At 45.7% G+C, this 72,089-nt stretch overlaps 1 protein-coding gene across 1 annotated transcript; it reads right to left on the bottom strand.

Annotated features, from left to right (window-relative positions):
• Positions 1 to 35,305: 35,305 nt before the first annotated feature.
• LOC137422620 (RNA-binding protein 24) lies at positions 35,306 to 45,974 on the bottom strand. The gene is made up of 4 exons (XM_078773314.1): positions 45,587 to 45,974; positions 40,145 to 40,268; positions 39,970 to 40,024; positions 35,306 to 36,351 (listed from the first exon to the last, which is right to left on the bottom strand). Exons 1-4 carry the CDS (start codon positions 45,794 to 45,796, stop codon positions 36,108 to 36,110), a joined length of 633 nt encoding a protein of 210 aa, XP_078629440.1. The 5' UTR covers positions 45,797 to 45,974; the 3' UTR covers positions 35,306 to 36,107.
• Positions 45,975 to 72,089: the final 26,115 nt, after the last annotated feature.

Raw genomic sequence — 72,089 nt, 5'->3', positions numbered from 1 at the left:
TCGGGACGCCCCGAGGGTAGAGAAGGGTGCAATGTTGCGAATATGGAATTTGGCCTCCATATCCGCTTGTAAATATTCCCCTATTTTCTCCAATACTCCCCAACTTTCCCCAATCCCCCATTCCCTAGTCCCATTGCATGTAAATAACAATCAGTAGAGCCGACCTTCCCCTTATTCCCCCATTAAATGTCGTGCCCAGGTCCACCGCACCACACGTAGACCACTTTCGGACATCTTCCTAGTTATTCTTAATCTATGTCAGTTAAGGCCTCGTTTCCATTAATTATGACTCTTCGTTGCACCAGAATGTGATTATATGGCACCAGTAGTGAGTTTAGGACCTTTCCCATACCTCCTCCCATCTTCTTCCCCGTCTACAACAACAGAGGGGCACGGCGCTGCGCGGGGGGGAGTGTGCGTCCTCCCACCGGCTCGGTTCGCCGCCATCGACAATGCGCTCCAGACGATGCGCTCCAGACCATGCGCTCCACGGGGTTACCACGAAGGGGCTCCTTGTCAGCTCCTCGTCAAGGGCGGAGCCTGGTAAACCCCCCGCACGCACCCAATGAGAAGCAACGTGCCGATTCCACGAGGTGGAGCTAACGAGCCGAGGGCGTGTCACTCCCCGCCGGATATACGCGGCCACGCGCCGGATGTGACGTCAGATGCGCCCCCAGCTTGAGACGAAAAGACGCCACTTCGAGCGCTGTGCAACCTTCCACATCTCTGGACCGGACCGGGTCGATCCTGCCCTGAGCCCAGGAGGACCTGGAGCCATCGACAACCGCTTTCCTGCCATCAACCCCCGTGTGAGTCAGCCTTGTCCCGTTTGCCTGTCGTCTGTTGGGGAATAATATAAGATTGTGTCTAAGTGCTTGTCTTTCTATGTTGTACCTCTCGTCCCTGTAATCTGACCTTCCGCACGAATATAATCTCCTCCGGAGGTCTTGAGAACCGTATCCCTGGTGTCTGTCATTATAATTCAGCCGTGTGTCTTCTTTTTCCTTATTGAGCCAGCGTGGCGCGGCTTCGTCAACGTTCGAGTACAATCGGGTAATTTGTGCGGACACGACGGCCATTCCGCTCGGCCCACCTTAACATCAAAGTCGTGTCTGTAACAATATATATATATATATATATAATATATATATAATATATATATATATATATATATATATATATATATATATATATATATATATATATATATATATATATATATATATATATATATATATATATATATATATATATATATATATATATATATATATATATATATATATATATATATATATATATAACTGTAAGAAATAGTAGAAGCTCCACAGTACGAGCAGGGCGTCTCATTTGCATTGAATAAATAATCGTTAGATTAAATAAGACGCGGACGTAGCTTCAGGACGTCGATCTTTAATTGTCGACAAGCTTTCGACCAACAAAGGTCTTCTTCTGAGTCGGCCCCAAGTTCAACGGAAGACTTCCGTTGAACTTGGGGCCGACTCAGAAGAAGACCTTTGTTGGTCGAAAGCTTGTCGACAATTAAAGATCGACGTCCTGAAGCTACGTCCGCGTCTAATTTAATCTAACGATTATACATATATATATATATTGTAACGAATTTGAGAAGTGTAACGGTTTTGAGAAGTGTAACAATTTTGGAGAAAGTGTAACGAATGTGAAAAGTATGGTTTTGTTGTGTGTAACACCCTCGTAATGTAAATAATGGTCGCAGCCGTCCTCCTAGTTAATTCCATGAAACTTACACACAGGCCACGATATATCTTTTTAAATAGTTTATTTCCTTATTCTATGTAGGCTAAATATGTGTTTCCCACTAGATTGACTGCATTGCATCAAACGAAATAAAGCGTAGGCCCCTCCGATGATCCATGGCAGCTCAAGTGCCAGGGATTCCCCCACTTGAGCTTTGTCAGCAACCGTTTATTGCAGTACTGAACTGCTGTGCAACGTGACGGCGCCTTACCTGCAGCTGCTGACCGGTTTTCGCCATTTGCGGCCATTACGAACAAGGGGAGTGGCTAGAGAAGACGGGTCGCCCCCCTCGTCATAGGGGGGAGGAGTAAGTCGGCCCCGCTCATCCAACCCAGAACAAGGGGTTTGGCTAAGAGAGGGCGGAGCAGGAACCCCCGAGAAAGTGCGCGAAGGTTCGGTGAGGAGACCAATATAAGCCGCCGCGGGACGCACTCCACCCTCTTGCTCTGACCCCGTCCTCCAACTCTTGCCTCTCTTGCTCTGACCCCGTCCTCCAACTCTTGCCCCTCTTGCTCTGACCCCGCCCTCTTGCTTGCTGTCGCTCGTTGTTGCTGGGGAGAAGGAAGACGCCTGAACGAGCAGGTGTGTGCGAGCCATCGTGCGACCAGCTGCGCTGCAGCTAAGGGGGCAGCTAAGGGGCCGCAGGCCACGAAAAGGATGCGCCAGGCAGCAATCCACGCTGGACCCTCCATTGCCTCCCAAAACAACCATCCATCCTCAAGCCATACCTGCCTGCAATATCCCCCGTGTAAGTGTGAACGTCGTCTGTCCTAATCGTTGTCCTGGGGTTAAGTAAATTGACTAGTATAAGCTAACGATTCACTGTGTGACTGCTTCTTCCATCCATTGCTTGTAAATAACTTTGATTGCTCCTTCTTTTTGCTTGTGTGTATAATAAATCCTGTTATTCCTCCGTACTCTGTCTTCTTCTCTCTTCCTTCTCTTTCGGTCGCTTTAGAGGTTTCCAAATTGAATATCTGTGGTGCGATCTGGTCAACGTTGGGGGAGTCGGGCCAATCGGGGATCCTGTAACGGTCGCGGTTGACCATCCGCTCGGCCCAAAGTAACATCTTGTCCGCGACCCGTAACAATATATATATATATATATATATATATATATACAGTCACGTGAAAAAGTAAGTACACCCCATGTAAAGTTTTGACTTTTTCAACATATTTAAACATACAGCTATTTGATCTTCATTTCAACAATATTGATAGATAAAGGTGATATAGTATAACAAATATCATGCAAAATTTACATTTTGTGGTCCATTGTATAATTTAAATAAACATAAATGCAAATTTCGCATGTGGAAAAAGTAAGTGCACCTTGGCTCTAATAGGTGGTATTGCCCCCTTTGGCAGAAACAAACTCAAGTAGGCGTTTCTTATAACTGTCTACCAGTCTCTGACATCGACTGGGAGAAATTTTTGCCCAATCCTCCATGCAGAATTTTTTCAGCTGTGCGATGTTTGAGGGGTTTCTTGCATGCACAGCTCGTTTCAAATCCCCCCACAACATCTCGATGGGATTTAGATCCGGGCTTTGACTTGGCCATTCCAGAACCCTCCATTTCTTTCTTCTCAGCCATTCCTTGGTGGATTTACTGGTATGTTTAGGGTCATTGTCATGTTGCAAGGTCCACCTTAGGTTGAACTAAAACTTTCCGACAGATGGCCTCACATTATCCTCAAGCACCCTCTTGTACAATGAGGAATTCATTGTGGATTCTATGATGGTATGCTGTCCAGGCCCTGATGCACCGATGCAGCAAAGCTGCCCCAAACCATAATATTTCCACCACCATGCTTTGCAGTTCGTATCAGGTTCTTGTGGTCAAAGGCTGTCTTTGGTTTTCGCCAAACATGTCTTCTGGTACTGTGGCCAAATAGCTCTACCTTTGACTCATCTGTCCAGAGCACATTGTTCCAGAAGTGCTGGACTTTTCCTAGGTGTTCATTGGCAAACTTTAGTCTTGCCCTGATGTTCTTTCTGGACAGCAAAGGTTTCCTCCTGGCACACCTCCCATGTAGATCAAATTTGTGCAGCCTCTTTCTAATGGTAGACTCGTTCACTTTGACATCAAAAGTGGCAAGAGCTACCTGTAGGTCCCGTGATGACATTCTGGAGTTCTTAGAGACTTCTTTCAGCATCTTCTGGTGTGCTCTCGGGCTGAATCTGCTGGGTCGGCCTGGCTGAACAAGTTGGCAGTTGTTTGGAATCTTCTCCACTTGTAGATGATCGTCCAGACAGTCGAATGATCGATTTCAAATTGTTTGGAGATCTTTTTAAATCCCTTCCCAGACGCGTAGGCATCTATAACCTTCTTTCTGAAGGCCTCAGAGAGCTCTTTTGATCTAGGCATGGTGACGACGCACACTTCAACAACAAAGAGCAAACCAAACTAAATGTCTGAGGATTAAATAAGACAGGTTCCTCCAAGATCCTCTCTTACGTTGTTCTAATCATTTGCACATGAGCTGGTGCACCTGATTCTAATTTTAGGTATTTGAAGTTGTGATAAATGTAGGGGTGTACTTACTTTTTCCACATGCGAAATTTGCATTTATGTTTATTTAAATTATACAATGGGCTACAAAATGTAAATGTTTCATGATATTTGTTATATTATATCACCTTTATCTATCAATATTGTTGAAATGAAGATCAAATAGCTGTATGTTGAAATATGTTGAAAAAGTCAAAACTTTACATGGGGTGTACTTAATTTTTCACGTGACTGTACATATATATATATATATATGTATGAGTATATATATATATATATATATATATATATATATATATATATATACTAGCCTAATGCACCCGGCATTGCCCGGGTTCTTTTTGAATGAATTTACTACTATAATTCAGCTTTTACTCGTGGGCGTAGAAGATTGACTACCATAATTCAGCTCGGCTTTTAATTGCGAAATAGGCCCAGCCCGGCCCAGGCGGCCTCGACCGGCCTCGCCGCCTAGCCTATAACCTTCACGGGGCCCGTCCCGACATTTTTGCTTCTTTTTGAATGAATTTACTACCATAATTCAGCTTTTACTCGCGGCCGTAGAAGATTGACTACTATAATTCAGCTCAGCTTTTAAATGCGAAATGGGCCTAGCCCGGCCGAGGCGGCCTCGACCCGCCTCGCCACCAAGCCTAAAACCTTCCCGGGGCCTGTCCCGACATTTTTGGTTCTTTTTGAATGAATTTACTACCATAATTCAGCTTTTACTCGCGGCCGTAGAAGATTGACTACTATAATTCAGCCCCAGCTTTTAATTGCGAAATGGGCTCAGCCTGGCCGAAGTGGCCTCAACCAGCCTTCCCACCTAGCCTAAGACCTTCCCGGGGCCCATCCCGACATTTTTTGTATTAGAGGTTTCCTCCTATCTTTCACCGTTCAGGAGATTAGCTTGCGCAGACAAACAAACAAAAACTTTCTTTCATAATATAGAGATATATATATATATATATTTATGTATGATATATATATATATATATATGTATATATATATATATATATATATATATATATATATATATATATATATATATATATATATATATATATATATATATAATATATATTTATATTTATATATATATATACTGAAACGCAAAAGAAACTTACCACCTTTGAAACCTTTATGCCTAAGTCACACATAGGCGGATATTTTGGCGACTACCGGCGACTGCCGGCGATCAAGATTTTTCGGCGACCACTGGCGATTTCGGGCGGTCAAATATGGTCAGGCAGCAGTATGGCGACTGCAGGCGGCCACATTGCGACTGCATTGCGACGACGCTCCGAGTGGGATGGCGACTGTTGAAGATCGACGACGACTGCATTGCGGATGCACGGCGGCAGCGTGGCGACAGTCTGGCGGCTAGATTACGACCGATGGCGGATCGCGGCGACTGCATTTGGGCCGGGTGGCGGTTTACTCCGACGTCCGCAAGACTGCAATAAGACCGCCGGCGATTGGAGACGATTCACACAACTTTTTAAATCTTTATTTCTCTATTTTACATTTCACTTTATTCCATGTCAATGATGTATGACATGAAGCATAAAGATGTTTGATGTACAATAACAAAGTTAATAAAGATGTATCATTGTAATGTAATAATCAAACTTTTCTGCAGGGAGAGAGAATGGAAATAAAGTCCAACAAATTATTTCCACTGGTCCCAAGTCCCATAAATAAAGTTTCCAAAGGACCAAAGTCCCAAAAATAAAGTTCCCAAAAGTCCCAAGTCCAAACAATAAAGCCATATCCTTGTCGGCACCACAGGACCTCACTCCACGGAGATCCTCACACCATCCTGCCTTGCCATGGAATCGTGGTATGTCGTAATGCAGTCGCCAGGCAGTCGTATCTCTGTCGCCAATGGCCGTAACTCGGCCGCCACTAGTCCTACTGCTATCGTCGTCAGTCTCCCATAGCTGCAGGGGAGATGTGGTAGTTCTTCTGTAGTCGATATGCAGCCGCAACAGTGTCGGCCCGTAGTCGGGAAGATGCCGCAGGAAGGCCGTATGGCATTCGCATCTCTGCCGTGCTAGCTGGTGGGGCGATTGCGGAAGACTATGAGCGACTGGGTTGCGGCCGCTTTACGCTCTTGGTACGGATACCGACGACAGCATGGCGGTTCCATCACGACAGCATGGCGGATTTTTTTCGAGTGCGACTGAGCGCGCCGTTTTTAAACATAAAAAAAAATATTTGGCCCCTTTGCGGCTCTTGCCGACTGCAGCCGACCTGGGGAGGATAACCACGACTACAGGCAACCGTCCATTACGGTTTCATTACGATTGTCGGCGGGTGGTGGCGATTTTTCCAGTCACCAGTAGTCGCCACAAATCCGCCTATGTGTGACTTAGGCATTAAATATCAACAATAACACTGTGTAGTAAATGTGTGAACTTATTTGTGGACAATAGTGTCCTCACTGTCAGACAAAACGGTCACGGATGGTCACTTGAACCTTCAATGGTCACTTCATAGCACAGCTGTTGAACAGCCGTTTTGACTGTCAGTGATTAGCCAAGGGGTACGGGATGATTTTAATGAGCTGCACGTGATGTCTTGATATTGGCTTTAAAAAGGCTAGTGCAAAATGGGCATTTCAATCAACATGCTACGATTGTCAAGGGATCAACGGCAGCGTGCCCTGGGCATGCTGCAAGGCGGACTGAGCTCCCGTGAGGTGGCACGTCGCCTTGGCTGTTCACACCAGACGATATCGGCCCTGGTGGACAGAGACACCCTCCACAACTCTGCAGATGACAGACCTCGATCAGGGAGGCCAAGAGTCACCACTGCAAGGCAGGACAGGCAGATGGTCCGAAGTCACCTGCGGGATCGATTCCGTCCAGCATCCCGCACTGCGGCAGAAACAATTGCTAATTGAAACATTGGCATTTTATTGATGACATGTCAAGTTTTTGACCAATATACACCATCTCATCAGTTTGTTCTACAGTACAGAACAGCACAGGGTGCAATGTCAGTCCCCTTTCAATAGCGTGTGTGGCCACCATTGTTTTGGATACAGGCAGTGCATCGTCGGCGTATACTGCCTACCAGTCTTTGGATGGATTGCTGCTGGATTCTGTCCCACTCAGTCCTCAATGTCTGAAGCAGCTCTGCCCGTGTCCTGGCCCTGCCAACTACGTGTCTCCCAAGCTCATCCCACAGGTGCTCTATGGGATTCAGGTCAGGGGAGAGCGCAGGCCACTGCATGGTGTTGATGTTCTCGCCTTGGAGAAATGCAGTGGTAAAGCGAGCAGCATGGGGACGAGCGTTGTCATGCTGAAAGGTTCTCAGGTCTGGGTGGTCTAGCAGGAATGGCAGCAGATGAGGTCGCAGGATGTTATCCACATACCGCTGGGCGTTAGGATTCCCATCCACAACCACCAGTGGCATCCTGTACCGGCCTGATATGGCGGCCCACACCATCACACTTGGGCTACCCCACCTGTTGGCTTGACGCACGCAACAATCGGCATATCGCTCGCCAGTTCTTCTCCAGACACGCTCACGCCCATCAGGACTGTCCACACAGAACCTTGACTCATCGCTGAAAGCGACCTCGTTCCACTGCGCCAAGGTCCACTGCTGATGCTGCTGGCACCATCTCTGTCGGTTGCGGCAATGGGCAGCCGTCATCACGGGGCCTCTGTATGGTCTTCTGGCAGTCAGACCATAGTCATGCAGTCGTCTTCGTGCAGTATCATTGGAGATCCGTGGGTTTGCACGCCCCGGAGTTTCTGCCGCAGTGCGGGATGCTGGACGGAATCGATCCCGCAGGTGACTTTGGACCATCTGCCTGTCCTGCCTTGCAGTGGTGACTCTTGGCCTCCCTGATCGAGGTCTGTCATCTGCAGAGTTGTGGAGGGTGTCTCTGTCCACCAGGGCCGATATCGTCTGGTGTGAACAGCCAAGGCGACGTGCCACCTCACGGGAGCTCAGCCCGCCTTGCAGCATGCCCAGGGCACGCTGCCGTTGATCCCTTGACAATCGTAGCATGTTGATTGAAATGCCCATTTTGCACTGGCCTTTTTAAAGCCAATATCAAGACATCACGTGCAGCTCATTAAAATCATCCCGTACCCCTTGGCTAATCACTGACAGTCAAAACGGCTGTTCAACAGCTGTGCTATGAAGTGACCATTGAAGGTTCAAGTGACCATCCGTGACCGTTTTGTCTGACAGTGAGGACACTATTGTCCACAAATAAGTTCACACATTTACTACACGCAGTGTTATTGTTGATATTTAAAGGTTTCAAAGGTGGTAAGTTTCTTTTGCGTTTCAGTATATATATAGATTGTTGCGGATCTCGAGCTCGTCGACGTACTGAGGGGGGGGGGGGGGGTTAAGCCCTACTCCCCCTCGAGCTTCGAGTCCACGAGGCCGCCCCCACGCTATACTCTTAAAGGACGGATTGCTGGGCAATTCCAGCCGCCGAGCCCACAGCTAACGTGTGGAAGGGTTACCGGTCACAACCCGAGTACCTACGACACACGCAGCTGTGAGAACGGGGGCTGAACCTCGCACGAGTCACGCTGGTCTGGTTTGCCCGAGCGGTTTGTGCATCGCGTAACTCATGCCGTTAATCACTATGAACCCGATCGAGCGGTTTTAACTCGTGCAATGCTAGGCCAACGGTGAAGGGACGAAGACGGCCAAGTTGGAAACAAACCACAGGATTTATTCACAAATGTACAATGGTTATAGAAAAGGGACACAGAGGAGAACCTTAACAGCCTTACTTACGTTTCCCAGACAAAGGCCCTCAGACTCGTTCGGGGAAGGGGAGGAAAAGGGGAATGCGCACAAAGTTCGGCCGCTTGGTGCAGTTCGCCTGGACGGCTCGTTGGGCGGGTCCCCCCGAGGATGTTCGCGGCAGGGACGTCGATCTCAGTCGTGCACGTAACGGGAATCCACGGAGCGTGTCCCAAAGTCAGCGAGGCAAAGCGCATGTGCAGGGAGTCCAGGCAGAGGTTGTCAGGGCAGAGAGCGCGTTCAGGATCTCAGGACAGAGAGAGACCAGAGGGCGAATCCAGAGCCAGAGGTCGTCAGAGTCCAGGGGCAGAGAGATCGTCCTGCCAGAGAGAGTGGTCGGGGGTCCGGGCCGGGTTTTGTATCCCCCGGAGCCCCACCAGAATGTTCCACGGGCCTCCATTGGCCGCCGGGGGTCACGTGTCGTGACAGCCCCTCATTAGTCACTCCCCTTAGCTCTCATTGGCTGCCGTTATTGACCACTCCCTTTAGCTCCCGTTAGGCTGTACGCTGCTTACCAGCCACGCCCTCCAGCTCCTCCCTCGGGCCTCCTAGACTTGTCCTAGGCCCATGACATGGCATTCCAGGCTTCAATGAGGCCTACCCCTTGCTCTACCTGCCTCAATGCATACTAACACTGGGAAGGAGACTATACTTCACATTTAATAAGAAATAACTAACTAAGCGAGGCTACATGTTGTGGTGCAACTAACTATAGGGGGGTTGCCTTTATTTACAAGACCACAACAATATATATATATATATATATATATATATATATATATATATATATATATATATATATATATATATATATATATATACTGTATATATATACATATATATATACATATATATATATATATATATATATATATATAAAGGAGGAGTGTCTGTGTGTGTGTGTGTGTGTGTGTGTGTGTGTGTGTGTGTGTGTGTGTGTGTGTGTGTGTGTGTGTGTGTGTGTGTGTGTATGTGTGTCTGTCTGGATGTCCGCTTAAAACTCAAGAACTACACATCAGAGAAAAGTTTTGGACACAGATTCGGAATCAGCATAAAATCCCGGTGGTTTTAGGCTACGTTTTATTTTAATATCAATGGTTTTAAAAAACCGCGCCAGCTGCAATTCCATGGTGTAGTTTGTGGCGGCGCTAGACGTTCGGGGTGTATTGCAATGGTTTGTCGGGTTTGGCTGTGGGTCCAGAATAGCTCCAATTTCCTTTTGTGCTTCTACGTTTATTTTGATTCTTCTGTTACAACGCCTGCCTTATCTACCTTATATCCCCCCGACGAGGCCTCTACATAATTTCATGCGGCAGAATTTCGTGCATTTTGAGTGAAAGAAGTGAGACGAAGTTGAAGGAGGAAGAAGAGGCGCGATCACTCTGGAAGCCTTGATCGTGAGTGGAAATGGCGGGAATTGCGTTTGTATCGCAAAGTAAAGGATCTGCATTCATTTCTGAACTTGCATTGGTGCATTGTTATACATCTGCATTATTTTTCATAAAAACACTTTATGTTGAACTTGAAGGGTCCAAGCACGGACTATATATATAGCCCTAAAAATAAAAGTAAAAATCCTGCTATCGCTTGCCAAGCTAGCCGTTCCCCTCTCCCCCTCCCCTCGCCTCCTCCCCTCCCTCCTCTTCTCCCCTCCCCTCCTCCCCTCCCCTCCCTCCTCTTCTCCCCTCCCCCCCTCTTCTCCCCTCCCCCCCTCTTCTCCCCTCCCCATCCTCCTCCCCTCCCTTCCCCCGCCCGGCAATGCCGGGTACTTCCCATGGCCAGCTGTACGTGGGCTGCTCGAGGGTTGGAAAACCAAGCAATCTTTATGTCTTGGCACCAAGTAAGAAAACCAGAAATGTTGTATACCCAGAGGTTTTGAGAAATTGAAAATTGACAAAACGTCATGTAGGAAATGTACTGTGATATTGCTCTAAAATATACATGTTCTTTTCATCATATATTTGTATTATTCTTATTCAACCCGGGCGAAGCCGGGTACCCCAGCTAGTATATATATATATAAATAAAAAAAATATATATATCCATGTTGCAATTTGTCCAGCTAGCAAAGGACAAATGATTACATATGTTGTACAGATTTGACCGAATCTACTGCGACTGATAGACATGGACAGGCACGTTGTTGGATAGTCTTAGGCAGAAGGGATATAATTGTGTGCTAATTGTGCCACTACTCAATGGAGTGGTGCAGCTGTTGCACGCTAAATGTGTGGTGAGGATGAAAAAAAAATCTTTTTCAATGCACAAGAGGCTAGCAGCTGCCATAAACATGTGGCCCGACAGGTGAGCTTGTCGTCCGGAGTTTTTTTGGGTCATTCAGCTCCATGCCAAAAGCCTCTTACTCTAAGCCCGAGCTGCTCCCTCCAGCACAAGCTGTCGTTGTGGTCTCTTGTGCACGAGCACGAGTACATCACGTGGCGATTTCCTACCTTATTGGACTGCCTACCTGTATTGTTTCTGACTCCTGCTATTGTTTGCCGACGCTCGATGACATATTTAGAGAGATATTATGATTTGAATGAAAATGAGATATGAATAATGTTTTAATTAAAAAGCAGCAAGGACAACTATTAAATCTACCAAAGATGCTAAAAATAAATAAATAAATAAATAATATTAATAATAGTATCCCAACATGTATATTCATCCATATCTCTATGCAGTGCTGTTGTCCCCTCTGATCTGTCTCGGTGTCAGTGGATCCCCAGCATCACATGTGGCTCTCATGGATTCTGTGAAATTCCACTCCCTTTTTTTGTCATTAATGTTTGCTCTTTCACGAGCCTCGATCTTGTATACAAAAATAAAATCGGAAGCTCTCAACGTTATTGGCATTTAACAAGATTCGGGGAGTGCAATGGTTAGAGCGTCGGCTCTGAGTCGTTGTTGTTGTTGTTGTTGTTGTGTTTGTTGTTGTTGTTGTTGCTGTCGTTGTTGCTGCTGTTGTTGTTGTTGTTGTATAGCCTCCTTCGTTCCTCTTTTCCACCAATTGTATAACAGCCTTCTAGAGACGGTTCAATTCGTTTCCTAAAGATCCCATGGTGTCCTTCGCGAAGAGAAGACAACCTGTCGCCGGCACCATGAACAAATTACTAATTCCTGTCCTGACCTGTCGGGGGCACTGCGTCATCAGCACAGCCACGCCGACAGTCAATGATGCTACCCTGCAGCGTTGTGCTCCATACGAAGAAGAAGATTTTCTTTACGTGGTGGCCAACGGTTGTTTCATTGACTTCCTGTGAGGCCGGCGCTTTTTAATGTCCCATCTCTTCACGATCTTCCATGAGTTTAGATTACTAGGGCATGCCCGTACTATATCTATATCTAAAATTATATCCCCCCCTCTATTTACATGAAATGGTTTGGTCCATGAAATGTTTTGGTCCATTCGCAACGCCAAAGCGAACGGCGAACGCTTTACATGAAATGGTTTGGTCCATGAAATGTTTTGGTCCATTCGCAACGCCAAAGCGAACGGCGAACGGCTTGCGAGTACAGTGACAATCCCCCCGGGGTTTTTATTAGTTTTAAAACGGAGCTTGGCAACCGCTGGCGTTCTTTAGCCGGCAGCTTCGCCCGCCCGAACGCCGTTACAGTACCTTCGACCGCGGGTTGCTCGGACTTCACTTGGCGGTCAGGCACTTCCGCCATCTGCTCGTGCGAGTACAGTGACAATCCCCCCCCCCCTCTATTTACATGAAATGGTTTTTATTAGTTTTAAAACATAGTTTAACGCCAACATAGCGCCAACATAGTTTGCAAACGTGAAATAAATGAATACGCTCTCAAATGTGCCATCCGAGGCAGAGTGTGTCCGCCACGTTCGGCACACGTGATAGCTCGCTGCTCTCTGATTGGTTGAATCGTTTTTTGGACATAGCTCGGTAAGTACTTCTGCGATTAATTTCAAACCTTGAAAAGGCACATCCTCGGGTCCCCAGCAATATACCTGGCAAGTTTAAAGTATATCGGACCCGTGGTTGTCGAGAAACAGCGGTCACAGACAAACAAACAAACGTACAAACGTACAAACGTACAAACAAACACACAGAGATTACTGGAATTATAGATAGATGCCGCGGCCTAAGTGATTGATCCCTGGTGTTTATTTGATGAATGTTTGCACGTTATTTGGTTGATGATGTAATTGTGATGTTCACTGTTCAGAAACCTCAACAATGTTCGAGCCACGCCCTCAATACACTAGTGAGAGTAACAGGAACCATTATGGCAAAACTGACTGCAGAAGCTGTTTTACCTCATACCATACCTCGTCCATTGTATCGTATCTCGCATTGTACTTCGTCCATGGTATAATACCTCATATTGTACCTCGTCCATTGTATCGTATCTCGCATTGTACTTCGTCCATGGTATAATACCTCATATTGTACCTCGTCCATTGTATATCGTACATCGTTCATCATATCGTACCTCGTATCGTACTTCGTCCATTGTATTGTCTTCATCCATTGTATCATACCTCGTATCGTACCGGTACTTCATGCATTGTATTGTACCTCGTATCATACTTCATCCATTGTATCATACCTCGTATCGTACTTCATCCATTGTATTGTTGCGGTTTTGTAAATAAAGGCAACCCCCCTATAGTTAGTTACACCACAACATGTAGCCTCGCATAGTTAGTTATTTCTTATTAAATGTGAAGCATAGTCCCCTTCCCGGTGTTAGTATGCGTTGAGGCAGGCAGGGTAATAGTAGGCCTCATTGAAGCCTAAAGTGCCTCGTCATTGCCCTAGGCCAGGCCTTGCAGGCCCGAAGGAGGAGCTAAAGGGAGTGGCCGAGGGCGTGGCCAATGAACTGTCACCAATGGGAGCTAAAGGGAGTGGCCGAGGGTGACCAATGAGGGGCTGTCACGACACGTGACCCCAGGCGGCCAATGGAGGCCCGTGGAACATTCGAGTGGGGTTTCGGGGGGTTATAAAACCCCGCCCAGACTCCCCGCTCTCTCTCTCTTGCAGGCGCTCCGATCTCTGAGACCCTCTGGAGACTCTGACCCTGAGATACTCTGACTCCTTGACTCTGACTCTCGCGCTGGTCTCCTGCTATACTCTCCCTCGCTTGCTTGGCTCCCGCAGACTGAGCGCTCCTCGGGTTCCTGGTACGTGCACGTGATCGATCAACGTCCCTGCCGCGATCATCTCCGGCTGTGGTGTCCTGGGTTGGAGCGATTCTTGGGGGCTTCCGTCCAACGAGCCCATCCGGGCGAGCTGCACGAAGCAGCCGCACTTTGTGCTCATTACCCTGTTCCTTCCCTTCCACGAACGAATGAGGGCCCTTGTCTGGGAACCTAGGTAAGGCCGCTAAGATTCTTCGCTCTGTCCGTTTCTGTAAATACTGTGAATTGTGAATAAATTCTGTGTTTGGTTTCCAACCTGGCCGTCATCGTCCTTTCCATATTGATCAAGCATCGCCCCGAATTAAAACCGCTCGATCGGGTTCGATAGTGTTAATGGCACGAGTTACGCGATGCACAACCGCTCGGGAGTCGAGGATCAGCGTGACTCGTGCGGGGTTCAGTCCCCGTTCTCACAGCTGCGTGTGTCTGAAGGTATTCGGGTGGTGACCGTTAACCCTTCCACGCGTAGCTGCGGGCCCGGTGGCTGGAATTGCTCAGCAATCCATCCACCACGAGTGTAGTGTGGTTGGCGGACTCGGAGTTCGAGGGGGAGCAAGGCTTGAACCCCCTTTAGTACGTCAATGAACCCGGGATCCGCAACAGTATCATACCTCGTATCGTACTTCGTCCATTGTATCATACCTCGTATCGTACCTCGTATCGTACTTCATCCATTGTATTGTACCTCATATCGTTCCTCGTATCAAACTTCATCCATTGTATCATACCTCGTATCGTACTTCATCCATTGTATCGTACCTCGTATCATACCTCGTATCGTACATCCATTGTATCGTACCTCGTATCGTACCTCGTATCGTACTTCATCCATTGTATCATACCTCGTATCGTACCTCGTTTCCTCCTTCATCCATTGTATCATACATCGTCTCATACCTCGTTTCATACTTCATCCATTGTATCGTACCTCGTATCGTACTTCATCCATTGTATCATACCTCGTATCGTACCTCGTTTCATACTTCATCCATTGTATCATACCTCGTATCGTACCTCGTATCGTACCTCGTATCGTACTTCATCCATTGTATCGTACCTCGTATCATACTTCATCCATTGTATCGTACCTCGTATCGTACCTCGTTGAGATTGACGCAATGAATAAGTGGTGTGGGAATTTTTGTCTCACTGTCTATGTGCAAAATTAAAGATGATTTTAGATTTTGGAAAAGGTTACAATCATGAGCCTAGAACTTTAAATGGTAAAAAGGTGGAAATTGTTAACCAATTCAAATACCTGGGCACTATTATTAACAAGCTAACTTTCGATGAAAACACCAATGCTGTGTAGAAGAAATCAATGCAAAGATTGTATCTTTTCAGGAATTTGAGTTAAGTTGGTGTCTGACTAATTGATGACATAAGTTAACATATGACCAATTCCTTGCTGATCAGTGTTTTGTCATTTTATTTGATTCCTTGGTCTAGTTATCTAAATGTGAGGAACAAATCTAGACCCAGAAATGTTATTACATTGGTATTTAAAGTGGGTGGGCCTACAACTAGTATGGAGTCTCTATATTTGTGAGCATTGAAAAGGAAGTCGATGAATGTTGAAACTGATGAAAGTTTCTTCTTGAATGGACTTTTTGAAAAACTGTCATCAGGGAGACGCTTTAGTTCTACGCTTATTAAGAAGAACATTTTCTACTAGAGCAGCATTCGGTAGAGCGCATACCTCCGCCAGGCTGAACAGTTTACGTTTTATATCCCACTGATAGGGCGGATCTGCAACCGTACCTTTACCGGAATCAAATCGGCTTTTTCTTGTCACCTACCCAACTCATCCACCTTGTTTTGTCTTTTGGGTCTACGTTTTATTGATGGTATACTGTTGGCACGATGGAGCCATATACACCTGCACTCCATGCCCCCTTTCCTTTTTCAAATATTGTTTGCATTATTGGAAGAAAAAAAACAGGACAAATGGCATCTCGGGAAGGTATGAAACGGGATGAGGGACATTACGATATGATCCCGTAAAATATGGGACACCTGGTTAGCCTACTGATATGTGATTTCTCCCTGGCATGGATTCAGGTATGACGTGCGATATTGCTCGGACCCCATCACAGTCCAATTGTGACCTTTATTCGGCACATAACCCCATTCCTAATGATGGACGCATAATCCCTCCCTCCCCACCTGTGGCCACTTCCAGAGGGAAAGGGTGTTTGGTGGCTTACATTTAAATTTATCATTTTGTTTGGTTGATTTAATTTTTATATACCACATCTTACCTCAATAATGAACGGGGTGACAAAGAGCAAAAAGTCAACGTCCTTATCGTGTCCCATCGGGGCAACAGTTGAACTCATTGGAAGGGAATGAATGGAAAAATAAATAGGAAGGGGGGAAATAGTAACCTGCAAGTAATGTAGTTTAGTGTTCGTCTGGGTCAAGGGGGTATAAAAGATCAATGGGTAGAGATGGGGAGGATATTTTTAGAGTTATACCAGGTTGGGATTATCAGAGCAATCTTCACTTGGACCAGCAGACGACAGAGGATTCCCAGTCTGCGGCTGGCTATGGAGGCCAGTTTTGCTATGTGGTCGGCAAATAACTTTAGGCAAAAGTTAAGTGTAGCAAAAACAAGCTATATATATATATATATATACATATATATATTGTATACAAGATCGAGGATCGTGTAAGAGCTAACATTAAACACAAAAAATAACATATAATAAAGGGGGCGGGAGACAAGAGGGGGAAAGAGAGGGAAGCACAACAACAGTAGAGAGCAGGGACATCTGGAGATCTGTGAAGGGAGAGGGCTGGGGTGGGGGGGGGGGTGGAGGGGGAAGTACACAGTATAAAAATTGACACTAGGAATTTCAGGAATGAAGTCTGATTGAAAGAGGTGGATTTGGGGTGTATTAATGGGGGTATAAAAGATCAAGGTTTTGAGTGGGGGAAGATAAGAGATGGTGGTGAACAGCTGTTTTAAAGACTTGGAGGGAGGAGTGGGATTGAAGAGAGTGAGGGAGTTTGTTCCAGAGGTGGGAGAAAAGAGGAATGAAAGAGTGAAGGTGAGCAGCGAGTCTTGATTTGGGCAGTTTCACTAGAAGAGTGTTTCACTTCAATTTTTTTTTTTTTTTTTTTTTTTTTAAATTCCAACTTCTTTCCTGGAAGTCCTTGCAGTGTTCATATGTTTTATACCTCCTCCAAAGCCCTCCCCCTCCCACATTTCTCCTGTTGTCCCTGCTCTCAAATGTTGTGTTTGTGTCCTTCCCCCTCTCTCCCCATCTTGTCTGCCCCTCTCCTTATTTTTTGTGTTTTGTGTGTCGGTTTGACTTTTTGTGTGATTAATGTTAGCTCTTTCACGAGCCTCGATCTTGTATACAACAACAACAACAACAACAAAAAAAAAAAAAAAAAACGTTGCTGGCAGATCTTGTGCGTCCTGAAGGAATATTTGAGGGACAGAGCACAGACAAAGCTGGGGTAGCTAGGCCGGAGAGGAGTCGGTAGAAGACAGAAAGGCCACCAACCTTCCTGCGGTGAGAGAGTGAAAGACCCTCGAATCATCTTCATCGCGGAGGATACCAATGATTCTAAAAGCTTTGGTTTCTACGGCGTGAAGCTGAGATAGGTGTGAGGCAGAATCAACAGCCCAGAGGGGAGTGAGATAGTGAGATCCAAAAGCTTGAAAGACAGAACTTCTTGGAGAGCATTGTTCAGAAAGTAGATGGGAGGGTTTTCCAGTCGGTCTTTTCGGAGAAACATAGTAAGAGTGTGAGATTTGTCAGGATTGAAAGACATGTTCCACTTGTTTGACCAGTCTGTGATTTTGTCCAGGTCTGCAGAGAGTGAGGAGGCTGCAGACTGCCGATCTGAGGGATGAGGAATGGAGCGGCAGATAGTGGAGTCATCAGCAAAGAGATAGAGAGGATTTTCCAGAGAGTCGGAGAGATCATTGATGAAGAACAGAAATAGCACAGGGCCCAGAACACTACCTTGGGGAACTCCAGCCTGAACAGGAAGAGGAGATGAGAGAAACCCATTCAGGGCCACACGTTGACTCTGACCAGAGAGGAAGTCCGCAAGCCATGCATGGAGATTTCCATGGATACCATAGGAGGAGAGTTTGGTGAGCAGAGCTGGGTGCCAGACCGTATCGAAGGCACATGATATGTCAACTGAGACAGCTCTGATTTCCTGTTTGGCATTGAGGACCTCCATCCATTGTTGAGACAGCAGAAGCAACATGTCCAGAGTAGAATGACCTGGTCAGAATCCAAATTGATGATCAGAGATCAAGCCATTGGAGAAGAGGAAGGATTTGATATCCGAAACAATGATGGATATGACTTTGCTGAGAATTGGAAGCTTGCTGATTGGTCTGTAGTTGCAAGGATATGTTTTTGCACATTTTTGTGGAAAGCGGTAATATTTGCTGATTTCCAAGATGCTGGCAGATGACTGAGCAAAAAAGAGGGTGAAAAGAACAGAGAGAGGGTGAGATAGAGCAGCAGAGCAGGATTTTAGGACCCGTGGGCTGATGCCGTCTGGTCCAGTTGCAAAATCAGAGTCGAGGTTTGACAAAAACTTCACCTTGTCAGGAGAGAAGGACACAGAGTCCAGGAGCAGTTGGGTTCGACTGGGAAAGGTGGGAACAGAGAGAGATGGGTTTGGGATTCCGTGACCATGACCTTGCTGGATTCCATGACCTTGCTGATGATTGGGAGCAGGCTGATTGGAACAGAGTCCAGGAGAAGCTGGCTACGACTGTGTAAGGTGGGTACAGAGAGAGACGGGTTTGGTACACAAGGTTTTAAGTCAAACACAGAGTTTAGGCATTAATAAGATATTGTGCATGAACAAGTTTTACAATACACAACTTACCTTGTGATACTGCAACAAATGGAGAAGCTGGGTTAACAAGCCCTCAAATCATTGATGGTCAGACGAGCTTATTGGCACAGAGCACAGAGCAATGTGGGATACTCTTGACAGGGTGCCTAAGACGAAATGAAACAGTTTCTAAGAACCACTCTTTGACAGGACCACGTCATTGCAAGGTGTGCAAATTCCACCCCCGGGAATCGAGTGCACACCAGTGAGGGAAATTCAACAAGATTTAATTCCCATTCGAACCCCTGGAAATTCATTTCTCAGATTTATTTTTTCATCCTAAAGCTTGGGGTTGGCCTAGCGGTTAGGGTGCCGGCTGGGGATCCTAGGATCCTGGGTTTGTAATCCCGGTCGATCGCTGAATTAACGCCAAGGGGGTTGACTCAGCCTGTCATCCTTCCGAGGTCGGCAAATTGAGTACCAATTCACTGGTAATTCCCTGTGTGTCGCAAGAGGCGACTAACAGGGTTGGCGGCAGGAAGGGCATCCGGCCATAAAACATTGCTTCAAAAAGGGGACCACGGTGCCCAAAAAAGGCCAACCCCCGCGTGGTCTCTAAAAGGTGGTCTCTCTGGTCCCACAATGATTTTAGCCCAAGACATTGAGGATTAAAACGAATTAGTGTTGTTAATTTTTTTTGCAGCTATATTTTTGGTTTCTTTTCCAGGAAATGTGTGCACATGTTTTTCCACTCGGCAGGAATTTTAGTACCGCAGTACCATAATGCGGTTACTTGCTGCTCGCATGCGTGGTGAAATGTGATCAATGATCTGCTCTCATCCAGCTTGGTACTTTGATTAAGGACTTGATGTGCTGCTGAAAAATGACTTATTCTGATAGGAGAGCCATCTTGGCTGCCATGTGGAGTATCACTACTCCAATTACTATTACTGAAAAGGACATTGCACAAGATAAAGGAAAACGCTGCTTTACGTCACGGTGATAGGTTGGGCGCCAAATTGTGGTCTTCTGTAGACGTACAGCGTCTCAGCTGTCACGAAGAGGAAAGTGTGAGCCAGTGATGGGGGATTGGAGGTTGGGGGCAGTTTAAGTGTAATGCGAAAGAAAAGCTGAGGTTGAACATGAGAAGCCTCCTATTAAAATTCCCAATCCACATGGACTCATTGTGCAACAGTTCAGCTGTCTTGTTTCAGTGTATTCTGCACGTGCTGTTCCACTAATCCCACTAAAACAAGAGGTTCCTTATTGTATCATCAAGATAACCAAGTGGTCCTGATACATTGGGGAAACGCAGACAACCTCAACCTTACTTGAGGCAACACTACCTATCATAACTACCAATAATGGAATCCTAGTATGTTTGAACTTCCAATAATTTTCACTTTTGCAAATTATCTTTTCGTTGTTGGAATTTTGTTTTTTGTTTTAATTAAAATCTGATCTTTTACTGTTACTATGTAATAACTATAATTAGTTTGTGCAAAATAAATTACAACAAAATATAAACAGGACTCAGACAAACATTCTTATGTCAAAATCTACCATACACACCACAATGTCAGTTTATGTGTTTGTACAGATGTCTGTCCCCCTTCATAAGCGCAGCTTTTAAAGGCAAATCTTTTAACACAAATATGTGTTCACTATGGTCTATTTTTGAGGATAAAACAAACTCGAAAAATGTTTTCAATAAAAGAGTAATTATGTCTCTTCCATTGGAAATGTAGACGGTGCCTTGCAAACCGAGCCTCAAGGGCGGTGTACAGAAACGTTTTTTAAATTTTTTTAAATAACATCAAACACAAGACACAGGGAGGTGAAAATATTTCCTTTTGTTGAACTGTATTCTTTACAGTGCGTTGGTGTTGCCGAGGCATTTTCTTGGCAAGGGTGATACTGGGTGGTTTGCCGTTGCCTTCCCAGCATAATTTGGCAGTACACTTTCCTTTAAATGCTGAGCATCAAGCATCAGTGGTCTTTCTGTCTTCTACCGACTCCTCTCCGGCCTTGCTCCCCCAGCTCTGTCTGTGCTCTGTCCCCCAAATATTCCTACAGGTCCCACAAGATCTGCCAGCAACCCTCTTATGGTTAAACTGCCAAAATCAAGACTCTCTATTCACCTTCACTCCTTCATTCCTCTTTTCTCCCGCCTCCCAAACAAACTCCCTCACTCTATTCAATCCCATTCCTCCCTCCAGGTCTTTAAAACAGCTGTTCTCCACCATCTCTTATCTTCCCCCATCCAAAACCTTGATCTTTTCTACCCCCGTTAATTCACCCCAGATCCACTTTTTTGAAATTCCAACTTCTTTCCTGGAAGTCCTTGCAGTGTCCATATGGTTTATACCTCTCCCACCTCCCCCCAAGCCCTCTCCCTCCCACAGTTCTCTCGATGTCCCTGCTCTCAAATGTTGTGTTTGTGTCCTTCCCCCTCTCGCCCCATCTTGTCTACCGCTCACCTTATTTTGTGTTTTATGCGTCGGTTTGACTTTTTGTGTGATTAATGTTAGCTCTTTCACGAGCCTCGATCTTGTATACAAAAAAACCCCAAAAAAACAACAACAAAAAACCCGTCTGGCTAAAGCACCTAGATGCTCTCCACAATCACTACGCTGAGCATGCAATTAACTCATCCAAGAAGAAAAGATAATGGACGAGTGTCTCAAATAAGGTAACACCTTCCTCATCACAAAATCAGAAGAGACTCTACTACTCACAAATATCGACCAATAGCATATCTACCAACAACATATATGAGTTCCCTTGCAAGGAAGGGTCTTCATTCAGCGTAAGAGTTGACAATTCGAGTCTGGGTTGGAATGGAAAATGGTCAACCTTGCAAGGGTTGACAATATAGTCTGGTGTTGGCTTAGCGGTTAGGGTGCCGGCTTGGGATCCTAGGATCCTGGGTTCGAATCCCGATCGATCGCTGAATTAACGCCAAGGGGGTTGACTCAGCCTGACATCCTTCCGAGGTCGGCAAATTGAGTACCAGCTTGCTGGGATGAATGATCACGGTGTGTACCCTGATGTAGAATAGGTACACCGTATCCCTGCGTATCGTAAGAGGCGACCAAGGGTTGGCGTCAGGAAGGGCATCCGGCCATAAAAACATTGCCCATTGCCTCAAACAGGGAACCATGATTGTCATGGGGCCCGCGAGGCTAACCTCCGCTCCAGTGGGGAAAATGGCCTTAAAACGATCATTCATTCATTCATTCATTCTACCAACAACATACAAACATCTAACGGGAATCATCACAGAAACGATATACCACCACCTACACAATCAGGAGGCCTAGAGGCAGAACAGAAGGAATGTAAGATAGAATGCTATGGAACAATAGACTGAAGTGCGGTGCTACGCACACAACTTGCTTGCCAAAGAGGTAGGCCACAACGCGTTTGATAACCAAAAGAGTCTTTATTACGAAAGCTCAAACTGTAGCACTGGGCGGGCTCGAGCTTGGAGCCCGCATATATCTGCCGGGGCCACGCCAAGTCCCCGGGCGTGGCCGATCGATCGATAGGCGGGGCATGCCTTCCAGTTCCCCGCCTGGACGTTCGTGCCACCTGCTGGTGCATTGAATTCGTGTCCTCTTGCTTGTGTCCGCCACACGCGCCCCCCCAGAATTCCCGAGCACCTGAAGGGCGAGTTTGTGGGGAAGCCGGATGACCCGGCCGAAACGCCCCCTGGCGATGGGTGCCGGTCTGGGGGGTGGCAGGACGGCGGGGCTGGGGGGTGCCGGGGTCCGACCGCTGGGGGGCGGCCTTGACGCGGAGGAAGAGCTGCTGGCGGGGGTGCCGGGGGTCCGACTGCCGGGGGGCGGCCTCAACGCGGAGGCAGAGCCGCTGGCGAGGGGTGGTCCGGATCGAGGTGGGCCGGCTTGAGGCGGTCCACGGAAATGCGATCCGGGGCACCGCTGATGTCGACCGTGAAAAATTTGTCCCCGGTCTCCAACACGTGGAAGGGCCCGTCGTACGGGGGCCGTAGCAGTGCCCGGTGGGCGTCGTGCCGGATGAACACGTACTTTGCCGTGCAAAGCTCCGGGGCGACGTGGGAAGGCGGGCAACCGTGGTGTGCCGTTGGCACCGGGGCGAACCTCTGGGCGGTCTCCTGAAGGGCGGAGCGCTGTTGATCCACGGACCAAGGAGCCGTGGAGTCAGGGATAAATTCACCCGGTACCCGCAGTGGTTGCCCGAAGACCAGCTCCACCGAGGACGTGCGCAGGTCGTCCTTGGACGCCGTCCTGAGGCCCAGCAGGACCCAGGGGAGTCTGTCGACCCAGCCGCCATCCTGAAGGCTGGCCCGGAGCGCGGCCTTCATGGAGCGATGAAAGCGCTCGCACAGGCCATTGGCCTGGGGGTGGTAGGCCGTGGTGCGGTGTAGTTTCACCCCGAGCCCTTGCGCCACCGAGGCCCAGAGCTCCGAGGTGAACTGGGGGCCGCGGTCAGATGAGATGTCCGAGGGGGCACCGAACCGGGCAACCCAAGTGGCGATAAAGGCTTGTGCCACCTCAGCTGCAGACGTCGCCACCAATGGGATGGCCTCCGGCCACCATGTGGTGCGGTCGACCATGGTGAGGAGGTGGGTGAACCCTCGCGAGGGGGGCAGAGGTCCCACCAAGTCGACGTGCACGTGGTCGAACCGCCGCTCGGGCACCGTGAACGGGGCCAACGGTGCCTGAGTGTGGCGGTGGACCTTTGCGCGCTGGCACGCGAGGCATGTCCTGGCCCAGTCGCGGACGTCCTTCCAGAGGCCATGCCAGACGAACTTTGCCCCGACGAGTTTCTGGGATGCCCTCGCGCCAGGGTGGGACAGGCCATGGATGGCGTCGAACATCGGGCGCTGCCAGCCAGCGGGCACGATGGGGCGAGGCCGGCCGAGGGAGACGTCGCATAGGAGGGCCGTGCCCGTGACGTCGAACGGCACCTCGGTGACGCGGAGGCCTGTGACGGCGGTCCGCAAGGCCTGGACGCCGGGGTCGGCGGTCTGGGCCTCCACCATCCGGGCATAGTCGACCCCGAGGTGGACCGCGTGTACGACGACGGACCGGGAAAGGCAATCCGCCACCGGGTTGTCCTTACCCGCCACGTGACGGATGTCCGTCGTGTACTCGGACACGGCAGAGAGGTGGCGCTGCTGCCGTGCCGACCATGGCTCGGCGACCTTGGCCATCGCGAACACAAGGGGCTTGTGGTCAACGAAGGCCGTGAACGGGCGGCCCTCCAGCAGATGGCGGAAGTGTCGGACCGCCAGGTGGAGTCCGAGCAACTCACGGTCGAAGGTGCTGCACCGGCATTCGTGCGGGCGAAGCTACCAGATGAAAAACGCCAGCGGTTGACAAGCACCACGCACCCATTGCTCGTGCACCGCGCCCACCGCGTAATCCGACGCGTCGGTGGTGAGGGCGATCGGTGCATCGGGCGCCGGGTGCACCAGCATGGTGGCGTCGGCCAGAGCCAGCTTTGCGCCCGCGAACGCCGCGGCCATCGGCTACGACTATGCGATGTCACCTTTGCCTGGCTTGCCCCGCATAGACCGGCGGCCCGACCGTGGGGATGTGATGCTCCACCCCGTGTTTAACGGCCACCGCTGAAAAGGTGGGCCGCGTGAGGGCCGGGAAACTAGCGAGGAGGCGGGTAAAGTCGTCCGCTGCCGGAAGCGTGCAAACTAAACTCGCCGGGACGGAACCCTCCAGCAAGCCGCTTGGCAAGCCGCTCGGTGAGCCGCTCAGTGAGCCGCTCAATGAGCTGCTCAGCTAACAAGCGAGCGAGCTAAAGGTTTCAGCCTGGACGAGCCGTTTGTGCTTTCCGTCGACCAGCAACCCATTCGCACATAGGAAGTCCGCACCGAGCAATGCCATCGGCACGCTAGCGGTCACGAACGACCATTGAAAGCGCTGCCCTCCGAACTGCAGGGAGAGGCAGCGCTTCCCGAACGTGCGGATGGGTGTACCGTTGGCGGCAAGCAATGCGGGGCCCCGGCCCGCGGTTCGCTTGTCGGACGTGTCGGCTGGGATGACGCTTTCCTGTGCTCCTTTATCGCAGAGGAAACGGCGCCCGGACAAGGTGTCCGTGATAAAGAGGAGGCTGCCGGAATGGCCAACGCTCAGAGCCGCGACCGAGCGCCGGCTTGGTCGTTTCCCGACTTGTCAAACGAGCACGGTGGGCAACACTTCCTAGCCTTGTGGCCGAACCTGGCGTGGTAAGAGCACCAGGCTGGCGGCGGCGGGGGCTTCAGCGGCCACGGTTTTCTCGGCGGCGGTGGTGGTGGTGGTGGTGGGCGGGGCGCGGCAGCGGCCATGAGGGACGCAGCAGCATCAGCCTCAGGATCCACGACGGCCGCACCGTAACCTGACCGCGTGTCGCAAGCCGCGAAGAACTTGTCGGCCTCTACGGCCAGGGCGCGGGGTTCTTTTATTTTGGAACCGGCCAGCGCGAGGCGTACCTGTGCGGGTAGCTGGCGTAGGAAAAGCGCCCGAAATAAGAAATCCGGGGCTTGGTCACCCAGCAACGACAGCATATGATCCATCTGCACGGATGGTCTGGTGTCACCGAGTTTGGGAAGGTCCAGGAGGCGGTCGGGCCGTTCGATCTCCGTGAGGCCGAATGTGGCGATGAGGAGACGTTTGAGCACCCCGTACTTGTGGTCGGCCGGCGGGTGCCGCAGGATGGACACGACTCGGGCGGCAGTGCCGGGCCCGAGGGAGGCGACCACGTGGTAGTAACGGGTCTCGTCCGCCGTTACGCCTCGAAGCTGAAATTGTGCTTCGTCCTGCACGAACCACACATCGGCCTGTGCTTCCCAAAACTCTGGGAGTTTTGCCATGACGGCGTTGTTGGCCATGACACGTTCGGTGGACAGCAACAGCTGAACCAATCGGGGTCACCAGTGAAGTGCGGTGCTATGCACACAACTTCCTTGCCAAAGAGGTAGGCCACAATGCGTTTGATAACCAAAAGAGTCTTTATTAAGTAAGCTCAAACTGTAGCACTGGGCAGGCTCGAGCTTGGAGCCCGCATATATCTGCCGGGGCCACGCCTAGTCCCCGGGCGTGGCCGATCGGTCGATAGGCGGGGCATGCCTTCCAGTTCCCCGCCTGGACGTTCGCGCCACCTGCTGGTGCGTTGAATTCGTGTCCTCTTGCTTGTGTCCGCCACAAGACCACCTATCACGAAACAAGGCCATACTCGAAAAATGCAAAACGAGAAGAACCAAATTGTCCACAGTCTGGATAGCATACAAAAAAAGCTTTTGACAGTGTTTCACATTCATGGATGATAAAGTGCATGCAAATGTACAAGATTAATCGCCAAGTAATGAAACTGGTTGGGAAAGCAATGGATCGATGAAATATCGTATCCAATCTTGCAGCACTCGCAAGGAAAGATCGAAATACCAGGAGTGAAGATACAATGCGGGATCTTCTAAGGAGACGGCCTTTCTCCCCTCTTGTTTTGCCTTGCTCTAGATCCACTAAGTAACCTCATTAATGTGCAAAGACACGGATACACCCTAACATCCAATAAAAGAACATCCAAATAAACAAGAAAAGTGACGCATCTACTGGACATGGATGATTTAAAACTTTTGCACTGAATAATGAAAAATTAGCAGAACAACTGAAATTGGTGAAACGGTACTCTGACAACATCACAATGGAATTTGGCCTAGATAAGTGTGCAAGGTAGACCAACAAAACTGGACAACATAAAAATCAGCTAGATTCAACAACAAAGGAGCTGGACAACAAAGCATCTTACAAATACATTGGAGTGGAAGAGGGCCACCAAATATGTCGCAAACAATTACCAAAGAATACTTGCGTAGAACAAGGCTGATCCTGAAAACATATCTCACTCCAAGGAACAAAATTAAAACCATAAACCAACTAGCAGTACCAATGTTCCAATACAGCTGCAGAATAGTAAACTGGTCACAATCAGAAATTAAACGAGAACAATGCGACTGTGTCGCCAATATGCCTCTGCATCGTCCCACAACGGGTAGATGCCATCACTCTGCATATGCATGGGTAGAGGATCACGTTTGCGAAGTTTTGTGTTGATCGGATAAGGTTTGTTTGTATATCTAAGATGGCTGCCAAACCACGTGACCCATGACATCATCATTTTCAAATTATATGCAACAGTGCTGTTAGATGATATTTGCAAAATTTCGCATCAATAGAGTGAGCGGTTTCAGAGATATAATTATTTAATATTTTCCTTCAATCCAAAATGTCTGCCAAACCATGTGACCTATGATGTCATAAATTTAATATTTCAATACAAATGGATCATAGATTATGTGCATGCAATTTAAGATTTTTAGGATAAGGAATTTGATTAAAACATTTTGGCTGGTATACCACTTCACCTATGATGTCATCATTATCATGCTTTTGTTCCCCATTGGGAGTACTTGACAATGTGGCAAGTTTCAAATTTTTCCATTCAGCGGTTTCCTAGAAATATTTTTTTAATTATTTGCTTTTAATCCAAGATGGCTGACATACCACGTGACGTAAGACATCACAATTATCATAAAAACATTATGTAATGCATGGGTGTCACTCCTACCCTGAAAGTTTCCTCTCAATCGGACATATGGTTGCTGAGAAAAACGAGGTTTAGCCCGTACGGATGGACAGATTGGGGATAGACAAAGAAGGATAACTGGAATGCTGAAGATGAGATTGGCTCAATTGGGACGGAGAACAAATCATTATAAATCCCAAAGACCAAGGACACTACACGAATGCTTTTTAGAGGATTCCAGGACTGAGTCAATTGTACAAGTGTAGATTTTGCAAGGTAGAAACAGAAAGCACGAGTTACCTCCTATTGGGATATTAAAAAAACTCATGTCAGAACAGCTGTACACACAGAGGCACAACAAGAACGAAGTATGTGGAATAATCCACTGGCACATATGCAGAAAGTTCAATATCCCAGTTCCACAAAACTCATGGAAACATGAACAACGCTTTTGTGTGACCTGATGATCCTATCCAGCATGAATATAGAAAACAAAGCACTGCAACCCGACATAGTACTCAGATATGAAAAGGAACATAAGGCATTGCTAATTGAGGATTTAGTACTCAGTGATTTTGGTCTAAATAATGCAGAGATCAAGAAAATGTCCAAATATCAAGACCTCAAGAATGAAGTGACAGGATCCTGGAAGCTGAAGAGCGCCGAAATTGTAACAGTGATAATTGGAGCAATGGGCATGATAAAGAGGAACATTACAAAGATCCTACAAACCATCCCTGGTAATGTTACCACAAACGAACTACAGTTGGTGGCTGTACGGGGCTCAGTGACGATCCTGAAAAGAGACCTCAGAACAAAACTCTGAGACCAACCCAACTCCACAACTGTTAGCCCATGAATTAGATCCTTCACCAAAAAGAAGTTGGATACTTCGAGTCCTCGGAGGCCTCCGTTGAACCTTATGAAACCCGAATTATGGGGATATCAACCAACACCACATACACAATAACATTTTTTTTTTCTTCTTTTTTTTTTGTATACAAGATCGAGGCTCGTGAAAGAGCTAACATTAATCACACAAAAAGACAAACCGACACACAAAACACAAAAAACAAGGGGAGCGGCAGACAAGATGGGGAGAGGGGGGGAAGGACACAAACACAACATTTGAGAGCAGGGACATCGGGAGGACTTGGGGGGAGGTGGGAGAGGAATAAAACATATGAACACTGCAAGGACTCTGGGGTGCATTAGCGGGGGTAGAAATGATCAAGGTTTTCGATGGGGGAAGATAAGAGATGGTGGTGAACAGCTGTTTTAAAGACGTGGAGGAAGGAGTGGGATTGAAGGGAGTGGGGGAGTTTGTTCCAGAGGCGGGAGAAAAGGGGAATGAAAGAGTGAAGGTGAGCAGAGAGCCTAGACTTTGGCAGTTTAACCATAAGAGGGTTGCAGGCAGATCTTGTGCGACCTGAAGGAATATTGGGGGGACAGAGCACAGAGCAAGGCCGGAGAGGAGTCGGTAGAAGACAGAAAGACCACCAACCTGCCTGCGGTGAGTGAGTGAAAGGCCCTCTGAGTTGACTACATCGCAGGAGATTCCAATGATTCTGAAAGCTTTGGCCTCAACAGCGTGAAGCCGAGCTAGGTGTGAGGCAGGAGCACCAGCCCAGAGAGGGGAACAGTATTCCATTGAGCTGCGGATGAAAGCCTTGTATGTGGTGAGGAGCTCAGGTGTGCCAAGGAAGGACTTCGCATGACGGAGGATGCCCAGTCGGCGACTGGCTTTGGAGGCCAGCTTGGAAATGTATTTTTCCCAGGAAAGATCATGGCAGATAGTGAGACCCAAAAGCTTGAGCGACAGAACTTCTTGGAGAGGATTGTTGAGAAAGTAGATGGGAGGGTTGTCCAGTCGGTCCTTTCGGAGAGACATTGTAAGAGTGTGAGATTTGTCAGGATTGAAAGACATGAAAGACACATTTGCTTCCTATCCCCTTTTTGTACCTTTTAAAAAGAGCTCTTATAAGCTTCCGAGGCCTTAATTGTGCTTTTGGCACGACTTACTAGTGGACCTGGTGTAAGTTTGAGATAATTACTGAGTCGTGTTTCCATATCAGATTTGAACCACAACACCTGTGTGGAATGTAGACAGTGGAGGCTTAAAGGAAGTGGAAGAAAGAATGGGTGAAAAATTTAAAGGGGGGGAAAGAGGGAGTTCTGTTTTAGGAATGAGGGGATAATTATGATAATAATTATAGTAATAATACTAATAATGATGATGCTATCAATATTGTACCGCACACACAGAGCAGGGAGATTAAAAAGCTCGACTATTCCACCAGACTGGAATTGTCAATTCTTTCGCTGAATGAAGTTCCTTGCGAGGGAACTCATATTTATTTATTTATTTACTAGCGGAGATGGGAAAGAGGGAAGGAGGCTTGAGGAATCCAATCTCCAGGAACTAACAAGCCTTACTACTCTTACCCTCAATTATATTAGTGACAACTCCACCTTCAACTTATGTTAAAATCTACACTTATCTGTGTACTGATTATACTCGTTCTGAATAACAACATAGCCTGCAAAAATTCCAATGTAAATACGGTATGGTATCTCGGGTCAAAGAACAGCTGAATGTATTTGCTCGGGAAAGACATGTTTGAGCAACTGAGCTGATTGAGGTGTTGACTGTTGAGTGAAGAAAAGTGAGTCAGAGTAAAAGAACCTGGTTTTTCAATTAATCACTCTTTCAATATCAAACTCCCTGACTCTCTTCAATCCCACTCCTCCCTCCAGGTCTTTAAAACAGCTGTTCACCACCATCTCTTGTCTTCCCCCATCCAAAACCTTGATCTTTTCTACCCCCGTTAATTCACCCTATATCCACTTTTCTGAAATACCATCTTCTTTCCTGGAAGTCCTTGCTGTGTCCATGTGTTTTTTTTTTTTATACCTCTTACACCCCCAACCCCCTTCCCACGCCTCCTCCCCCCAAGTCCCCTCCCTCCCACAGATCTCCCGATGTCCCTGCTCTCAAATGTTGAACTTGTGTGCTGTGTGCTTCCCCCTCTCTCCCCATCTTGTCTCCCGCTCCCTTTATTATGTCTTATGTGTCCGTTTGTTTGTTTTGTCATTAATGTTAGCTCTTACACGACCCTCGATCTTGTACACAAAAAAATTAATTCCTTTGTTCATGGCACAGAACATCAGTCGTCATTGTTAATTTTCTGATCAAGAAGCACAAGTACTGAAATCACACACAGAAGACTTTCAACAATGGCAAATTAATTTATCCTGCAGATCTCTGAAATTAACACCCTCATAAAGTATAAATTAAACCTGAGCATGTGTTATGTATAAAGTTCATAAAACGTATAAGTTGCATATTGTAAATAATTGTTATAAATTTTGGAGTAAATGACAAGAGATAGTTTCATTTGCAATCCCCCTCCCCCTCCCTTTTCCTCCTCCCCCTCCCCCTCCTTTCCCCCTCCCCCGTCCCCCTCCCTTTCCCCTCCCCCTCCCCCTCCCCCTCCCTTTCCCCTCTCCCTCCCCCTCCCCCTCCCTCTCCCCCTCCCTTTCCCCCCTCCCCCTCCCTTTCCCCCCCTCCCCCTCCCTTCCCCCCCTCCCCTCCCTTCCCCCCCCTCCCCCTCCCTTCCCCCCCTCCCCCTCCCTTCCCCCCCCTCCCCCTCCCTTTCCCCCCCCCCTCCCCCTCCCTTTCCCCCCTCCCTTTCCCCCTCCCCTCCCCCTTCCCCCTCCCTTTCCCCTCCCCCTCCCCCTTCCCCCTCCCCCCTCCCCCTCCCTTCCCCCTCCACCCTACCCCCTCCACCCTCCCCCCTCTCCCCCCTCCCATCCCTCACCCTCCCCATCCCCCCCTCTTCTCCCCTCTCCCCCTCCCACTCTTCTCCCCTCCCCCCGTTCCCCTCCCCTCCCCCCCGTTCCCCTCCCCTCCCCTTCCCCGCCCGGCAATGCCGGGTACTTCTGCTAGTTTGCAATATTCTGCTTTACTGATTGAAGTTGCGATGAAGGGGGGCCTAACCCAACAATTTGCGAACTTGGGCCTGTGGTTGCACAGACATTTTATCCCACTGAGAAATAACGAGAAGAATTACAATGAAGCCTTCACGGATCACCTTCACCTGTCTGCACCGAGGTGCTCGAACAGGAGCTCCTGGTTCGGTCATTTATATGCCGTGGCCTCCGATCCCCAACAACAACACATCCACCCACCTCCGCCCTCACTACACCGCCGGCAAACATGAACAGCGAGATGCAAAATAATGTTCAGTTATCGGCCTCGCCATATTAGATCCCAAAGCCAATGCACGTCCCCTCATTTCTTAAAGAACTTGTGGTGGGCAGAGGCCACAAGTGGTGATAACGCCGAGGCTGGTAAAGCATGGTCCTTGTTTAAACGAACGGTGCGTATACCAATCGATCTCCCTGAACCCAACCAGGGCCCAGGCTCAGAGTTATCTGACTCTCAACCTGCGACCTTATCTTCATGGCTGGACCCTCCTCTGCAGGCACCTTTTTACTCTTCCCGCCTTTATTTCTGATCTCACAAAATCCACGTGTGCAGATGATTACTGATGCCAACACTTGGCTGAAACTGAGTTTCAGTAATATGAGTTATACTATGATCACGTTTGATTTGTTTATTAAATCTTATGTATGGTATCGTGACATGCACATATACACTTGTACGATACACCATAGCCCTGTACAGCCCTGTACATGTACAGTTTCGTTTTGTACACCTCATGTACTGCATGCAAAGTATTGTATGTTATACATACACGAGGATCATCCGAAAAGGTCTAGCACCACCACATATATAATAGGTTTCGTACACCACTTACAAACTTCACATGATTCTTCTACAGTCTCCTTCCCCTTCAATGCACTCCGTCTAGTAGTCAAACCAACTTTGTGATCTCAGCCCAGAAGCTTTCCTTGTGAAGTGTCCTTAACACAGTGGACAGTGCTTTGTTAAACTCTTCAACAGATGTAAAGTGTCTTTGGATGAAAAAAAAAGAAGTTTGGATTTCTTTCAAAGATTTCTCGGTGGGTTTATTGCGCATTTTTTATTCAACATCACCATTAATTTAACAAGAGTTTGGATATCTTGCTGAAGAAACTGCCCAAATCTAGGCTCTCTGCTCACCTTCACTCCTTCATTCCCCTTTTCTCCCACCTCTGGAACAAACTCCCACACTCCCTTCAATCCCACTCATCCCTCCAGGTCTTTAAAACAGCTGTTCACCACCATCTCTTATCTTCCCCCATCCAAAACCTTGATCTTTTCTAGCCCCGTTTGTTCAGCCCAGATCCACTTTTTAGAAATACCGACTTCTTTCCTGGAAGTCCCAGCAGTGTCCATGTGTATTTTTTTAACCTCTCCCTTTCCCCACACCTTTTCCCACGCCTCCTCCCCCCCAAAGCCCTCTCCCTCCCACAGATCTCCCGATGTCCCTGCCCTCAAAAGTTGTACTTGTGTGCTTTTCCCTCTCTCCCCATCTTCTCTCCCGCTCCCTTTATTTCGTCTTATGTGTCCGTTTTTTTTTTTTGTCATTAATGTTAGCTCTTCCACGAGCCTCGATCTTGTACACAAAAAAAAAAAAAAAAAATTCACAAATCAGCAAATTCAGCTAAATCATGTTGTTATGAGATGCAAAGAACTATTAAAAGGATGTAATAATTAATTTCAAATGTTATAATTGCCCGTAAAAGGCTATAACAATAAATATATGTGGAGAAGTAAAACGTGAACACAGAACTCTGTGTTATACAGGAATAGCAATGGGTCGAGAGGTGCGCACTCTCACCTTTGAGCTGTCTAACCTGGCTTTGAATCTCGACCCAGCTGTAAACTGCCATCCTGGTTTCTCGTAGGCAGGGTGATTGATCAATGTGTGTGGCGTCCCTCGGATGGACGTTAAACTGATGGTCCCGTCTGCTCGCATTAGTTGGGTGCACGTTAAAGATCCCACGGTGTCCTTTGCGAATAGAAAGTGAGTTATCGCCGGCATCCTGAACAAATTACAAATTCCTGTACACTCAGTGGAGTATCCTGCGCCGGAGTGATGATCAGTTAACGACTGGTTAGAGTGGACAAAACATACATACAAACATACATCATACATACATCATACATTCATACATCATACATACCTATACACACATGCATACATACATCATACATACATACATACATACATCATATATCATACATACATACATCATACATACATCATATATCATACATACATCATACATACATCATATATCATACATACATACACACATACATCATACATACAACATATATCATACATACATATTACATACATCATACATACATACATCATATATCATACATACATACATACATCATACATACATCATATATCATACATACATCATACATACATACATCATACATACATACATACATACATCATATATCATACATACATACATCATACATACATACATCATATATCATACATGCATACATCATACATACATACAAACATACATACATACACACATACATACATACATCATACATACATACATCATATATCATACATGCATACATCATACATACATACAAACATACATACACACATGCATACATACATCATACATACATACATACATCATATATCATACATACATCATACATACATACATCATATATCATACACACATACATCATACATACATACATACACACATACATACATACATCATACATACATCATATATCATACATACATCATACATACATACATCATATATCATACACACATACATCATACAAACATACATACACACATACATACATACATCATACATACATACATCATACATACATCATACATACATACATACATCATATATCATACATACATCATACATACATACATCATATATCATACACACATACATCATACAAACATACATACACACATACATACATACATCATACATACATACATCATATATCATACATGCATACATCATACATACATACAAACATACATACACACATGCATACATACATCATACATACATACATCATATATCATACATACATCATACATACATACATCATATATCATACACACATACATCATACATACATACATACACACATACATACATACATCATACATACATCATACACACATACATACATCCACACATTTTTAGTTGAAAAAAGTTTCTCGACTACCCGTGAGTCCGTGACCATCCCAAATCTTTGTCAAGAGTACAGGCCTCCATTAATATTACTCCTGAAGGAGCTTTTTTGATATATTTCCGAAGAACAAGTAAATTAATTATCAAGTGCAAGTGTTGTGTTGATGTTAAATATAAAAATAATATATGGGTGATACCTCCGTTAAAAGATGAACGTTGTGAGAGGTATTTAGAAGAAAAAAACATCGCACCCGTGTCTGAAGGAAGTGGTTCAGTTTGGCATTTTAAATATGAAATAGGCAAAGCCTAGAGACGAATGAAACCCATTAGAATTACCTTTGGAATTACCCTTTAGAACCCTTTAAAATTAAACACAGTACGTGAGAAAGATTCTTCTTCTTCATTCTTTACAGACGGATGGAAGGAAGGACATAGCCAAATATTGAAGCGGCTTCACCGCTTAAAAAGATTCTGTCAAAGTTGTTGCAAATAAGAATAACTTTGACAAAAATGGTCTGTAAGTTTTTTATTATTATTTCAGGCCACAGACTTAATGATAAACACTCATATGAGCATATAATAACGTGCCTAACCTCTCGTCTGAATATAATAACATATGCCCTGCAAGTATGCAAACATTGTACTTTGGTGATGTCTACATATTACATACTCAAACATAAGGAACATTTGGAACTCTTTTTGCTTCACCCTTCCCCCCACCCCTCCCTACCCCCTCCCACTCCCCATAATATCCATTCTCTACCCACCCCTTCCCTCCTGTCATCCCCTAACCCTTTTTCTTCCTCCTGCTCTCCCACCCTTACAAACAAAGCCATTATCCCCACCCCTCCCCCCAAGTAATTTATTTTTCTCAATTTAACACCCACTCCTCATGTGTACAGAATTGATAGATGATTCTGCACACCCACTTCCCATGTACAGAATCAATAGATGGCGGCATTCTGTATTTAATGTGAAGCATGCGTGCCACCATAAAACAATTATTACATCCTGCCACTGACTGTTTGTTGTTAATGGTAAAAAAAAAGACAAAAAATATAGTCAAGTGGCAGTGACACGACCACAATGGCACCACCAGGAGATACCGTAGATTATAGATCCACGTCTTTGTTTCCCCCCATGGATCAGCTCATCCTCTGTGGGAAGTGCTACAACTCATGAGGACAATTCTTCTTTATCTTGTTCTGATCACAGTTTTGTAGTTCGGTCCATCGGATATACATATGGAACGTCCATTACGTACGGTTAGTCATTAGTGCAACATTTCAACCCACGTACATCCCCACCAATGGTTTCACAACACGCGGTCTGCGTGCAGCTGCTGTAGTTGTGTACATGGAGAGCCAGCAACGTGCGGCGTGCCAAACATGCTGGACTGCGCATACGCGGCTGGATATGCCGAGAGTTCGTACGCAGCGGCGTACTGGGCTGGGAAACCAGCGGCTTGTGTGTCCGGGTAGTACAGCGGGTTGTGCGATGCGATTACAATTCCAGGCTGCAGCATGGTGTGTGGGTACAGCAGCTGCTGCACGGGAACTCTGCAAGGCAGGGATGTTTGAGGTTAGAATAGAAGGGTGTGGAGTGGCGAATGAGACACTGAGTGTCAGTGTGATGTATACCTACATATATGCACACATACATACATACATATATATACATACATATATACATACATATATATATATATATATATATACATATTACATACATATACAGACATACATATATATATATATATATATATATATATATATATATATATATATATCTATATATATATATATATATATATATATATATATATATATATATATATATATATATATATATATATATATATATACATATATATATATATATACATATATATATATATATACATATTACATACATATACAGACATACATACATACATATATATATATATATATATATATACATATTACATACATATACAGACATACATACATATATACATATACATACATACAGATGTTGGACTGATTGTAAAAATATATACTTTAAATCACATAATTTATCATTACTCTTAGTGTAATGTGTTTTGAAGGAGATTTTCCTTCAGTGGCACCTATTGACACCAAATAAGAGCTGCACGAGTTAAAAAGGTAAGAGGGGGATTAAAAAAGTTAAATGAATGAGATACAACAGTCCAGCAGCATGAATCTAGGATCGGGAGGAGGGGGGGGGGGGGGATTGGTCGGAGAATGTGGGGAGGGAAGAAGTTGCCCATCACTTTGACAATATTAATGGCAAAAGTACAATTAGCCAACTGGCAGATAGAGCGAATACAAATATGAAAGTTAGGATAAAAATTTGTACAAGTGAGCTCGGGACAAATGATAAGGGTAGTAAATCAAAATTCCCTGTTGATTTATTTCATTATTTTGAGGAATGTTTTTCCATGGCACGTTTTCCAGACAAGCAGAGAGAGGTACTAAAACGCTGAATGAAATCGTGGTGGTTTTATCTTTGTTTTCAATTGAGGAACTTTGAGCTGCATTTTGGCGCACAGTTCCGGGGTGGGGGGGGGGGGGGGGGGGTTCGCGCCTCGTTCCGCTTGGACTGAAAAAACCGAAATCGACAGAATGCAAACCACGAGCGCGCGTGGAAAAAGCCACAAAAGGGAATCTCTATTTCAGAATTGCAGCGTTTGGCAAACTTCACTTGTTTATTGAACAAAACAAGAGGAAAAGGTCCTTCTCCAAATTCAGCTCCAATCTTTGAAGCAAGCTGGTGGATTTATATTACTGGTAGCACCTGCTCCCCCCCAGATTTGGCATAGTTTCCCCACCCGCAATACCTCCTTCCTCCGGCAGGGGTCAGTAGTTTAAACACTCACACTGTTCTCCATGTTCAGGGAAAAATCGCACGTCATCTCCCCACTCTTGTTGGGGGAGAGGAAGGAGGTACTTCGGCCACATGGCCTGATCCCGAGTACCACGAGTTCGTATGCCAATTTTGGTGGAGATTGGCCCAGCCATTTCCAATTCTATGATGATTAGACGTACATAATGCATGGCTACATACATATTCACACACAGTGAATTGCCTTATTTTAGTATGATCACCATCCTTTTGTAACCATCATCATTTAGGATGCAGTGGCTGCTGGTTGCATCATTGCTGGGAGTGCAGCTGTGCCGCTGATGCAGTTTTTCCTGCTTCCACCAAGCTGGTACTTACTTTGCCGAACTCGGTTAAGGTAGCTGCCTTTGGATCGAGGAGTGTTGAGTTTGAGCCCCTGTCGTGCTGTTACACCAGGTGGGTTGACTCAGCCAATCATCCTTCCGAGATCGGTAAAATGAGTACTACCTTACTGGTAACAGGGGAACTGCCAGAAAAAATGATGCAACCAGTAGCCACGGGCTGCATAGGAAACAACTATTGGGAAATTCTCGTGAGATGTACATATATCATCTTCATGAGATGCTATTGTTATGCCTATTGTCTCTGAGAACTCATTGAGATCACTAAACGTCTATGTATAGAAAGAATAAAGAATGATTCAAAAGAAGGAATTGCAAAGATATTTTGATGAAAGCATTCCGAGTTAATTATACAGCCTTTGTGCATGGAATGGATTATAGACCTTGACATAAAACGGTTTAACGAAAATTCAAATATGCTTTTGCGTTACATGTGTGGGCTCTAGGGGTCAGGGTGCATATGATGTCACATGGTGTGTCACGCGCGTGGGAAAACGTGTGGCGTAAGCAGTGTAGGAAAACAGGTAAATGTCAAAAACAGCTTGGGCCATCACAGACCAGAGCACTTGCGGAAATGCAACAGATTACCCTCACCATCATTACCTCCACACAATGTGTTAATTAATGAGCTGAAGGTCATTTATTGGTTTGGATTGTTGACTAATAGTCAGGTTCACGATGTTTTTTCGTTCAAAATCATGGTAGATTAGCAAACCTATACATTTTTGGAAACGTTATTACATGGAAAATCTGAAAATCAATGTTTACATTTGCCAATTCCAACCAATTCGATTCGACCAATTCGACCAATCGACCAATTCCATTCGACCAAATTCGACCATTCGACCATTCGACCAATCGCTTCGATCGACCATTCGACCAATTCGATCGATTCGATTCGATTCGATTCATCGAATTCGATTCGATCGACCATTCGACCAATTCGATTTGCCAATCAATTTGACCGACCTTTGCTTGTGTGGAACGGACTGTGAAAACGATGCGGACTATATTGTCGGATACGACACACAGGACAGTGATGACGAACTCTAAATGGCATATTCTGTAATCGTGTATGTTTGATGCCATTGACTGCCTGTGTATATTTTGTCATTGACTGCCTGTGTAGATGTGAAGTTATACTGACTGCATGTGTATATATGATTTGGCTGACTGCCTGTGTATGTTTGGTGATATGAATTATTGTGACACATTTTGATGTTATTAACTGCCTGTACAAAATGATAACATGTATTTGATTATGCAACTTATCGCGAATATAAAGACAGTATTTTGCAATTCAAAACCTTTGATTCGTGTCTTACCATTCCCCATAGCACTAATTTGATACTTTCATTGGATTCCTTGTCCCTGAAAATATAGGTTTAGTATATTTTAAAAAGTTTTTCGGGTAATTAGAGGCAGAAATAGAACAAAATATGTATTTTACAGTGGCCATTTTGAAAATCCAAAATGGCCGCCATACAGGTATCTCTCCAAATGTAAACATTGATTTTTCGTTTCCTTATGCCATAACCTTTCCAAAAATGTATAGGTTTGCTAATCTACCATGATTTTGAACGAAATATAATTTATTGACATAGAGAACCTGACTATAACCTCAACGTCAGGATCATTCCTGAGCCACCTGTATTTTTTTTTTTTAACAACAATCCAATATATAGCGACAATTCTCCCAAAACCAGCTCGGTTTCCCATGCTTAAAATTCAAATCATTAAAACAGCTTCAGCTAGATTTGAACTGCAAACCTCTGGGGTGTCAGGATGTCCTCACCAATACTTTATACATAAGCCTTATTAAAACCAATGTTAAAGCCATAAACACCCAAACCAACGTTGCTGGAGTATCGCTGAGTGTTAGACAAGCCGGAAGAACATCACCGAGCTGGCTCGTGCAGGCTCACTCACCCATAATGTCGTTGTGTGACCCCTGAAGACAAAGCTTGCAAGCCGAGTGCGAAACCTGCACGGACCAGAGGGTAGTGGGGCCAGCTTAGCTTTCCGAATGTGAGGAGGTGCCAAAGCATGAACTTGTATTACATACAAATATATTGAGATATTATATCTGCAGGTGACTGCACACCTGGCTGTAGGAGGCGTGGCTTGGCCCCCAGGTAAGCAAGGTTCACGTTCGCTTTGCGTCCATCGATGATGGGGTTTGGGTCCTTGCAAGCTCGATCCGCAGCGAGCCGTTCTCCCATCGTCACCTGCAGAACCGATAATAGGAATTGTCAATGTTTACATTGAGGAAGTAATTATATATAGCTACAATATATATAATATATATTGTAGCTATATATAATGGTGTGTGTGTGTATGTTACCGATAGACTCCTAAACGGAGAGGCTCACGTGCTTGATATTTACCATAGACATGGCCATTCAGCCTGGGAAGGACATGGCCTACCGAAAAATATTTGACGAGATCCATATTTTTTATTCATATTTACCTCAGCGCATTTCAGTGAGGAACATTATACACGGAATCTCAGCTGGTGCCAGAGCAGCTCGCTGATTCACTCAGAGCGATCACGTGATGTTCCATCCTCGCCGCCAGACCATTGAACTGAAAATATATAGAACTAGCCGAAACCCGTGGAACATCCACGGAAGGGAGGATGCGGTGTATGGATAGAGTGTACCATTATGGATGGCATAGGGGATTTGCTTGTCTGAGTAAGAGTTAGGAAGAAAGATGAGAACGAAGAGTGCATATATGAACAACGATCGCCGACACCGGCACAAATGCATGCTCTGGATTGTCCACTCAGTGGGCGGCTTGCTTTCGCCTTCGCCTGTCCAATCAGTGGACGGCTTGCTTCGCCTTCGCCCAGCAGACGCCAATACGATGGCGTCGTATCGGTAGTTAATCGGATGCTTTTGGGCCCCAACGTCGGCTAATTCAGATTTTTCGAGTATGGCTGTACGTGATAAACAAAGAGCGCGGTTCGTAGATCGTAAATCCATTAGTGCCGTGGGCATCGGGTCACTGGGTGCGGCGTAAAAGGGATAACAAAGTCGAGTCCTTACTCGATTATTATATAGACTAGCCGAAACCCGTGGAACATCCACGGAAGGGAGGATGTGGTGTATGGATAGAGTGTACCATTATGGATGGCATAGGGGATTTGCTTGTCCGAGTAAGAGTTAGGAAGAAAGATGAGAATGAAGAGTGCGTATATGAACAACGATCGCCGACACCGGCACAAATGCATGCTCTGGATTGTCCACTCAGTGGACGGTTTGCTTTCGCCTTCGCCTGTCCAATCAGCGGACGGCTTGCTTCGCCTTCGCCCAGCAGACGCCAATACGATGGCGTCGTATCGGCAGTTAATCGGATGCTTTTGGGCCCCAACGTCGGCTAATTCAGATTTTTCGAGTATGGCTGTACGTGATAAACAAAGAGTGTGGTTCGTAGATCGTAAATCCATTAGTGCCGTGGGCAGTGGGTCACTGGGTGCGGCGTAAAAGGGATAACAAAGTCGAGTCCTTCCGCTATTATTATATAGATGACCATTGCCATTCACACCACATAGGTGGAGATGCACCTTCCGGGCGCCATCTTGGTTGGCACTCGATGCTGGGCGATGGTGATTTCCATCACGCGTTTGCACGTAATTCAGAGCGAAAAGCGATTGCGTTTTTTCACCTTATATGCGATCGTGTTTTGTGTCGATTTTTGTCGATTTTGTGCGATATGAATTAAACGTCTTTGAAACAGCTGTGAAACGTCTTTCCACAACCCTTCCTTAACCGATTGGAACAGTTTATTGCCGCACAAAATGGCATTTTAACAGTTGTCTGGCTTTTAAAATCTGGGACACGTTCAAAACAAACGAGATTCGCGAAGCGAGTTGGTCGAGTCGTGCTAACCAAGATGGCGACATGGTGGCTACACTTTTCACGGAGTATGAGCGTTCTATATATTTTCAATTCAGTGCGCCAGACTCGCTCACGTACTTTATTTGTGGCATAGACATGGCCATTGGGCCTTCACGGTGTAATTTGTGCGAGGCTTTTGTGCGAGTGAGCTTGAGTCGAGAGGGCGAATGTACGTTGTTGGTGTTGGGAATGTACGGGTCGCCCTAACCCCACCCGGCAACGCCGGTACTGGAGGGCGTCATAGGATCCGTGAGTTTCCAAAATCCGCTTCGTGCTGTTGTTGCGAAGATGCAGGACGATGTCGCGATTGTTGTGCTGCTCTCCGACCATGAGAACTGCAACGTCATTGTTGACTAGACCTCCCCTTCCTCCCCTCCCCTTCCCTCTCCCTCCCCTTCCCTCCCCCTTCCCCCTCACCCTCCCCCGTCCCCCTCACCCTCCCCCTACCCTTCCCCCTCCCTCTCCCCCTACCCTTCCCCCCTCCCTTCCCCCTCCACCCTCCCCTTCCCCCTCCACCCTCCCCTTCCCCCTCCACCCCTCCCTTCCCCCTCTACCCTCCCCCTCCCCCTTCCCCCTCCCCTTCCCCCTTCCCTTCCCCCCTCCCCCCTCTCTTCCCCTCCGCCCCGTTCCCCTCCCCCCCTTCCCCCTCCCCCCGGTCCCCTCCGACAATGCCGGGTACTTCTGCTAGTATCTATCTATAATTCCAGTAATCTCTGTGTGTGTGTATGCGACCGCTGTTTCTCGACAACTACCGGTCCGATATACTTTAAACTTGCCAGGTATATTGCTGGGGACCCGAGGATGTGCCTTTTCAAGGTTTCATATTAATCGGACAATTACTTACCGAGCTATGTCCAAAAAACGATTCAACCAATCAGAGAGCAGCGAGCTATCGCGTGTGCCGAACGTGGCGAACACACTCTGCCTCGGACGGCACATTTGAGAGCGTATTCATTTATTTCACGTTGGCAAACTATGTTGCCGCTATGTTGGCGTTAAACTATGTTTTAAAACTAATTAAAACCATTTCATGTAAATAGAGGGGGGGGGGGGGGGGGGATTGTCACTGTACTCGCAAGCCGTTCGCCGTTCGCTTTGGCGTTGCGAATGGACCAAAACATTTCATGAACCAAACCATTTCATGTAAAGCGTTCGCCGTTCGCTTTGGCGTTGCGAATAGACCAAAACATTTCATGAACCAAACCATTTCATGTAAATAGAGGGGGGGGATATAATTTTAGATATATATATAGTACGGGCATGCCCCAGTATATATAATATTGCCAATCAAAAATCTTACATCACCACCGTCATTATCAATGACAAATGTCATACATGGGTTTTGTAAACAATTTCCTTCAAAACTCCACCTGATATTGATATCAACCTTTATGTCTCGTGCTGTGACCGTTGCACACGGTTTTGATTGTACTTCTGCCTTTTTGTAGATGTCACTTTCTGGCAGTCTATCGCAGCCTATAATTTGGCCATAATTTGTACAAGTCTTTGTGATATGTGCCCAAATCTGAAACAACTGTCTGAGATGAGTCTTTGCTCGCATCTTTGTCTTTCTCTAGAGAGTTATGGAGTCGAGTGTGCAGCTATGTATCTTATACTGCACGATATCTCATGGGAATGGATTGAGAGGTTCATAGGATATCTACATATTATGCAAAGTAACAAGAGGTAGGAAAGGGGTTGGAGCTATTAATTAATATATCTGAAATCATATAGCTGATGGTACTCGAAAATGCCAATAAAATACCTGGATGAGGTCATGTGCGTGCATTTAAATAAATAAACAAAAACTGTGTGACATATTACAGAAGAAGGTTGTCGATGATCACGATTAAATGATCATGTTCTCGTGGGGCATGAAAGGTCATAATCTCTAGGGAAAGGTGGTGGCAGTAGAAAGAGTAGATAGGTTTCAACCTAGAAGAAAAACCTAGAAGCATTGGGGATAGAGCGGAGTACAAGGATATTGGCAGGACATGTATGTTGCTTGTGTGTGGATGGATGGATGTGTGTATCTGGTGTTGATGTAACGCAGGCATGATGGACCAAATGGCCTCCTTCTGTGACAAAGTTCCTTGTTATCTCCGCCACCGAAGGTGGATGGACAGAGCTAATGCCTGTCTGTTTGTCTGGGACAATATATATATATATATATATATATATATATATATATATATATATATATATACATACATACATACATATGTCTGGCTGTCTGTCTGTAATGCCTGCCACCCCTGCCTGTCTGTCTTTTGGCTGTCTATGAACAGGATATCTAAAAAATTTGTGGACTGATTCGGACAAAATTTGGTGGAGAGGTTGGGTGTGCAACAGGACGAAATGATTCGATATTGGTGAAGATCCAGATCCGGATCCGGATAGATGTAAAAAACAATTTTATTGATTTGTTTTTCACCCAGAGATGAGACCAAAAACTACATATGGCACAGTATTCCAAAAACGTTGTGGACGGATTATGACAAAACTTGGTGGACGAGTTGGTTCGGTGACAAGGACAAGCTGATTAGATTTTGGTTCAGGTCCGAATCCAGGTCTGGCCTATCATTGGGATGCAAAACATAAACTGTTCAACCTGGTGGAGGTATGCGCTCTACCGAGTGGTGTTGTAGTTATTCCTTATTACTGTTATGTATATTCCAACAACATCACCAGAACCTTTACCCCATTCCTAAAGCCAAAAAAGGATTCAAAGAGATTATTGTGAACGTCAAGTGACACATAATCGGCGGGATGGAAGGGCGTGGATTGTGGACAATGAACGCACACCGATGTGTCCTTCACCACCCCACCTGCCATCGGTCGTGACTTTGTAGTAAGGAACTCGGAGAAATGTTATCGGATATTATGGACCAGCTACAAATCTTCAAACTGGTCGCTGCAGCCATTTGTGTGTGGGGGATGGGGCTTCATGAAGATCTCGGATCTATGGATTGAGAAAGGAAAGTGGGAATAATTCTGTCATTTCTGCGGACGTACTATGTAAATCCTGCAGTTTTTTTTGTTTCTCTTTTACTTCCAGTTTTGGTTTGGTGAGAGAAGAAAAAGAATGTAAAGTTAACATTTGGGTTGGTAATGGTGGCGGTTAACGTAGACAAATGGTGCACACAACCACGATTCGTCACTGCTGGTAGGATTCACCACTAGACTGTCAGGAACATTATACCAAGGTGTCGATATGCACTCCATATCCTACTATTTATTAGCTCCTTGGAAAAGCAATAAAATATTTTTTTTAAAGAAAATAAATATCTAACTGAGCAATTATTTGAGGCTTTGAGCATAATGTGGTTTTAACGATCGACAATCACGTGCTGCGACAAGACATACATATTATTCACTCATAGGATGGTCGAGTGCAGACAACGAGGCGGACAGAGACAAGTCCCTCGCAAGAATCGAACTAATAATCGCTCCTGAGGAATCATGAGCCGTAAGACATCTGCGACATGGACGGACGAACAATGAGAGATCGGAGACACGGAGGAGGAACCACGGGAAATCCGCGACATGGAGGAGGAACAATGACATCAGAGACCCGGGGGAAGTAACGGCGAGAGGTCGCGGCGACACGGACTCGGAACCATATGTGAGCTGCATTTGCTTACGAATCCGTAACCGCGAGATTTCCCCGTCTGACGATCGGTGATGACGACGGCTTCATCGATGTCGCCGAAAACCTCGAAGAACTTGCGCAGCGAGCCGTCCGTGGTGTGATACGGTAGTCCGCCCACGAAGATCTTGGTGAACGTCGTGTCCTTCTGCATGGCGCACGCCACAGGTGCCTTGTGTGCGGGGGGTTCGACCCGCGCCACCATCAAATAGGGGCGGGCGGGTCGCGGGCGGGTCCCGGACGGGTCTCCGCCCTTCGATCCCTTCCACCACAATACTCCATGGAGCACGGCGGGAACCCTCCTTCCCGTTGGCACCGTTTCACAATATCCTGCTACACTTCGCTGAGACTTTGACTACGAAGCCCCCTCCAAACCCCCCTTCCTCTGATCGCTGTAGACCTTCCTTTAATATCCCCCGTGGTTTCCTCTGCAAGTGTTGCGCGGGAAAGTTCCCGCTCTTTCCATCAATCAACCAGGATTTGGACAAATGAGATTACCAATTCATGCCAACAAACGATTAAATTGCATTAAATTATTATGGCGGTAGTCTTCGATATAGGATCGTTCGATTTATTAATAGTACCGGTACACTAATGATCGTGACCTCAGTTTGGACCAATGACGTCACGGTTAGACAACTTCACGAGTTGGCCAGCCGAAGCAATGACGTCACGACGTCACCAATCCGTGAGCACACATCAAATTGACGGAGCAAAGTCGAACTCCTGACCACAGATCCTCTAAAAAATTGTTTTTTATTTTAACTCTGGTCATTTGAAGACCACCGGATATAGTAAGTAGCCTTAGTAAGGGAGCACATGGTCCACCAACAACCGGACCCCCGACTGGTGAAGCTCCCAAAATCCAGGATCACTGCTCACCTCCATGCTCCACTAATTCGTTCCACAATTTTCCCCCAACTTCCACATTCCCATCAATCTCATTCTTCCCTCCAGGTGTTCAAGACTCCAGGTCGAGTTAACATTTTAATATCGCATTAAATGTGTGTTTCCCAATGGGCCCGTTACCGGATTTTTGTCGCAGGTTGTGACTTGTGACCACAGTGTGGTCATTCCTGCTTAAAGCAGATTGGAGAAGGGGTCTACAAGAAAATGCTCGTCCACGTTTAGGTAAGCTGATTTATTAAAGAACGTTCAGCAATTTTGGAAATAAAAATACAAGGCCAGGTTTATAATTTTGAACATAATTTGTGTCGATAGGGAGACTTCAATTTTCCCAAAACGGGAATCTTTAGGACTTGTTTAAATGGGGACAGAGCTGGAGGTGATGCAATTGATTAATTTTCGTTATCAGCGGAGAGACGACTGAAAGCAACTGGAATCACACAAGGATAATGGAACTGGATCCAGAAAATCAGTTTTCTTTGAGATGCCGGTGATTGGCGCTGGACAGCATCTTGAATGACAGGTGATCTGAAGTGATCCAAACACCTGGTCCAAACAGGAGGAAGTATCTGATGGTGTGGAAGAAAGTGAGGGACCCAGAGCATGTTTGCTAAGTGAAGTACAAATGAATGCTATCTTATCCTGAAAGGGAAAAGCGTGAGTCAGGGGAAATGGAGTTTAAACCCAATTCATAAGTTTATCAATGAAGAAGACAAAGCCGTGATGCGTTTTGGAGGAGCTGTTTTCAATCAAGGTACGATTAATCTCCATATTATAAAAGAAAGTTTTTGTTTGTTTGTCTGCGCAAGCTAATCTCCTGAACGGTGAAAGATAGGAGGAAACCTCCAATACAAAAAATGTCGGGACGGGCCCCGTGAAGATTATAGGCTAGGTGGCGAGGCCGGTCGAGACCATGTCGGCCGAGCTGGGCCCATTTCGCAATTAAAAGCTGAGCTGAATTATAGTAGTCAATCTTCTACGGCCGTGAGTAAAAGCTGAATTATGGTAGTAAATTCATTCAAAAAGAACTAAAAATGTCGGGATGGGCCCCGGGAAGGTTTTAGGCTAGGTGGCGAGGCCGGCCGAGGCCGCATCGGCCGGGCTGGGCCCATTTCGCAATTAAAAGCTGAGCTGAATTATAGTAGTCAATCTTCTACAGCCGCGAGTAAAAGCTGAATTATGGTAGTAAGTTCATTCAAAAATGTCGGGACGGGCCCCGGGAAGGTTTTAGGCTAGGTGGCGAGGCCGGTCGAGGCCGCATCGGCCGGGCTGGGCCCATTTTGCAATTAAAAGCTGAGCTGAATTATAGTAGTCAATCTTCTACAGCCACGAGTAAAAGCTGAATTATAGTAGTAAATTCATTCAAAAAGAACCAAAAATGTCAGGACGGGCTCCGGGAAGGTTTTAGGCTAGGTGGCGAGGCCGGTCGAGGCCCACCTCGGCCGGGCTGGGCCCATTTCACAATTAAAAGCTGAGCTGAATTATAGTAGTCAATCTTCTACGGCCGCGATTAAAAGCTGAATTATAGTAGTAAATTCATTCAAAAAGAACCCGGGCAACGCCAGGTGCTTTCAGCGAGTACAAAATATATCCTTTCCTTTCGCAAGTGATTTAGTTTAATGGACCTTGTGTTACGTGCTCCTCCCCGACCCCCTGGTCACGGTGTACCTCCAAGCCCCGAGAGGAGTCATGGCAGAAAAATGTGTTATTCTGTATGTCAAAGATCAATGGAGAAGCCACCCCAATTGTTACTCACAAACAAATATTGTATTAAGATCACACAAGAATAACAAAAAAAAAAAAAAAAAAACACCTTTAGAGGCCATTTTTCCCCGCAAGCGGGGGTTGGCCTTTTTCGGGAACCGTGGTTGTTGTTGTTTTTCGGTCCCCTTTTTGAAGCAATGTTTTATGGCCGGATGCCCTTCCTGACGCCAACCCTTTTTGCCGCCTTTAACGACAAGCAGGGAATTACCAGTGAACTGGTACTCAATTTGCCGACCTCGGAAGGATGACAGGCTGAGTCAACCCCCCTGGCGTTAATTCAGCGATTGACCGGGATTCGAACCCAGGATCCTAGGATCCTAAGCCGGCACCCTAGCCGCTAGCCCAACACCAGGGACTACACAAGTACAACACAAGAATAACAGTACAACAATAATAGTATTCAATAGTACAATCAATATGTCCAATGATGGTACCATCATTTTTGTAATATAGAACTCACTGTGCTTCAAGTGATTGAAACAAGAACATTCCCCAATGTCTCTTATTCCCGGCTTCAAGCCAACGTTGCTTCGCTCCAGCGATCGCCAGAATGATGTCCAATCAAGACCAGAATCCCGTGCGGATGGCAAGTACAGTCACACAGCCGAAGCTGCACAAAGGCGCCCTCAAGGCGACTGGAATATCCAAAGGCGCCCTCCAGGCGACTGAGAAATCACACCCTCGGGTATGGACTTTCACGGCTCCCAGTTGGCGAACCGCAAATTAATCTTCAAGCCACGGTGCACACACACACGCCAGATACGTCTGAAAGCGGTGAACATGGCTGACAAAGCAAAGACCTTGCTCAACGCGCGAGTCAAAATAGCCGACGACCCGTTCTTGAGACGTAACGGCCCGGCGATAATTCTCCTCGGAATCCACCACCAAAAACCTGACACGCAGGTTGATCGGTCACAGCGATGACAACTCTGTCGCAGGAATCCCTTTCCCGGAAACCCGAAAGTTCGCTCGTAGTGACTCCCGTTCGACAACGTTCACTTCCGAACTCGGAGCAACTCGGCTTTCTTGTCCGACTCCCTCGCTCCGCCTTCTTTCTCTCCTCTTCCTCTTCATCGTCTGGTTCCCGATCCGGTTTCCTGTTTCTTTTTAACACTAAGGTTTTCACCTTTTGCAAACAGTTCATGAACAATAAACCTTTTGAAAACAATAATAGTACATGGAATCCAAAATGTTTACAGTGGATGAAAACCACCACAACGGAAGTGACAAATCCATAACACTTCCCCCCCTCAAGAAAGAAAGTTTGAACATAGTGAAAACTTTCTTTGCAGGCAAAAACTCTTTTAACAAACAAAAGTAAAACTCACACCCAAATCATCAATTCACGTGAGCAACAATAATTAATATTTCCCAAATTAGTTCACTCTGGACAAAGCATCAGCAACGACATTGTCCCTGCCCTTTACATGCTCAATTTCCAAGTTGAACTCCTGCAAAGCCAAACTCCATCTCATCAACATCTGATTTTTATTTTTCATTTTTTGAATGAAGGTTAAGGGGTTGTGATCATTGAAGACTTTTATAGGAAAGGTAGTAGTTCCCAGATACACCTCATAATGCTTTAGCACTAGCAGGAGAGCAAGGGTCTCTTTTTCCACTGTGGCATAATTTGCCTGATGTTTGTTAAACTTTTTGGAGTAGTAGCACACCTGGTGATCCACTCCATCCTCATCTTCCTGTAATAGAACTGCCCCAGCCCCCACATCACTTGCATCAATGGCCAACCTGAAAGGTGCTTGAAAATCCGGGGCTGCTAGGACAGGAGAGCTCATTAATATTGCTTTGACATGGGCAAAGGCAGCTTGACATTTGTCATCCCAAACAAACTTGGTCTCTTTCCTCAGCAAATTCGTTAAAGGGGCTACCACATCAGAAAAATTCCTGCAGAACTGCCGATACCAACCAGCCATACCCAAGAATCTCATAAGCTCCTTCTTCCCTTTTGGAACTTGGAAGCGATCAATGGCTTCTATCTTGGCTGTCACCGGTTGCACCTGACCCTGACCTACTACATGGCCTAGGAACACCCACCTGTGCCTTTACAAACTCACTCTTAGATAAGTTGATGGTCAACCCTGCCTCGGTCAGTTTCTTGAAAAATGCATGGATATGTTTAATATGATCTTCCATGGTCATGGTGTGGATGATGACATCATCCAGATAAGCCTCCACCCCCTCAAGGTCTGCAATAAGCTTATTAATCAGCCGTTGAAATGTAGCAGGCCCATTTTTCAATACAAAGGGAAGAACCTTGTACTGATACAACCCATTTGGTGTGACTAAAGCCGAGATTTCCTTGGCTCTATCAGTAAGAGGAATCTGCCAATACCCTTTCAGCAAGTCAAACTTAGTTACAAATTTAGCTGGGCCTATTCTATCAATACAGTCATCAATCTTCGGGAGGGGATATGAGTCGGTCTTGGTCACTGCATTAACCCTTTTTAAATCCGTACAACAGCGAAAACTGCCAACGGGTTTTGGAACCAACACACATGGTGAGCTCCATTCGCTGCTGCTTGGTTCGATGATGTCATTCTCCAACATATACTGAACTTCCTTCCGAAGATACTCCATCTTCACAGGGTTCATCCGATAGGGGTGTTGTTTCACAGGAGTGGCTTCCCCCACCTCAATATCATAATATACCAAGTCAGTACGACCAGGTACATCTGTGAACAAATGTGCAAACTCCAAAATTAGGCTGGATAGTTGTCCTTGTTGTTCCCTCGTCAAATGACCTAATTTCTCATCTGAATGACTCAACACTCTGTGTTCGTCAATCTGGGACAAGCCTGGTCATCAATGTTATCAAACTTCACACCGGCCTCAACCTCTGGATTCTCTTGCACCCCGATTACAGGTACGACAGGTGAGACCGGAACCATTTCTTCCACAGGCTTCCTCTCATGATACTTCTTCAGTCGGTTGACATGACACAGCTGCCGCTTTTGCCGTCGGTCGGGAGTTGTCACCACGTAATCTGTTTCATTAACCCTCCTTTCGATTGCATAGGGACCAAAATATCTAGCCTGTAGTGGCTGACCTGGAACAGGAAGCATCACTAACACTCGGTCCTCAGGACTGAAATTTCTTATCTGAGATTTCTTGTCATGTCTCACTTTCATTTTATCCTGTGTCACTTTCAAGTTTCTTCTCGCAACTTCACAAGCCTTTGCCAATCTGTGCCTAACCGTTTTTTTTTTTTTTTTGTATACTGAATCGAGGCTCGTGAATGAGCTAACATTTATTTCACAAACAAATCAACCAGACAAACAAAATATACAAAAAGAGGGACATACATACTCTACCACTGTTGACTGTGACTCCTCCTGTAGCCACTGTTCTTTCACCAATTTCAACGGGCCTCGCACTGCGTGTCCAAACACAAGTTCAAAAGGACTGAACCCCAATGACTCCTGAACAGATTCCCTCGTAGCAAACAACAATAAGGGTATTCCCTCATCCCAATCCTTGTCACATTCAAAACAATACGTTCTGATCATATTCTTCAATGTCTGGTGAAACCTTTCCAAGGCCCCTTGGCTCTCGGGATGGTAAGTACTTGATCTTACTTGCTCCACTCCCAACAGGTGTACCACTTGCTGAAAAAGCGTTGACATGAAATTGGAACCCTGATCAAACTGGATGACCTTAGGTAGGCCAACCAAAGTGAAAAATTTAATCAAGGCCTTCGCAATAACTGCCGCAGTAATTTTTCTATGAGGCACTGCCTCTGGGAACCTTGTGGAAGCGCACATGATGGTCAGCAAATACTGATGTCCAGACTTAGTTTTAGGTAAAGCGCCTACACAGTCAATAATGACACGGCTGAATGGCTCTTCAAAAGCTGGAATGGGTTTTAAATGTGCGGATGGGACTTTCTGATGAGGTTTTCCCACCAGCTGCCAAGAATGGCAAGATTTGCAGAACTCCGCCACATCACGTCGCAATCCTGGCCAGAAAAAATGTACCAATATTCTGTCACAGGTCTTGTTCACTCCAAGGTGCCCGGCCAAGGGTGTCTCATGCGCCAAACTCAATATCTCCTTCCGGTACGGCGGTGGCACCACAATTTGGTAATGAACTTTCCACTCATCGTTTGCTTGCACCTCGGGTGGTCTCCATTTTCTCATGAGTATTTCCCCTTTCATGAAGTAACCAACAGGTATCTTCATAGCCTCTTCCTCTGTAACGGCTTTACCAATTAAACTCCGGATCTCCGAATCTCCGTGTTGTTCTTCAACCAGTCTCTTTCGGACCAGCAATGTTTGCTCAACCTCGTTCCCAGATGTCTCCGACGGACACTCCCTTTCCGCTTTCCTTTCCTCTGCTCTTTCCTTTTCTCTTCTTTCTTCGAGTTCCCTTTCAGTTCTCCTTTCCTCTGCTCTTCTCTCCTCGAGTTCTCTTGCAGCTCTCCTTTCCTCTGCTTTTAACCTTTCCTGGCTCTGCAGTTGCATCTCCATTTTCCAGAGCTCCACATTTTCTTTTTCCTCGGGTAACCAATCCAAGGCTACCTCTGTCCATGTTCCTTGTCCCACCAGAGATTCTACCACCAATGTCTGCATCTCTGCTTTCTTCATATTAACTCGGACCTCCAAGTTAAAATGTCTGGCCAATATCAAGAGTTCTGATCTTTTTAACACTAGGAACTGTGCCTCATTAGGGGATGCCGCAAACTTTTCTGCGTCAAACACCATGGTGACTATTAGTTAGCACCTGTTAACCTTCACACAAAAATTTCCAAATTTTTTGAAAATTTTGGGAATGTTAGAAAAATTCCAAATCTAGGGATTCTGGGAATGTTAGGGAATTCTAACACGGACGAGTTAGCAGGGAATTTAATCCCAGACGAGGATCCCAATTTCGAGCCCCGAGCCAATTGGATGAGCCCCCAATTTCTGTTACGTGCTCCTCCCCGACCCCCTGGTCACGGTGTACCTCCGAGCCCCGAGAGGAGTCACGGCAGAAAAATGTGTTATTCTGTATGTCAAAGATCAATGGAGAAGCCACCCCAATTGTTACTCACAAACAAATATTGTATTAAGATCACACAATAATAACAGTACAACAATAATAGTATTCAATAGTACAATCAATATGTCCTATGATGGTACCATCATTTTTGTAATATAGAACTCACTGTGCTCCAAGTGATTGAAACAAGAACATTCCCCAATGTCTCTTATTCCCGGCTTCAAGCCAACGTTGCTTCGCTCCAGCGATCGCCAGAACGATGTCTAATCGAGACCAGAATCCCGTGCGGATGGCAAGTACAGTCACACAGCCGAAGCTGCACAAAGGCGCCCTCAAGGCGACTGGAATATCCAAAGGCGCCCTCCAGGTGACTGGGAAATCACACCCTCGGGTATGGACTTTCACGGCTCCCAGTCGGCGAACTGCAAATTAATCTTCAAGCCACGGTGCACACACACATGCCAGATACGTCTGAAAGCGGTGAAAATGGCTGACGAAGGAAAGACCGTGCTCGACGCGTGAAGCGCGCGAGTCAAAATGGCCGACGACCCGTTCTTGAGACGTAAAGGCCCGGTGATAATTCTCCTCGGAATCCACCGTCAAAAACCTGACACGCAGGTTTATCGGTCACAGCGATGACAACTCCGTCGCAGGAATCCCTTTCCCGGAAACCCGAAAGTTCGCTAGTGACTCCCGTTCGACAACGTTCGCTAGTGACTCCCGTTCGACAACGTTCGCTTCCAAACTCGGAGCAACTCGGCTTTCTTGTCCGACTCCCTCGCTCCGCCTTCTTTCTCTCCTCTTCCTCTTCGTCGTCCGGTTCCCGATCCGGTTTTCTGTTTCTTTTCAACACTAACGTTTTCACCATTTGAAAACAGTTCATGAACAATAAACCTTTTGAAAACAATAATAGTACATGGAATCCAAAATGTTTACAGTGGATGAAAACCACCACAACCGAAGTGACAAATCTGTAACACTTGCCATGGCTGTTTTGAATGTGAAGTTGTTCAGCAACTCATTGAGATTTATTGCATTTCGTTTCTAACTTTTGCAACTCGTTATGATTACCTCCACCAACGAAGGTGGATGAAGGTCATGTTTTCACCCCTGTCTGTCTGTGAGCAGGATATCTCAATAAGTTGTGGACGCATTCGGACGAAATTTGGTGGAGACGTTGGGTGTGTGACGAGGACGAAATGATTCGATTTTGGTGAAGATCCGGATCCGGCTACTTTTCTAAGTGATTCTTCACCATTAGCAGATAGGGCCAAAACCGACATATAGCAGGATATCTCAAAAAGTTGTTGATGACGAATGAAAAATCTTGGTGGATGAGTTGGGTATGTCACAAGAACAAGCCAATTAGATTTTGGTTCATGTCGGACCAGATATGATCGATCAGTGGGATACAAACCATAAAATGTTCAGACTGGCGGAGGTATGCTCCATACTGAGTGCCTTCTAGTTTTGAGAGTGCAATCACCATGAGTTACTTAATTTTGGGCAAGGATGATACATATAATTCCTTAGGATATAACTTAACTTAGGATATATATTATTTTGAAACACACCTGGTCACAAGTGTGCCTCACTGGCCAGGTCCTCAGTCGAGGTCCTCAGCATCATCCCGTTTCGGCCCTTCAACCTCGATACGGTCAGCTAAGGTGGGCCAGCAGGGGCTCATGCACCTCCACATGCAGCAGCTACACCTGGATGCGTACATACCCCACCCCCAGCCAGTGAGAACACAGACGACAACAACAAAACTGCATCCACTCCCAGAATATACAGCTCCTCACCCACTCACTCACACACAATTCCCCTTTTCTCCCGCCTCTGGAACAAATTCCCCCACTGCCTTCAATCCCACTCCTCCCTCCAGGTCTTTAAAACAGCTGTTCACCACCATCTCTTATCTTCCCCCATTCAAAACCTTGATCTTTTCTACCCCCGAAAATTCACCCGAGATACACTTTTTTGAAATTCCAACTTCTTTCCTGGAAGTCCTTGCAGTGTCCAGATGTTTTATACCTCTCCCACCTCCCCCCAAGCCCTCTCCCTCCCACAGTTCTCTCGATGTCCCTGCGCTCAAATGTTGTGTTTGTGTCCTTCCCCCTCTCTCCCCATCTTGTCTGCCGCTCCCCTTATTTTGTGTTTTATGTGTCGGTTTGACTTTTTGTGTGATTAATGTTAGCTCTTTCACGAGCCTCGATCTTGTATACGAAAAAAAATAAAAAATGAACCACCACGCAACCTCAATCTACATCTTCGACGTGCCTCCATGAACTTCCTCCAAATCCAAAGTGAGCCTTTCGAGGCAACCTGGGCCACTCTGTCCCACACACTCCAAGCCGAGCAAGAAATGCAGAAAAGGAATTGCTGACATGAAACTCGCCAACCCTTCTCCTGACACTCTGCCTCCAGCTCACTGTACTTTCCTCTCTTCCTCTCGTTCACCTCCTCCATGTTCTCTTCCCAAGGTACAGACAATTCCTTTAAGATGTGTAAGACCCAAAATCCACCTTTTTCAATCTCCAACTTCTTTCCTGAAATTCCTAGTCATGTTCATTTGCTTTATGCCATGTATGCCTCCCCCCCTCCTTCCCATGCCACCATGCCCACCGGCCCTCTCTCTTCCACAGATCTACCGACATCCCTGTTCTCTACTGTTGTTGTGCTTGTATGCTTTCCTCTATCTCACCCTCTTGTCTCCCACTCCCTTTACTACCCTGCGCTTGCGAAGCAAAAATCAGGGTTAAGCATTCAGGTGCGTACTGTGCCGTGTGCCGTACGTGTGCCGTGTGCCATGTGCCGTACGTGTGCCGTACGTGTCTGCATTAAAAAAATTCATTTTCTCGGCAACCGTTGGTCCGATTGATACGAAATTTTACCATAGAAGCGCCTCTGCCTGAAGAATTTTTCTTATTCATAATTATGACGTTCATAGGTCATGTGGTACGGACGCCTCTTGGAAAAACGTTACACCTCTATATCTCCCAAACCACTCAATGGAAAAAATTGAAGCGTGTCTCATTGTCAAGTACTCACCATGGGGAATAAGATATGTTTATGGTGATGTCATCGGTGCCTTAATTATGACGTCATAATTCGACAAGTACAACGCTTGATCTGATTAGTATGAAGAAAACAAAAATTCCTCTGCAACTGTGTTGTGTTCTAGTTTTGAGAGTGCAATCATGATGTCATAGGTCATGTGGTACAGGCGCTATCTTGGAAAAATCGAAAAATGTTGCACCTCTATATCTCTGAAACCACTCAATGGAAAAAATTGAGACCTGGCTCATTGTCAACTACTCCCCATGGGGAATAAGATATGTTAATGCTGATGTCATTGGTGCCTTTGTTATGACGTCATACTTTGACAAATACAACACTTATTCATCCGATCATTATGATTTTTTTTTTCAGCAACTGTTGGTCTGATGGACACAATTTTCACCATAGGAGCGCCTCCTCCTTTAGAATATATTAATGATAATCAGGATGTCATAGGTCATGTGGTACAGGCGCTATCTTGAAAAAACCGAAAAAAGGTTGCACCTCTATATCTCCAAAACCGCTGCTTGGAAAAAAATTTAAACATGGCTCATTGTACAGAACTCCATATGGTGAATAGGTGTTGTTAACGATGACGTCATTGGTGCCATAATTATGACGTCATAATTCGACAGGGACAACGCTTAGTCTGATCAGTTTGAAATGTAATGAGTGTGATCTATGCAACAATTATATTAGAGAATATAAATTTATGATGTCATCGCTGACGTGGTCTGGCAGCCATATTGGATCAAAGAAAAACAATGTTAAAAAACAGAAGAGTTGGCTCACAACAAGTTGACTGTGCAGGGTAAGTATTCTATGAATACCATCTGGTTTATTGTATGTTTTATGGGTCCATGCATTTTCTCTTGTGCAATGTGTTAGCTCTTACACGAGCATTGACTCTGTATGTATATATATATATATACTAGCGGGGTCACCCGTGGGAATCCCACGGGCATGGATGTGTGTGACATTTCGACATATTGAGTTATATGCTGCACATTCATTTTTACAAAATGGTTACTGGCAAGTCATCAGATCCAGAAATGGTGTGAATTTAGTTATTTCACATAATATGTGACCCCTCACTCCTCTCCACCTGACACTCTCCTGTCTCCACCTGACACTCTCCTGTCTCCACCTGACACTCTCCTCTCTCCACCTAGCACTCCTCTCCTCTCCAAACCCTCACATCCCTCTCCTTTCCAATCCCTCACCTCTCCAATCCCTCACACTCCTCTCCTCTGCAATCCTTCACACGCCTCTCCAATCGCGCCTCACACTCCTCTCCAATCGCGCCTCACACTCCTCTCCAATCGCGCCTCACACTCCTCTCCAATCGTGCCTCACACTCCTCTCCAATCGTGCCTCACACTCCCCTCCAATCACTCCTCTCCAATCGTGCCTCACACTCCTCTCCAATCACGCCTCACACTCCTCTCCAATCGTGCCTCACACTCCTCTCCAATCGCGCCTCACACTCCTCTCCAATCGCGCCTCACTCGCCTCTCCAATCGGCTTTCCCCGTCTCGTTTCTCTCCTTTTTCTCCCGTCTCGTTCTTTTTCTTGCTCCAAATCGGCCCGTCGGAATCGGAAATCGGCCCGTCTCGCCCGTCGGCCCGTCGGAATCGGAAATCGGCCCGTCTTGCTTTTGTGCTTGTGCGTAAATAAATTGTGTTCATGACACCATTTCTGGTGTTGGGCTAGCGGCTAGGGTGCCGGCTTAGGATCCTGCCCTGGGTTCGAATCTCGGTCGATCGCCGAATTAATGCCAGGGGGGTTGACTCAGCCTGTCATCCTTCCGAGGTCGGCTAATTGAGTACCAGTTCACTGGTAATTCCCTGTTTGTCGTTAAAGGCGGCAAAAAGGGTTGGCGTCAGGAAGGGCATCCGGCCGTAAAACATTGCTTCAAAAAGGGGACAAAAAAACAACAACTACCACGGTCCCCGAAAAGGCCAACCCCCGCTTTGCGGGGAAAAATGGCCTCTAAACGGTGGTTTTTACACCATTTCTGGATCTGATGACTTGCCAGTAACCATTTTGTAAAAATGAATGTGCAGCATCTAACTCAATATGTCGAAATGTCACACACATCCATGCCCGTGGGATTCCCACGGGTGACCCCGCAAGTTTGCATTGACGTTCGTCGATGGACTCGTTCGCCCGTCTCATTCGTTTTCTTGCTGCATCCTGTTCAAGTCTGCGTTCTTCATCGATCGTCTCATTCATTTTGGAAATAGAAGTTTCCACGCAGCGCATGAATTGTCACGATCCTCAAGAGGAATTTGTCTCGTAATCATCAAATGATAAATGGCAAGTAAATTATATTGTGGAAAATTAAAGATTTCAAATAAACCTATTTAAAGTGTATTCGCACATAACTAATTTTAAAAAACGAAGAAATATCTCTCGGTAATTTCCTGAAACATATTTTACTTCCGGCTAATAATGTTGAATTAAATAAAAACGAAGAAATATATGTCGGCATCATTGTTGACGTTTTTGTGACGACTATCATCAAACGAAAAAGTAATATATCTTAACGGAAAAGCAAAAGCGAATTTTTAATATATATCGACACGTTGCCGTCGGTGTCATGTTGGGCGGTGTATGATACACCATGACGCGATTTTAAAAAATATATCTCTGCATTTTCCCGCGTGTGTGGAATGTTCTCAATTATTGCTGACACCGAGTCCAAAACCATCGATAAAAATGAAATCATATGGTGAGTTAGATTGGAGATAAAGGCGTGAGAGAGACTCAATGGCCTTGAAGTTGAAGTTACAGGCGTTTGAGAATTCATTTCGTTCTATAAACGGCAACTTTCATTGGATTTCCTTCCCGTTTTTTTTCAACCGAGTCGAAAACTATGTTAGCGACTGTGAAAAATGAAATGATATATCGAATTTTTAATATGTATCGACACGTTGCCGTCGGTGTCATGTTAGGCGGTGTATGATACACCATGACGCGATTTTAAAAAATATATCTGCATTTTCCCGCGTGTGTGGAATGTTCTCAATTATTGCTGACACCGACTCTAAAACCATCGATAAAAATGAAATCATATGGTGAGTTAGATTGGAGATAAAGGCGTGAGAGAGACTCAATGGCCTTGAAGTTACAGGCATTTGAGAATTCATTTCGTTCTATAAACGGCAACTTTCATCGGATTTTCTTCTCGTTTTTTTTCAACCGAGTCTAAAACTATGTTAGCGACTGTGAAAAATGAAATGATATATCGAATTTAAAATAGATATCGACACATTGCCGTCGGTGTCATGTTGGGCGGTGTATGATACACCATGACGCGATTTTAAAAAATATATCTCTGCATTTTCCCGCGTGTGTGGAATGTTTGTGGAAAATTAAAGATTTCAAATAAACCTATTTAAAGTGTATGCGCACATAACTAATAAAAAAAACGAAGAAATATCTCTCGGTAATTTCCTGAAACATATTTTACTTCCGGCTAATATGTTGAATGAAATAAAAACGAAGAAATATATGTCGGCATCATTGTTGACGTTTTTGTGACGACTATCATCAAACGAAATAGTAATATATCATAACGGAAAAGCAAAAGCGAATTTTTAATATATATCGACACATTGCCGGCGGTGTCATGTTGGGCGGTGTATGATACACCATGACGCTATTTTAAAAAATATATCTCTGCATTTTCCCGCGTGTGTGGATTGTTCTCAATTATTGCTGACACCGAGTCTAAAAGTAAAACCATCGATAAAAATGAAATCATATGGTGAGTTAGATTGGAGATAAAGGCGTGAGAGAGACTCAATGGCCTTGAAGTTACAGGCCTTTGAGAATTCATTTCGTTCTATAAACGGCAACTTTCATCGGATTTTCTTCCCGTTTTTTTTTCAACCGAGTCTAAAACTATGTTAGCGACTGTGAAAAATGAAATGATTTATCGAATTTGATTTGAAATAAAACTGGGGGAGAGCAAGACACCACGGGCCTACAAAACAGGACTCAAAGCTATGCGAGTTAATAAAATGGTGGATATTTGTTTATAGCCACTCCCAGAATGGGTGGAGCTATGGGTGGAGCTACTCTGCAAACCGAGTAAGCCACACCCCGGACAGACACCCAACAGATAGACAGACAGACAGACAGACAGAATCATCTACGGCTATTATAATATAGATATATATCTATATTATAATAGCCGTAGATGATTCTGTCTGTCTGTCTGTCTGTCTATCTGTTGGGTGTCTGTCCGGGGTGTGGCTTACTCGGTTTGCAGAGTAGCTCCACCCATAGCTCCACCCATTCTGGGAGTGGCTATAAACAAATATCCACCATTTTATTAACTCGCATAGCTTTGAGTCCTGTTTTGTAGGCCCGTGGTGTCTTGCTCTCCCCCAGTTTTATTTCAAATCAAATTCGATAAATCATTTCATTTTTCACAGTCGCTAACATAGTTTTAGACTCGGTTGAAAAAAAAACGGGAAGAAAATCCGATGAAAGTTGCCGTTTATAGAACGAAATGAATTCTCAAAGGCCTGTAACTTCAAGGCCATTGAGTCTCTCTCACGCCTTTATCTCCAATCTAACTCACCATATGATTTCATTTTTATCGATGGTTTTACTTTTAGACTCGGTGTCAGCAATAATTGAGAACAATCCACACACGCGGGAAAATGCAGAGATATATTTTTTAAAATAGCGTCATGGTGTATCATACACCGCCCAACATGACACCGCCGGCAATGTGTCGATATATATTAAAAATTCGCTTTTGCTTTTCCGTTATGATATATTACTATTTCGTTTGATGATAGTCGTCACAAAAACGTCAACAATGATGCCGACATATATTTCTTCGTTTTTATTTCATTCAACATATTAGCCGGAAGTAAAATATGTTTCAGGAAATTACCGAGAGATATTTCTTCGTTTTTTTTATTAGTTATGTGCGCATACACTTTAAATAGGTTTATTTGAAATCTTTAATTTTCCACAAACATTCCACACACGCGGGAAAATGCAGAGATATATTTTTTAAAATCGCGTCATGGTGTATCATACACCGCCCAACATGACACCGACGGCAATGTGTCGATATCTATTTTAAATTCGATATATCATTTCATTTTTCACAGTCGCTAACATAGTTTTAGACTCGGTTGAAAAAAAACGAGAAGAAAATCCGATGAAAGTTGCCGTTTATAGAACGAAATGAATTCTCAAATGCCTGTAACTTCAAGGCCATTGAGTCTCTCTCACGCCTTTATCTCCAATCTAACTCACCATATGATTTCATTTTTATCGATGGTTTTAGAGTCGGTGTCAGCAATAATTGAGAACATTCCACACACGCGGGAAAATGCAGATATATTTTTTAAAATCGCGTCATGGTGTATCATACACCGCCTAACATGACACCGACGGCAACGTGTCGATACATATTAAAAATTCGATATATCATTTCATTTTTCACAGTCGCTAACATAGTTTTCGACTCGGTTGAAAAAAAACGGGAAGGAAATCCAATGAAAGTTGCCGTTTATAGAACGAAATGAATTCTCAAACGCCTGTAACTTCAACTTCAAGGCCATTGAGTCTCTCTCACGCCTTTATCTCCAATCTAACTCACCATATGATTTCATTTTTATCGATGGTTTTGGACTCGGTGTCAGCAATAATTGAGAACATTCCACACACGCGGGAAAATGCAGAGATATATTTTTTAAAATCGCGTCATGGTGTATCATACACCGCCCAACATGACACCGACGGCAACGTGTCGATATATATTAAAAATTCGCTTTTGCTTTTCCGTTAAGATATATTACTTTTTCGTTTGATGATAGTCGTCACAAAAACGTCAACAATGATGCCGACATATATTTCTTCGTTTTTATTTAATTCAACATTATTAGCCGGAAGTAAAATATGTTTCAGGAAATTACCGAGAGATATTTCTTCGTTTTTTAAAATTAGTTATGTGCGAATACACTTTAAATAGGTTTATTTGAAATCTTTAATTTTCCACAATATAATTTACTTGCCATTTATCATTTGATGATTACGAGACAAATTCCTCTTGAGGATCGTGACAATTCATGCGCTGCGTGGAAACTTCTATTTCCAAAATGAATGAGACGATCGATGAAGAACGCAGACTTGAACAGGATGCAGCAAGAAAACGAATGAGACGGGCGAACGAGTCCATCGACGAACGTCAATGCAAACTTGCGGGGTCACCCGTGGGAATCCCACGGGCATGGATGTGTGTGACATTTCGACATATTGAGTTAGATGCTGCACATTCATTTTTACAAAATGGTTACTGGCAAGTCATCAGATCCAGAAATGGTGTAAAAACCACCGTTTAGAGGCCATTTTTCCCCGCAAAGCGGGGGTTGGCCTTTTCGGGGACCGTGGTAGTTGTTGTTTTTTTGTCCCCTTTTTGAAGCAATGTTTTACGGCCGGATGCCCTTCCTGACGCCAACCCTTTTTGCCGCCTTTAACGACAAACAGGGAATTACCAGTGAACTGGTACTCAATTAGCCGACCTCGGAAGGATGACAGGCTGAGTCAACCCCCCTGGCATTAATTCGGCGATCGACCGAGATTCGAACCCAGGGCAGGATCCTAAGCCGGCACCCTAGCCGCTAGCCCAACACCAGAAATGGTGTCATGAACACAATTTATTTACGCACAAGCACAAAAGCAAGACGGGCCGATTTCCGATTCCGACGGGCCGACGGGCGAGACGGGCCGATTTCCGATTCCGACGGGCCGATTTGGAGCAAGAAAAAGAACGAGACGGGAGAAAAAGGAGAGAAACGAGACGGGGAAAGCCGATTGGAGAGGCGAGTGAGGCGCGATTGGAGAGGAGTGTGAGGCGCGATTGGAGAGGAGTGTGAGGCACGATTGGAGAGGAGTGTGAGGCGTGATTGGAGAGGAGTGTGAGGCACGATTGGAGAGGAGTGATTGGAGGGGAGTGTGAGGCACGATTGGAGAGGAGTGTGAGGCACGATTGGAGAGGAGTGTGAGGCGCGATTGGAGAGGAGTGTGAGGCGCGATTGGAGAGGAGTGTGAGGCGCGATTGGAGAGGCGTGTGAAGGATTGCAGAGGAGAGGAGTGTGAGGGATTGGAGAGGTGAGGGATTGGAAAGGAGAGGGATGTGAGGGTTTGGAGAGGAGAGGAGTGCTAGGTGGAGAGAGGAGAGTGTCAGGTGGAGACAGGAGAGTGTCAGGTGGAGACAGGAGAGTGTCAGGTGGAGAGGAGTGAGGGGTCACATATTATGTGAAATAACTAAATTCACACCATTTCTGGATCTGATGACTTGCCAGTAACCATTTTGTAAAAATGAATGTGCAGCATATAACTCAATATGTCGAAATGTCACACACATCCATGCCCGTGGGATTCCCACGGGTGACCCCGCTAGTATATATATATATATATATATATATATATATATATATATATATATATATATATATATATATATATATATATATATATATCTACTGCCAATGTTTGTCTATGGAGATTGCATGGCTGAATGCTTGATTACATATACAGTCACGTGAAAAAGTAAGTGCACCCCATGTAAAGTTTTGACTTTTTCAACATATTTCAACATGCAGCTATTTGATCTTCATTTCAACAATATTGATAGATAAAGGTGATATAATATTACAAATATCATGAAACATTTACATTTTGTCGTCCATTGTATAATTAAAATAAACACAAATGCAAATTTCGCATGTGGAAAAAGTAAGTACACCCCTATATTTATCACGACTTCAAATACCTAAAATTAGAATCAGGTGCACCAGCTCAGGTGCAAATGATTAGAACATCGTTAGAGAGGATCTTGGAGGAACCTGTCTTATTTAAACCTCAGATATTAAGTTTGGTTTGCTCTTTGTTGTTGAGGTGTGTGGCATCACCGTGCCTAGATCAAAAGAGCTCTCCTAGGCCTTCAGAAAGAAGGTTGTACAGACTTGGCATTTAATATGGTAAAGCGCGGTGTTACGCACGCTACTTGTAAGCAAGGAGGAAGCGGCCAACGCGGTAATTTGTAAGAGTCTTTATTCAAGAGCTCACTGTAACACTGAGCTGCTCAGGGCTGCGCGCCCCGTGTATATCGTGAGGCCACGCCTCTCTCCCGGGCGTGGCCCACCCCCACTTGGTGTGCGGGGTGATGTCACCACGTCAGTGCTTTCGTGTCCGCCACAATGGAATATTTTTTTTGTGGGGGTGAACTTACTTTTCAAGATGACTTAGAACCAAAAGTTCATTGGAATTATGTTGAAATTATTCTAGATTTTGTTAATGTGACCTTTAAAAGAAACAAAAACCACATTTGACATTTCGAAACAAATAAATTGATCCTTGAAAGTGATGTGAACTGATATCAAACTCAATTCATGGACAGTACTGTGTTAAACTTCTGTACGTTTTCCAGAAGTATCTCTTTGTTTTGCACATTAGCCAAAAATTTTTTTAAACAAAAACAAAAGTTAAATTACGACAGGGATTACGGACAGTAAAATTACAGTTCAGACTTCGTGTAACCCCCACGAGCATTCAGGAGAGCACGTACATGTTGAGGCATGCTGTTCACGCGATTTGCCAAGGTTTGGACAGGAATCGCTTGTCATGCAGTGACAATAGCCTGCTGCAATTCACGCACAGAGGTCGGCTGCTGGTCCAAGTGGTCGATTTGACGCGTTAAATCTGCCCACAAGTTCTCCATCGGATTTATATCCGGGGACATGGCAGCCCACCCCATATGCTCTATACCACGGTCAGCAAGAAAGTGTTGGATCATGCGAGCACGATGAGGCCGTGCATTGTCATCTTGGAAGACAAAGTTTCCTCGAAAGGCTGCACGAGCAAATGAAAGCAATGTTTCTTCCAGAATGGCCCTGTACTTGAACTGGTTCAGGTTTCCTTTCAGAACAACCAGGTCAGTTTTGCCCCCTGCATGAAAAGCAGCCCAAACGTTCACCCCACCACCTCCAGCTTGGACTCTTCGCACTATACAATCTTTGTTGTAGGCTTCATGCACTTGTCTGTGCACTCGGACGCGCCCATCTTAACGATAGACCAGAAATCTAGACTCGTCACTGAAGATCACGTGATTCCAGTGTCCTGGCTGCCATTGACGGTGCTCTCTGGCCCACTGCAATCGGCGCTGGCGGTGTTGTCTGGTCAGGCGTGGCTTTCTCAGGGGACGCCTGGCATGATAGCCTGCTTGAACCAGTCATTGGTTGACTAGCCTTCTGGATACAGGCACATTTGTCAGTTGCTGCCACTCAGCCCTAAGCCGATTAGCTGACTTGGTACGGCCATTGCGGACTAACCGGTGCAGCTGGCGATCATCCCTCCTTGTGGTTCTGCGGGGATGTCCTGGCCTCAGTATTGGAGTAGGGACACCCCTCTGAGCATTTCGTTTCAGCATCTTTGACACCTGAACTTGAGTGATGCCATACTGCCGAGCAATAGCACGCTCTTTCATGCCGTAATTTCGTAAAGCCACCACTCCATGACAAACAGCATTGTCGAGTTGACGGACCATCTCCAGAGGAAGCGGCAATAACTTTTGGAGACGTTCAGCAGTTGTTTTCCACTAATGCAGAACGCAACAACCCTTGTATACCCGACTGTGAAGCCAATCGTCAAATGCACCTGTCCGTACATTTTGCCACGCCACCTGTGATATAATCCTGTTGTTGACTTCTTGCTGTGACAGACAATCAGTGACATGGTTCTTTTAACAAATACATCACCAAAGTGTAAAAGAAACTCACCAGATTGATATACTGAGTTAAGAAAGTAAACCCAAGTCAAGAAAAAAAAAATATTCCAAATTAAATGCCAAGTCTGTAGATGCCTACGAGTTTGGGAAGGGATTTTAAAAGATCTCCAAACAATTTGAAATCAATCATTCGACTGTCCGTAAGATCATCTACAAGTGGAGAATATTCAAAACAACTGCCATCTTGTTCAGGCCAGGCCGACCCAGCAAGTTCAGCCCGAGAGCAGACCGCAAGATGCTGAAAGAAGACTCTAAGAACCCCAGAATGTCATCACGGGACCTACAGGTAGCCCTTGCCACTGTTGATGTCAAAGTGCACGAGTCTACCATTAGAAAGAGGCTGCACAAATTTGATCTACATGGGAGGTGTGCCAGGAGGAAACCTTTGCTGTCCAGAAAGAACATCAGGGCAAGACTATAGTTTGCCAATGAACACCTAGGCAAAGACCAGCACTTCTGGAACAATGTGCTCTGGACAGATGAGTCAAAGGTAGAGCTATTTGGCCACAGTACCAGAAGACATGTTTGGCGAAAACCAAAGTCAGTATTTGACCACAAGAACCTGATACCAACTGTAAAGCATGGTTGTGGGAATATTATGGTTTGGGGCAGCTTTGCTGCATCAGGGCCTTGGCAGCTCACCATCATAGAATCCACAATGAATTCTTCATTGTACCATTGGGTGCTTGAGGATAATGTGAGGCCATCTGTCGGAAAGTTGAAGCTCAAACGAAGGTGGACCTTGCAACATGACAATGACCTGAAACATACCAGTAAATCTACCAAGGAATGGCTGAAAAGAATGAAATGGAGGGTTCTGGAATGGCCAAGTCAAAGCCCGGATCTAAATCCCATCGAGATGTTGTGGGGGGATTTGAAACAAGCTGTGCATCCAAGAAACCCCTCAAACATCGCACAGCTGAAAGAATTCTTCATTGAGGAGTGGGCAAAAATTTCTCTCAGTCGATAAGTACACCCCAGGCTCTAATTGGTGGTATTGCCCCCTTTGGCAGAAACAACCTCAAGTAGGTGTTTCTTATAACTGTCTACCAGTCTCTGACATTGTCTGGGGGAAATTTTTGCCCACTCCTTCATGCAGAATTCTTTCAGCTGTACGATGTTTGAGGGGTTTCTTACATGCACAGCTCATTTAAAATCCCCCCACAACATTTCGATGGGATTTAGATCCGGGCTTTGACTTGGCCATTCCAGAACCCTCCATTTCATTCTTTTCACATATTCCTTGGTGGATTTACTGGTATTTTTAGGGTCATTGTCATGTTGCAAGGTCCACCTTCGGTTGAGCTTCAACTTTCCGACAGATGGCCTCACATTATCCTCAATCACCCTCTGGTACAATGAAGAATTCATCGTGGATTCTATCATAGTGAGCTGCCCAGGCCCTGATGCAGCAAAGCTGCCCCAAACCATAATATTTCCACCACCATGCTTTACAGTTGGTATCAGGTTCTTGTGGTCAAATGCTGTCTTTGGTTTTCGCCAAACATGTCTTCTGGTACTGTGGCTAAATAGTTCTACCTTTGACTCATCTGTCCAGAGCACATTGTTCCAGAAGTGCTGGTCTTTGCCTCGGTGTTCATTGGCAAACTTTAGTCTTGCTCTGATGTTCTTTCTGGACAGCAAAGGTTTCCTCCTGGCACACCTCCCATGTAGATCAAATTTGTGCAGCCTCTTTCTAATGGTAGACTCGTGCACTTTGACATCAACAGTGGCAAGAGCTACCTGTAGGTCGCGTGATGACATTCTGCGGTTCTTAGAGACTTATTTCAGCATCTTGCGGTCTGCTCTCGGGCTGAACTTGCTGGGGCGGCCTGGTCTGAACAAGTTGGCAGTTGTTTGGAATCTTCTCCACTTGCAGATGATCTTCCGGACAGTCGATTGATTGATTTCAAATTGTTTTGAGCTCTTTCTAAATCCCTTCTCAGACTCGTAGGCATCTATAACCTTCTTTCTGAAGGCCTCAGAGAGCTCTTTTGATCTAGGCATGGTGACGCAGCACACTTCAACAACAAAGAGCAAACCAAACTAAATGTCTGAGGTTTAAATAAGACAGGTTCCTCCAAGATCCTCTCTAACGATGTTCTAATCATTTGCACCTGAGCTGGTGCACCTGATTCTAATTTTAGGTATTTGAAGTGGTTATAAATGAAGGGGTGTACTTACTTTTTCCACATGCAAAATTTGCATTTGTTTATTTAAATTATACAATGGACTACAAAATGTAAATGTTTCATGATATTCGTTATATTATATCACCTTTATCTATCAATATTGTTGAAATGAAGATGAAATAGCTGTATGTTGAAATATGTTGAAAAAGTCAAAACTTTACATGGGGTGTACTTACTTTTTCACGTGACTGTATATGTATATATACATATATATATATATATATACGTATATATATATATATATATATATATATATATATATATATATATATATATATATATATATATATATATATATATATACATATATTGTTGTGGATATGAGAATGTTGTTTTTTTATTGTTGTGTAATGAATTGTTGTAAAATGTCACCCTCCTTCTTCCTTCTAATCCTTCCTTCTTCCTTCTTCTTCCTTCTTCCTTCTCCTTCCTTCTATGTCCTTCTGTCTAATGTCCTTCTAATGTCCTTCTAATGTTCTAATGTTCTAATGTCCTTCTAATGTCTTCCATTAATTTAAATACTCCATTGCACCAGTGAAATAAGAGTAGATTCCCTTCACCTTCCCCTTCCAACAATTGCCAACTGTTCCCTCCGCGACTCCATTTGCCACGAGGTCGGCTCGGAGAAGAAGGGGGAGGAGCTGCCGAATCCTGGGCGTACCCGCCCATCGTCATCAAGGGCGGAGCCAGAGGGCCGTGCCGACCAATCAGGACCGAGGCGAGCTCACCGATGGGCGTGTTCTAGAGGCCGGCGGCTTGATTTGCCCACGGGGTTATAAAGAGCGCGCGCGGAAGCCGTTAAAAAAAGAAGTGCGCACGAGGGCGAAGCAAGAGAGGAACGTCCTGAGAGAGATACGTCCTAAGATATACGTCCAAAGAGATACATGCAGAGATACGTGCGACGATCAAGTGCAAGCGAGTCAGAGCGGCGAAGTGCCAAGTAGGGCAAGTGCCGAGTGTGCAGTGCCAAGTGCAAGAGAGTTCTAAGGAGCAGCTTTGGCGAGCGCACGGTGCACCGGAGGGGCTTCGCCGTGCAGTATTGGAACCGTGGCTGTTTTGGCGATCCCAGCTTGGGTATTGACGGCGGCTATCCGCTTCCGGCCCAACCGATCCCCGCTGAACCTTCCTCCCCCGCCAAGCCATTCCTCCTTCTGATCCTTCCTGCCTGCAAATTCCCAATTCGTGTGAGTCCGTCTTTCGTTTGTTCTGTCCAGGGTTCTAAGTAAGACTGCCATAGATAAGCTAAGGTTCACTGTGTCCGCTTCTTCTTCTTCTGTTTTTATTTTATTATCCTTCCTTCTCCTTGGTTTCTTTGATTGTGTAAATAGTAGGAATAAATTTAGTAGCATTTCCAACCTTTTTGCTTTGGTGTTCTTCTTCTTCACATCCTTCGCTTTAGTCTTTTCCCCATTGAATATCTGTGGCGCGATTCGGCCAACGTTCAGGAATCGGGTTAGTCGGGGTAACTGTTCGGGAGCGGCGGCCATCCGCTCGGCAAACAACATCCTCGCCGTGGTCCCGTAACAACACATATATATATATATATATATATATATATATATATTTGCGGTTTTTAGAACCCTCCACTTTGTAAATATTGTAATATCCCTTATAAATAATCCCATGTAAATATTTCCATTTTTTGTGTAAGGTCAAAGGTCGCACGCTAGTTAGGCCACGAGCAACACGTAGCACACCATAGGATCTTCTTTAGTTATTTCATTAGTATGTGTTTCAGGTGAGGATCTGTTCCCAATAGTTTGACTCTGCATTGCATTAATCAAATAACCTAGGCCCCTTTCTCCAATCCTATTCATGTTGTGGCGTAGCCTTCCTCCAAATTGGGCTCCCTTGCTTGCCAGTAGCGTTCGCTGCCTGGCTCAGCCGCCATTACGCACGCGGTCAAGCTGGAGAGGAAGGGTGGAGCACCAAGAATGAAGGCATCGCCCCTCAACGCCCCATCAAGGGGCGGACCGGTGAGCGCTCACGACCACTCAGAGCCGAGGCCAGCTCACCGGTAGGCGGATCCAAAAGGCAAGTGGCTTGATACGCGAGTGGGTGATATAAGCGGCTGCGTGGGACTACTTCAGGGGATGAGCCAAGGAGATGCGCGAGAGAGGAGCCTGGGAGAGAGAAAGAGTCAAACCCAAGGAGATGTGAGAAGAGATGCGCGAGATGAGCCAGAGAGATGAGTGAGAGAAGAGAGGTGCCCGGGAGAACGATTTGAACCGATGCGAAAGGAGTCCTTGCTTGCCGTTTATGAACTATTGGAGGCGCACAACTGGCGAAGGCTAAGGGACAATTTGTTGCGTACGCCGCATCCCAGTCTTCCCCCCCCCGCGATATAATTGTCCGCTCACATTAAACGCCACGCAAAGCTGCCGGCCGCTTGACGTGGTACGAGTGAACACCCGGAGCGTGGACCGGAGTGGAGCGTGAACCTTGGGCCGGACCTTGACGCCTACCATCTGCTTGGACCCTTCTCTTCCTTCCTTCCTATCATTACCAACTCCCATGTAAGTCTGTCTGTATTGTCCTGGGCATGTTAATTCAGAGTGTTTAAGGTTGCCCTGTGTCCTTTTATTTCCTCCTTTTGTACATTACCTCTTTCGTTTCCTCTTCATTATTGGACAATAAATTCGGTGTTCTTCCTTTATCCGATTTCTTCTCATCCGACCGCTTTCGTCCTGTCCCCAATTGAATATCGGTGGCACGATATAGGAACCGCTATAATCGGGTTAGTTTTATTGCTAACGGCTCGAGCTTCGGATTGCTAAACCGCTCGGCAATCTTCCTTCTTGTCTGTGGCTCGAGCAGAAGTATCGCCCTGCTTTGCGGAGAGGTTGGCAAAGGTATCTGGGAACCCGTTGACCAGTCACCCTGGTCAATCTCAACCCCGCAAAGGAGCGCGATATCTTCTAGGACTCGGTCGGCCAGTGTAATAGACGAGGGGATTAAGCCCCCCCCCCCTCGGTAAGGGGAGCGCCATACTCCGCGATCCGCAACAATATATATATATATATATATACAGTATATATCGTTACGGACCGCGGATAAGATGTTGGTTTGCCGAGCGGATGGCACCGCGGCCGAACAGTTACCCCGACTAACCCGATTCCTGAACGTTGGCCGGATCGCGCCACAGATATTCAATGGGGAAAAGACTAAAGCGAAGGATGTGAAGAAGAAGAAAGACAAAGGGTAAGGAATACGAATATAATTTATTTACTATTTACAACCAAAAGTAACCAAGGAAGAAGGAAAGATAAGAAAATAATTTACAGAAGAATTCAGAGACACAGTGCAACGCTAGCTTACCTACAGTCTTAATTAACCCAGGGACAAGACACACAGAACAAACTCATGTACACAAAAGGATGGAAAGGCAGGAGGTGGATGGCTGGAGGGAGAGGAAGGTCCAACGGGTCCTGCAGCACGATCGGCGCGTTTCGCAGCCGCCGTTCCTTCGCGGCCCTGCTCTAAACTGCCGTCCAGGCCCCAAGCGGCTGTTGTTGCTGCGGTGGCTGCTGCTGCTGCTGCGGCTGTGTGGACGTCGCGTGCTCTTTTCAGGACTCGTCTCTCTCGTCTTGTCAAAGCTCATCTGGTCCAACCACTCAACTTAACAACTCAACACCACAACTCAACAACACAACTCAACAACTCCACTCAACAACTCCACTCAACAACTCCACTCAACAACTCCAAGTCCTTGCTTCTTGCGCGCGCGCTTTTATAGCGCCTCAGGCGATCAAGCCGCCGGC

Source organism: Myxine glutinosa, chromosome 2, assembly GCF_964187855.1.
Source record: "Myxine glutinosa chromosome 2, kmMyxGlut1.1, whole genome shotgun sequence".
In the NCBI taxonomy this organism is placed as follows: Eukaryota; Metazoa; Chordata; class Myxini; order Myxiniformes; family Myxinidae; genus Myxine; species Myxine glutinosa.
The sequence above is the reverse complement of the archived record's forward strand: the minus strand, read 5'-3'. Positions and strand labels throughout refer to the sequence as shown.

Excerpts from the sequence above, each read along its gene's own strand:
- LOC137422620 (XM_078773314.1), bottom strand. The coding sequence starts at position 45,796 with ATGGTGGCGCGGGTCGAACCCCCCGCACACAAGGCACCTGTGGCGTGC. Across the intron at positions 40,269-45,586 it reads AATCTCGCGGTTACGGATTC|GTGACGATGGGAGAACGGCT; the intron begins GTAAGCAAATGC and ends TCGGTTCTGCAG. Across the intron at positions 36,352-39,969 it reads GTCACACAACGACATTATGG|AGTTCCCGTGCAGCAGCTGC; the intron begins GTGAGTGAGCCT and ends CCTGCCTTGCAG.